Source organism: Syzygium oleosum, unplaced genomic scaffold (genome assembly GCF_021117445.2).
Source record: "Syzygium oleosum isolate NSW1041296 unplaced genomic scaffold, Sole_v2.1 Sole_v2.27, whole genome shotgun sequence".
NCBI classification, from domain to species: Eukaryota; Viridiplantae; Streptophyta; class Magnoliopsida; order Myrtales; family Myrtaceae; genus Syzygium; species Syzygium oleosum.
The window spans coordinates 798,617-866,658 of NW_026607511.1; the positions used below are offsets into that span (position 1 = coordinate 798,617).

Here is a 68,042-nt window from a genome sequence, read left to right on the forward strand (position 1 = left end):
AGCTCATGCGCAAGCCCAACGCCTTTTTTTACTGTTACCAGCTAGTAAAATAAACACATTAATAAAGCGAACAAAAGAAAGCTTCACAAGCAATGTAGTACCAGTAAAAGTAAGTGAAGCAAATTTTTTGAAATATTTTCTCTACCGCAATTGCCCACATGTTTTAAAAAGATTTATCAACATAGAGAAGGAATAAAAGCTGATTTCACACTGGAGGGCAATGCATCGAATTTGGTGATTTTTCGACTATGAACCTGATCTAGAAACGCATGTTGGCATTATTAGGCTCTGCGCGCGCCTAGTTATTCATGAGTACATAGGTTTTATCCAAAAAAGGAAGCGGCAGCAACTCTGTCGTTTAACCCCATGCCGGTGGTTTAATACTTTGCGCTCGTTTGGTCGTCTAGACTTTTATATTGGATAGGATATAGTTCAAATTTGATAAAAATGAGATTTTCTATATCTTATACAATTTTTGGTAAATATATTGATATCTAAGCTGCATTGAATGCCGATCTTTCAAACGGATTGAATGTCAAATGGATCTTGCCGCTAGCATATCCCAACTGACTCTCCTCGCCATCCTCCACCTCCTCCTCCTCTCTGTCCCATGCCAGATTGAATGTGGACGTTCAGATCTCAGAGCCCTTATGAGCCCTTACGAACGTCCAAGCTGCCTAGGCATCATCATCATGCACAATCTTCAGCAATCACCAATCCCTACTCCATCTTCATTGCCGGCCTGCAATCTTTAGGAATCACCAATCCCTCCTCGATCTTCATTGCCTGCCTGCAATCTTCAGTGAACACCTGTCCGGTTGCCACCCTTACCCTCGCGGCCAATGCTGAGATCGAGGCCTAGCCGACGAAGTTGCAGTGGATTAAGGCACAATTGCTCATGTGACGAAGGTGCGTGAGACACAAGGGGACAATGACTGTCGTTCCATAATTTAGTCATGGATGGGGATGATGGCTGGTGCTCCAGATCTATGAAGCTCCTCTGCGGCCGAGGTTGAGTTGAGCTCCTCCATGGCCGAGGTCGAGACGAGCTCAAACTTGGAGGAGCTCCAGATTTGGCCACGGAGCTCCTCCGTGGTCGACATCGAGTGGAGCTTGTCACCATGACGAGCCTCTTCGGTGGCTATGAGACGTAGCTTGGTGGGAGGTTGTGAGCGGTGGCCATAAATGGGTAGAAGGGACAAAGAAGAGATGAGTGATGGACATATCTAATTCACCTTTATGCCACCCCTTCCATGAGATTATTTTATTTGGTTAATATCCCTCTTATATCCGGTATTATCCTGTTTTGGATAACAATCAAACACAAGATAGGATAAAAATTATTATATCCTAACTTTTATACTGGCTAATAAATGCAGCCTCAAGGATCAGACTTATGTGTGGAATAGTTCACACGACCAAGATTTGATTCTCCACAACAACCAATTGCGTTCAATCTCATATTTGTGTCATGCACGAGGGCTTATGCTCACATCTCACTTGCTCTATTAGGTCAGCAGGATGTAGGTGGAGTCGCAAGTCATCTTAGAAAAGTCCTGCAGTTTAGCGCTTTTTGTAATTTGAACTTTCATCTATTAGCATATTCCAACAGAGAAACTGTAATGACATGCACAAAAAAAACAGGAGAAAACATTCATTCTCCCTTGCTGTCGAAGGTCAATGAGTTCAGGAGTGATCGGCTAATCTAGCCTCCCAGCACAAAGATTAGGCAAATATTGCCAGTTATCAATCCTCTATTACCCGTCGCATCAAAATACAAATCATAGTTTAGTCTTACCTAAATTCAAAAGGAGTTGAAGCTGATGATCATGCATCTCAGTTGTAGAAGTTCTTTTTAAAACTAGACAAAGCTCTAACAAAAATCCATAAAGAGACCGTGCAGGGTGAAACTTCGTTATTTAGGCTCCGTTTATTTCACAGAAAATGAATCATTTAGAAATTCCTTTGCTGAAAAAGATTGTTTGTATTGTTTGAAATAATTTGCCAATGAACGATAAATGAATCATTTGGAAATTTCTTTGCTGAAAAAGATTGTTTGTATCGTTTGAAATAATTTGGCAATGAACTATTTATATCTAAATATTATCGTGAACGACGAAAATATTTTTTATTCGTTCATTTTTTTAAGTGATTTAAATCATCATTTTTATGAAATTTTTTTTCAAATTATTTATTTTCTGCTAAATAAATGGAGCCTTATACGAAAATATACACATGCATGGACAGCCCTTATGTTAACTGACTATTAGCAGGTTGATTTTAACTCAAACTCAAACTGTGCCATTAATAAAATGAAAAGAAAAGTCTCCTATTGTAATAAGAGGTAACAACCCGGACACATCACAGAAATTTCCTGGATATTGCCTCTGCATGTGAGAAAGCCAAACTGATTTTTATAATCAAAAGTGTCCATTTCACAATGAGCACAATCTTAAATTTGTTTGATTGATGTGATGAGATTCCCAAGGACAAGGAAAAGCATACAAAAAACCATCCCTATCAGCTATCAATCACGATTAAGAGTTTTCTGACATCCGCATGCAAAAAGTCGGGTAACTTCTCAAAGAAGGGAAGACTTGAATAAAGACCCTCCCAAATGGTAGCGTGTTGATGGCTTCCACAATTAAATGAGTCCAATACTTTTTAGGAGTAATATCACGAAAAAATTTAAATTAATATATTTATAATAAATTTATTTTAAATTAATTTTTTAACTATTAAACATCTTAAATTAGTATATTTATAATAAATTTACTCCAAACTAATTTTTTGACCACGAAAAATCACAAACTGATACACCTATGATAAATTTACGTTCCGTTAGTTTCCGTTAAATTGAATTAATACCACGAAAAACCACACATCGGTACACCTGTGACAAACAGAGAGTAAAACCCCAAATTAGTACACCTATCAACTGCCGCATATCATCTAATTTAATCTTCAAATTTAACAGAAACTAACGGAAGGTAAATTTATCACAAGTGTACCAGATTATGATATTTTATGATCAAAAAATTAATTTTGAGTAAATTCAGTTTAGGATTTTTCGTGATATTAACCTTTACTTTTACTTGTGCTTTGAGCGAAGAACAGAATGGAAGAAAAGATGAGAATTAATGTGGAAGAGAGAATTTTAGGATTTCTATATATCATTGATATGTAAAGTCTCATAGAACGGTGTTTTGAGGGGTGATCTAGTTCTGTTTGCTTGAGCTTCAAGAAAATGTACTTATGGTGCGTCCCCTCCAATCAAAGTGGTGTTAAGTGTAGGGTTTTGGAAATAAAGAAGGGTTAGGTGGGATTTGGCCAAAAAGAGGGCAATGTTGGAGTAATTAGCAGGATAAAAAAGAAAAAGAATCCCATAACAGTGCCAACTTTTAATCCTTTCTTTTGGCAAAATGACCCCACAAGAAAAGTCTGTCCACCAACCTATGGAGAGAGATGGAGAAAAAGAGGAAAGAGTGGAGGACATTCACATGACTAAAAGTTGACAGCGAAGGCCATAAAACTTCCTCAAGAAGGCGAACAAAGTTTTGAAGAATTCTGCAAAGAGGACAAAAGTGAAGGTATCAACAAGGACAGACGTGGGATCCATCAAGCACTATGGATTAACTTCTCAAGCAAGGGGGAGACGTCACCACGGAAAGTTGCTTGGCATTAATCAAGTGTCTACTGTAAACTTAGGATTTCCATGCTCAAGTTTAACGGACATCTCTGACCAAAGCCACTCTCTCTCTCCCTCTCTTATTGTTTGGCGTCCTAGTTATTGTCCACAAGCTTCTTCTTGGGATTTTCAATTCTTGTGGCAGTCCTCTAATAATGCCATTTTGCTGCTCTTTCGACTGTTAATCAAAGTGATTGATGATGTTTGAGCGATAACTTTAACAGATTTTAGAGCAATGTGACTTCTCTTCAATTTTTTCTGCATCTCTTATGGTTGATAATTGTCACTTAAGCAAAATGTAGTCTCAACCTTTAAGTACACCTTTTTGATGGTTTAGGACATAGGTGAAGTTACAAGTAAAATTTTCGTCCCTGTACAAAGATTCATTTTCATCGACGTACTAGACACTTCTTCCATTTTAGTCCAGCACTAACTTTTTGCTCCTAGATTTGTCTCTTTTAACTACTGTTTCGCTGCCTTATTAGGTTCCAAAATAAGAACATGTATTAAGTAGAGGGACCATGTAGCAAAACAGTTTGGTGAGTGACTAAAATGAAAAAAATGTGTTGTACAGGGATGAAAACATATCGGCACTTTACCCACCCATGAGTAGCTCAGTTGGTTAGGGCGTATTTGGGATTGTGTGGTTAGGCGCACTGGTCCCAGGTTCGATTCCCCAGCTGAGCACTTGTGATTTAAGTGGGGGGTCATGGCGGTGAGTTGCTGTGTTAGTCTCCTCCGAGGAATAGTCGAGGTGCGCGCAAGCTGGCCCGAACACCTCGGTTACAAAAAAATTTAAAAAAAAAACATATCGGCACTTCTTGTGTCTCTTCGTTCTTTCTTTTTCTCCTTCTCTCTTTCCCTAGATGATTAGGAATAGGGCAAGAACAAAAACTGGTTTTTGCCACATAGAAGACAAGAAGGAGAAAAAAGAGTATTGCATTTAGAAATTTAGTAAGTTCACATTCATTTAAGTGGGCAATTTCAGAAGGAATGCTGATGTCCTAAAAGTTATAGGTCCCTGATTAAAACTGTTAATGCATTTCCGTGCACACGGATATCACCTACATGCTTCGGTTATGCCAGAAAGCTTGAATGTAATGCAAGAATATCACTGTTCTTTTTCTCACTAGAAAATTATTATATCCTGTAGAACCAGTCCTCCAATTTTTCTCAAAGAGCTCAGAAACCCATCCAAAAGCCTCTGCTTCCACTTCACTAGAGTTGAATTGTTCCGTCACAGAAAGTAGTTTGGCATACACATAGACGTTCAGACTTGTGGAATCAATTTTCACTAGAATTTAGCTTCATCGAGATGACATTTGATATGAGTCACTGTTTATCTATACCAATAAAAGTATGATTGTATACTTTTTAGCTTCATCGAGTATTTATCTTGTACTTCCGCTATTGGTCTTAGTGTAACAACTACTATGTCTCTTTGTCTCTCTCTGTTAGCAGAAAATTTGTTTCGGTCTCAGTAGATGAGAAAATTGCTAATGATCACATTTTAGGATAGTACTAAAAAGATACAGCTGCTTCACCAAAGGTGACCCAAGTGAGCTTCACTTGTCTGTCACAAGGCATGATGCCTTGACCGAGAGATTATCGCATGTGTTGTTGGGAAACATACCAAGCGGTTAAGAAGTCCATTTATGTAATTCCATTGCGGCTTATTAAAATTTTCATTTCTTGTCTGCTTATTTTATCTACATCATTTGTATAATGTAGAACAGAATTAGCTTATCATTGATATGGTGTACTTTCAAACCGATAACGATTGCTTCATGAGTCTCCCATCCATTAATGTGCGAGTCCATCATCCAGTTCATCATAAAAAAAAATCTGTTTCCCACATCAGAAGGTGTTTGACGGATAAAACATTTTACCCCAACCTACTGACCAATTTTGTAAACTTGGCATGCAGATTGTTATAACACTAGAAGAGTTATTTAAGTCACTGTACCTCACTACTGGCTAAGAGTTTACAATGAAGATTCTTAGGATGTTATAAGGACAAATTATAGATCTGATTAATGATCTGAGCATCATCTAGTGGGTGTTATAAAAAGATCATTCATTATGTCAGGCTCCTGATGTATGCAACCACTATTGTCCTAATGTTTTTGTCTAGTTTGACAAACAGCGTTTGTAATTTCTATAGGTAGAAGCATAAAATCAAGCTATTTTATCATAGCTAGTTTCTCCGCAAATTAGTTAGTTGTGAAGTGATTTAAAAGTTACTTATCACGCACACGCACTCATGAACCATACTCTTGAATCATTACTCCACACCTTTGTTCTGGATCATTGGTCTATGCATGAACAGACCAGGGAAGAGAAGTGTAGTTACAAGCAAAAGTCACAGATTCTTATTGTTCTTGGTGCAGATCAAACTAAAATATTAAAAATCATCCTCTGATACAAAAGATACCAAATAAGGTAATTTTGTTCTCAGTTTTTACATGTTCATGCTACAATGTTTTGTGCATATATTTACTGACTAATGGCAGTTCATGTCACCAAGTGCACATTGGTAGGATGCCATACAATAGACTAGAAATGACTCCTGCCTTTTGTGAATAGTGTTTCATCAAAACTAAATGAGGTATTCTTAAACACTTAGTTCTGCCATTATTAGTTCTTTCCTCTGGTTGTCTATTAAATTGGATTATCAAGTCGAGTTTTTTACTGGGGAGTTTAACGGGAATCAGTTTTTATTTACTAAACGGTAGGATGATTCACAGTATATGCAGTCACTGTTCTGCCTTTTCTATTCCAGAGTAGTATGATTGAGTTCATTGATCAGCTCAAAACAGGCTCGAATACATTAATTACTGAACTACAGTAATATCTTCTATCAATTTCACAAACCAATCTCCATCTTCGGTACACCTGCTCGAGTGAAAAAGAAACTAATAGCCGAGTTGTGAGGTTTCATAAGATCAAGCACAGAGTATTAACCTTCTGGAAAAGCAAAAGGACAAAATGATGATGGTAGACCCTACCACTTGAGAAGAATATTACAACAGGACATGTAATTTTGTCATCACTAAGAGATTTATTGGTCATAGCTAACTTGCATAGTGGGTATGGTGTTTCCTCAAAGTAGAGTTCAAGTCCAGACTACAATTAAAGCGACCGTTCTGTTTATCGCCTCCCTCCCCAACGCAACTCCCACGCCCCTCCTCCAACACCACCCCCCCCCCCAAAAAAAAAAAGAAACTAGGATCTATCCAATGAATTTACAACCGACGGAAAATGTAGTCACGGAGATCGCGCTATTACTTCAGCAGGCAATAGTCGGCTACAGATTCCATCCAACCGAGGAGGAGCTAATCGATTACTTGAAGTGGAAAGTAACCGGATGCAGAGAAACTTTCTGTATTATTCCGACACTAGAAAACATCTACGAGATTAATCCACGGGATTTACCAGCCAAGTTCAATGGTAAGTTTTTTCGCGACTTCAAAAAAAGTGCCCCAGAAAAAGAGCAGTAGGCCCCTTACTCATGAACCAAAGAGTTTTTTTTTTTTTTGATGTGTATGCAGAGAAATCAATCATTCCATCCAAAGATCAAGAATGGTGGTTCATATGTCCACAGACGCAGAACCAACGGATTAGCAGGAAAACACCATGTGGTTCTTCTTGGAAGATCACCGGTAAACATAAATGTATTAAGGCTAGAAACAACGGCGGAAAGATCGGTTCCAAGATAACATTAGTCTTCCCTGATGGCCGGAATTCCAAGGGCGCTAAATCCAGCTGGGTCATGCATGAGTTGCATCCACATCCAGACAATGTGCGTATTTCAACTGTATGCTATTTATTTCCAAGCAATTTACTTATTGAAAAAATGGTCTAGGCAATTAGGAATCTTTTGGATGTGCTGGCATTTGCTTTTAGGTGAGTAGTTTCCTTGCTACCGAGCATTTGTTAAATAAATGTTTACAGGTTAAAAACCTCTGTTTTAAATGATCTTTTTCTCTGGGAACAATGGCCTTGAAGTACCGATTTGTAAAATATCTTTGACAACATACTTTTTCGAATTAATTTCTAAAACATCATCTGTTTGGAAGAAAAGAATTAAGTACTTTCTTCCCCAAATCAGAGCAAGCTACCAATCTCTCTATCTATTTACTCCCCAATTTGTCGAGTGTGGCATCCTGGCATTGCAAGACCCCTTTGCTGCTTGTTATGTGTTAATTGTTGTGATTGAGTTGGGATGACTTGGATTCTCCACAGACGGGTTTCGTTCTCTGTTGGCTAAAGATGAAGCACGATGAGAACGCAGAAAACCAAGAACGATCTGTCCAGGCAAGGGGGAACCAACCAAACGATGCAGCTATGGCAAAGAACGGAGACATTCCATCAATTCCACAATTTCAGTGTCCTGAAGTTGTTATTGCCGAGTTATCTAAAATAATTTATAGCAAGAGCGACGGATCATATCAGAATGGAACAAAATTTCTAGCCCCGATACACGAAGACAATCACCACTTGTCACCTAATCAGGAGCATCTCATGTCCACTAAAAATTCCTCCAGTACAGAAAATTCATCAGGAAGTTTCCTTGCTGTATCTGAACCTAGTAATCACGAGTTAAATTTCCCACATCCTTCTCTTAACGTTGATGTCTGCACTGCAATTGAAGCTGAAGAAGAATATACAAATCAGGTAAATATTTTTGCCAATAACACATTAGCATTAGTGTAAACAAGTTTATTGGAGCACATAATTTGTCATAAACTCGAGCACAAGTTTTGTATGGCAAGACATCCAAAGTTTGTCAGATATTCCTATAGGTAGTTTGATAGCGATTTCAGATGCATCATACTTTTTGAAGTAGAGAAATCACACTTTTACCATATTTCGGAAAAAGCTATGCATGAATCTTTCTTTTAAGCCGAGTCCCTGTACTGCTGGCTATGTACTGGCTTTTGTTAACGAGTAGGTATGTCTTTTTTCTCCACAGCGGAAGGCTGATTTAGTTCAACCCTTAGAGAAGGAAGATGAGATGTCTAGAACTTCAAATTTTATTGGTGAACAAGCAGATAACTACTGTGATAGAATGGGTTGTCAGAACCCAGAACAACTTCCTTTTGCAGAGGTGAGGGAAAAAAAAGGATTTTGCAAGAGTTGAAAACTTTTTTTCTTTCAATCTCTAGAAATGTGGAATTACATTTGGGATGTACATGTTCTTGAATAACAGCATCAGGTCCAGGAAATGCAGAACCAATTATATGAGCTAATCATGAACGGGAGTTCCTCTAGTACAGAAATATCATCCAGAAGCTGCACCACTGTTACTAAAGAATGTAGCAGGATCGAGCCCTGGATGTCCCCTCATTCTTGTGATTTATTTCCTAACGGCGAGTTTTTTGATATATATGGCCTGATCAGTGAATCCGAAACAGAAATAGGAGTAAGTCAGGTAAGTATTCATCACATGTGCATTTTGATTCTTGAACTCGAGCATTCTTCAAGAAGTAGAGAGATAGTGAAAGTGTTATAGCAGGAAAGTTTCATCCGGTATATCGGGATTCATAAATTATCTGTGCATTTATCAGTTCCCTTTGCAAATTTTTGTTGCAGTATGGCCAACCTAAACTCGGCCATTCTCCCAGCACCGAAAAGATCATACCAGAGTCTGCATCTTCAGATGGAGTGCCAGCAAAAGCAAAGGTTAGTAAACGGATACAACTCAAACTAATTTTGAAAAATTACACTAAATCCACTGCCGAAGTTGGAGAAGCTCCAAAAGTAGGACTCTGTTATGATTGTCAACTTTGGAGTCTATGTTATTTAGACGGATTAAGCATGGAGGTGAAGCTTTTGTCCACAATTATATTTATTCCCCCGGAGTTTATGAAGAGCAGAACAAAGAGAAAACCTTTGAATTAGATTTCAAACATATACCTATTTTCATAAAAATAAAACAAATCACTTTTCTAGACAAAAATTAGATTTCTTGGTCAATACATTCACCGACGAACTACTGTTCCTATTAAAAGATCAATTTTCTTTGCAGAATAATTTATAAATGAAATCAAAGACAAAACACAATTAAAAAGATTTATTGGAAGCCTCAATTATGTTTTAGATTATTTTTTTCCAAAAATCAATGTACTCTGCAAGCCTTTATATCAAAGGTTACGAAAGAGCCCTCCACCTTGGTCATCGGTTCATATAAATATTATTAAACAAACAAAAATTCATGTCAAGGAAATTCCTCGATTTCATTTAGTTGACCCATCTACTTTCAAAATTGTAGAAAAAGATGATTCAGAAATAAGATACGGAGCCATTCTCAAACAAGTTAAAAATCACAAAGAACAAATTGTTCAATTTGTTTATAAACATAGGAATAAAACCCCACAAAGCTACTCCATCATTTAAAAGGAAATTTTGGCAATTGTTTTGACAATCTCTAAATTCCAAGGAGATTTATTAAATCAAAAAATCCTTTTACACATTGATTGCAAATCAATAAAAAGAGGTTTTACAAAAGGATATTTTAAATATTGCATCAAAACAAATCTTTGTTGGTAAGCTATTCTATCGGTATTTGATTTTGACATCGAATTTATAAATGAGTCGTCGAATTCATTACTATATTTTCTTATACGAGATTTGTTGCAGGGATACAATCATCATGCATCCCAGACCCTCAAAAATCACAAAGGAAAAGGAATCACCACATCATCCGAAAAATCACCAACTAAATCACAAATCCAAATATCTTCCATAACACCAGTCAAAACATGGACACAAAGTCTTATGGAAGAACCATTACAACCCATCATCCCCCAAGAATCATCCCAATTAGCTCCCCAATTACCTGAAGAAACAACTATGCTTCTTCATCACAACTCACAAAAATCACAGCCAAAGCCATCATCCCAAGGAATTGAGCTAAGCTCAAACCCAACACCACTTGCCACCTCTGGCAACCAATTAAAAAGAATTTATAGTGACATGGTAATTGGGCCACAGGAAACCCCTCCAAAATCAAGATCAAGATTTTTTTAGAAAAAATTCTAAAACATCTTGACGGTTGAATATGGATTTTTATATGAAAACCCAATCATTTTCTCACAAAATATCTTCCATAAAAATTGTTTTCAATATTGCATGACTTACAAGAACCTCTTGCTTTATGAGCAAATTCTGATTGAAAGTAAATCAGCACCATATAAACATTTTTCTTCCGAGAATGATCCAACCCATATCACTCGGCAATCATTCTCCAAACTTTCTACCATCCAAATTGGGTCCATCTCCTCATACCGCAAAAAATTTACCAGCTAGAACACCCACCAGACTTTGCATATCTCCCCACATTTATATACTGGGATTACCAACAAGCATGGTGGTCCACTTTCTACCGAGAAAATAACAATTATTACCATTCTTGGCTCTTCTGTTTTAAACCAATCAACAAAATCAACCACCTACCCAATTGGTTCAATCAGTGGTGGGATCATTTTGGTCCCATAATAGAATTTCTATTGCTAGGAATCAAAAGGATCACTAGCTATTCAACTCAAAATTTATACCATCAGAACAAGAATCGCGTTATCTGAATCTTGTTCATTTTTTCATCAATTTCCAAATTTCATGGGTATTAGCATGGGAGTTAGATTACTCTATTCCCCCATAGCACCATAACATTCCAAACCTCATTTGAATATTCCAAACCAAACTATTGGATAATTTCAATTTCACCAAAAATGCATCCGAACAAACAGTCATGGCTTGGCTTAACCAACATCAAAACCAAATTAAGCCTCTCCAAATTGCAAAATCAGAAGCAAAATGCTTCATTTCTCCAGCAAAAGTCTTTGGCCAGTGCCCAACTTGCAGCTGTGAGATCACAATATGAATATATCACAATCATGGAACAACTGCTAGCAGAACTAAAGGTTCGAAAAGCAACTCCAGCCAATCACATCATAGCGGTGATACCCATCGGGACGATCGCTATGAAATTATCCTTCAGAAGATGAAGAATAAAAGACCAGAAAACAGAAAAAAAATCATATCACCAAAAGCAGCACACCGGGGAATCAAGGCTATCAATAAATCTGCATCAGCATACCGGAATCCTACCGCCGGTCACCACTGAAAGCAGATTATGTATCAGACTATAGCAAAATGATGTAGAACAGTTAGCCTGTCATTATCTTGAAGAATGTGATCGCCGTAATCGCCGGAAATCTTGGCAATTTTTCTGATTTTTGGGGAAAACGACCTCGGATTGCGCTCAAAATTGGTCGGTTGAAGCGAAATGGCCGTATCATTCGGACTCACCGCTATGCCGTGACATATGATGGATTTTAGCATTTCGAAGTCGTCTGGATAGAATTTTAGGCAGTTTTTTACTTTAGGCAATTTCGAATTATCAATATTTCGTTTGATTTTATTAGATAAGATTAGATTTGATTTGCTTTGATGTTATCTTCATTAATTCGGATATCTTTAGGAGTCCTATCATTATTAAAGGACGTCCAGCTTTGTATTTAGGATATTATGAAATTGAATTGAATTCCAGTCGAATCGTGGAAGAGTTTTTCAAGTTATCGCTTCTATCTGCGTCACAAAATCATTGCACACTATAGCAGCACACGCAATCACGGTTTAAAGAGAAGAGTTTGAAGAGAAGGAAACTCCGATGATTCAGCCATGGAAGAAGAAAGACGATGTGAAGATTGAATCGGACAATATATCCTATTGGGAAACCTGGGATGGTTCGCTTTCATCGACCAGATCGACTGCATCAACCAACCATTGCCTCCGGAATAAATCCACCATTAATCCAAGATTGACCTTGCTGTGTTTTCTGTACTTGTTTTTCTGGTATGTGTGATTGTTGACGAAATACACAGAATATGTGTTAGAATCAAAGAGACGATGCAGGACTATGTGTTTCACTGGATAATTTACCGGAGAGTTTGGCAAACGTCAGAGATGGCACAAGATCACTTCATTTGCTCGATATGTCCCCTCTACGTTCCGTTTGTCAGATAAATAACGTCTAAGGTTATCTTCATCGCGTGCGAGCGAAATTGATATGTGTTGTGCAAATTCCAAGAACCAGCCATAGAAAATCAGAAATAAAGAAAATCTGAAGCATGCACGCATGATCCCGAAGGATAATTTCCACTAATAGTGCAGAAGGTAGATGCATGGTTATCTTCTAGGATTGAGATAATAACATAAACAGTCCCCAAACTTTGGCCCAATGTGCAATTTGATCTCTGAACTTTTAATTTGTTCAATGTAGTCCATGAACTTTAGTTTAATATTCAATGTGGTCATTCGGAACTACATTAGTACATGTTCAATAGTTGGTAAATTCGAACTATATGCTAAAAGTTCGGGTTCAATGACAAATTAAAAGTTCAGGGACTAAATTGAATATTACCTATAGTTAGGGACCACATTGAACAAATTAAAAGTTCAGGGACTAAATTACACATTTATTTAAAGTTCAGGGACTGTTTGAGTCATTTTCCCCTCCAGGATTCAATAATCATTCCAATTACTATGCACTTCACTATTCGAGCAAAGCAGGAACAATGAGTAATGTAAAACTAGCAAAGAGAGTAAGACCATATATAGTGTTTTCTATGTTCATTACGGTGTGTAAAATGACAAAGAATAGATTTGTAAAGAAGATAGTGACAACGAAGAACTCGACAAACATGATGGCTAAGTTTATTCCTTTGGCGAGCTTGAGCTTCATTGACATTTGTAGAGAGTAAGCGATCGTCGGGGCGTTGGGAGAGCAATATGAATGCCTTGACTTAAAACGTCGAGTCAAGATGAATAATGTTATATTATTTCTCTAGTTTGAGCCATTTACGAAACCCGGCCGAAGTGGATCAATTTGCGAGATTAAATTGTGGCGTGAGAGAGAAGAAAACGTAATGGGCTTACACTGCACAGGAGAGAATGAAGTTTTTCTATCACTACAGGACAAAATTAATGGGCTCATTTATTATATGTATTTATTTCTTTGTCCACGAGGAAAGAAACAAAGGCTTCGTAGTCAACAATTTGACTGTCAAAGGGACCCACACACAAAAATATATATATCATTTTCTTCTTTGTGTCCGCAACAGTAGCTCCCTTTCAAGGCTGAACAGTGAAGATTTTTTGAGAGGGTTCTTCGTGATATTTTCTTCTCTCTGTACCTTGTTTAAACCTTCTCGCCTAGAAGATTACTCTTTTCTCTCATTGAATTGGGTATGGGCCTGGTCCTTTCCTAATATATGGGCAGTTCTACTCTGATATCATTTGTAATGACCTAATCATTTGACGTGAATCAAGCCCCCAAAAAGAGTACTTAGACTAATTACATAGTGGTGGATCTTACTTATGAATAAATTATAAGATCTCACCCATTCAACGTGGAATCTAGTATATCATTAAACGAAATAACCATCGTTGGAAGGAGGATGAGAAAGAAAAGATAAAAGAAAAGTGTGTAAATGCAACATCTAGCCTATTGCCAGTCTTTCAAAGTGCATGTCTCTAAGTCCGAAATCTCATAGGAGAGGCGGGAAAAGAGTGTTTTGATTGAATCAATATCATAAATTAGGGTAAGATTCCATCTCACTGCCCCATTTGCTTAAAAGAATTACAAAAAGAAAAAAACCTAAGATGTAATGCCAACGATCAATTGTGCATGTTTGATGGACATTCAAATAATCTAATGTTAGTAAATGCAATTGACAAGAACGTAATCATTCTTCTTATGGTGAAGTGTAACATTGACACGACTTTGCCTAACATTGCCACTTCGCAACATCTCAATTGACGATTTTGATTATGCGGGGGATAACTGTTCCTTTCCAAGCCATTTTTCATTTATAGAATATTTGTTCCTTTCCAAGCCAACATCTCAATTGACAGTACCCCAAGAAATGGAATAATTGTTCCTCATCCAAGCCATTTAATGGTCGATTCATCTTTTTGTTAGCACTTAGCAATATTCTTACTTTGCCAATGCTTTTCTGTTTTGTTCCTACTTTCATGAAATAACAATTCACCTCCTTTTCAATCTCCTTAAACAATCAACCAAATTGATTCAAAATTTCTTTGTTGACTCTTGTAAACAACCGTGGACCACAATAATTAAAGATTTCACAATGAATTATAACTTGTAAATCATGTTCTTCATATCATATAGTTTTTTTTTATGACTAATCCAACCACGATTTTTATAGAATACAAGTCTCACATAATCCACTTGTTACACAACCTAGTCCCATGAGTGTTAATGTGGATATAATTTGAAAGATTGACCAATTATCCAAATCAATCGTGAAAGATGTGTACATGAGTTTTGTTAAAAAAGATTACACAGCTGTACTCCAGCCAACTTTCCCCAGTAATCCAACCATTGAAAAACTTGCATTGTTCGACCCAAAAAAAAAAAAACAATCTTGCCTTGCAAAAGTGTTATGTGAGACATAACTCACACAAATGCTTATTTGTCGATATGGGCATACACATATTGTTAGCAAGTGCTTTAAAGACTTAGACTCCATTTATTTCATGAAAAACGAATAATTTGAAAAACGTTTTCCAAAAATAATTTCTTGAATCGCTTGAAAAAACTGTCAATAAAAATAGTTTTATTATCGACAACAACATATATATAAATAATTCCGTGGATATTAAAAATAATTTTCATTCATTTATTTTCGTAAGTGATTCAAACGAATATTTTTTTAGAAAAAATATTTTTCAAATTATTTATTTTTCGTGAAATAAACACACCCTTAATGTCATTAATTAAGTGAGCTAAAAATAGGAAGAATGATTACGACATTAGTCTTGCTTGTAACAATTTACCAGTTTTGCTTGGCTGCTCCCGTGGGTCCCACAAAGACTATGAAAGAAAGTAGTGTGTAACATAACTTTCTTCCGAGTCTTTTTTTAATAAATTAATAAACTATTTAAAGGATAAAAATAAAAATAATTGTGAGTGATTATTGGGATCCACAATCCATTCAGAAACCGATCACTCCCAATTTCAACATAAGCTAGAATATATTAAATATCGAATGATGGTATCGTCTTTTATCAATTTCACGAATTAATCTTCATATTCGATATATCTGCTTGAGTAAAGTAATCTCTTTTTGTCTTAAGAAAGTAAAGAAACTAATTCCCAATTTGTGAGGTTTCGTAAATCAAGCACAGAGGATCATCCTTCTGGAAAAGCAAGCGGCCAAAATGATGATGCTAAGCCCTACCACTTCAGAAGAATAATAATAAAGGACACATGCTTTGGAAACCCTATTTACTTTTTGATAACGAGTGCACTAAATGAACTGGGGAAAAGAAACTATTCTCAATCACGGATCTGATCAGTTGATTTTAGTAATCCACCGATGGATGTCGTTCTCATGGTCAGTGGGTGACTTCTTGAGGAAGGAGAAGACTTCAATATAAGACCAGCAAGCATTCAAAGTGTGCACAAGCTCACTTCCCTAAGTTCTCACTCTCAGCTAGCTTGAACTTCACTTGTGTGAGAGAAGAAAACAAGATATGGAAACTAGGATCTCTCCGGCGAATCCACTACCCGCGGGAAAGTTAGTCACGGAGATCGCGCTCTTACTTCAGCAGGCAATAGTCGGCTACAGATTCCATCCAACTGAGGAGGAGCTACTCAATTACTTGAAGTGGAAAGTAACCGGATGCAGAGAAACTCTCTGTATTATTCCGACACTAGAAAACATTTACGAGATTAATCCATGGGATTTACCAGCCAAGTTCATCGGTAAGTTTTCAGCAACTTCAAAAGCAGTGCCTCAGAAAAAGAACAGTAGAGCCCTTACTCATAACTCAGAGAGCTTTTTTTAATGTGCATGCAGAGAGATCGATCATTCGATCCAGAGATCAAGAATGGTGGTTCATATGTCCACAGATGCAGAACCAACGAATTAGCAGGAAAACACCATGTGGTTCTTCTTGGAAGATTACCGGTAAACATAAAGATATTAAGGCTAAAAATGACGACAAAAAGATCGGTTCCAAGATAACATTAGTTTTCCTTGATGGCCGGAATTTCAAGGGCACTAGATCCACCTGGGTTATGCATGAGTTTCATCCACATCCTGATGATGTGCGTATTTCTACTGTTTGCTATTTATTTCCAAGCCCTTTACTCCATTCCTTGAATTAATTGTTAAAGCAATTATGAATCATTTGAATGTGCTGGCACTCGCTCTTAGGGGAGTGGTTTCCTTGCTACTGAGCACCTATTTACAGGTTGAAGACCTTGGCTTTGAATGATCGTTTTATCTGGAAACAGTGGACTTGAAGTACCAATTTGTATATTATCTTGGACAACGTACTTTTTCTACTTAATTCATAAAATATCTGTTGGTTTTTGTGATTGAGTTGGGATGACTTGGATTCTCTGCAGACGAGTTTCGTTCTTTATTGCCTAAAGATGAAGCAAGATGAGAAGGCAGATAACCAAGAACCGTCTATCCAGGTAATGAGGAACCAACCAAACCACGCAGCTATGTCCACGAATGGAGATTTTTCATCAACTCCTCAGTTTCAGTGTCCCAAAGTTTCTTTTAGCGAGCGAAATGAGGTTATTGGCGAGTTATCTAATAAAGTTTACAGCAAGAGTGATGGATCATATCAGAATGGAACAAAATCCCTAGCCCTGATACAGGAAGACAATCACCACTCCTCACCAAATCAGGAGCATCTCATGTGGAGTAAAAATTCCTCTGGTACAGAAAATTCATCAGGAAGGGGGCTTGCTGTATCTGACCCTACTAATGATGAGTTAAATTTCCCACATCCTTTTCTTGATGTTGATGTATGCAGTGCAATTGAAGCTGAAAAAGAAAAAATAGATCAGGTAAACATTTTCTTTCCAATAACACATTAGTATTAGTGTAAACGAGTTCATTGTAGCAGATAATGGGTCATGAACTCGAGCATAAGTTTTGTATGGCAAGACATCCAACGTTTGTTAAAACTCCTCCAGGTGGTTTGATAGCTATTTCAGATTCCTCATTCATTTTGAAAAAGAAATATAACCTATTCCCACATTTCAGAATAAGCTATTTATGAATCTCTTGTTCAGATAATTCCTACTGCTGGTTATGTGCCGTCTGATGAACAAGCAGATAAGAGCCTTGAAAGCATGGATTGCGATAACCCAGGACAACTTCCTTTTGCAGAGGTGACAAAAAAAAAAGGATTTTGCAAGAGTCGAAAAACTTTTTTTCTTTCCATCTCTAGAAATAAGGAATTACATTTAGGATTTACATGTGTTCTTGAATAACAGCATCATGTCCAAGAAATGCAGAACCAACCGAATGACCTAATCATGAACGGGAGTTCCTCTAGTACAGAAATATCTTCCGGAAGTTGCAGTACTGTTTCTGACGAATGGAATTGGATTGAGCGCTTGATGTCCCCTGTTGATCATGATTCGTTTCCTAACAGCGACGTTTATAATTTTAAGGATCCGATTAGTGAAACTGAAGCAGGCAGAGGAGTAATTCAGGTAGTCTTCATCGCATATATATTTTGATTGCTGAACTCATGCATAACTCTTTGTGCTTCAAGAAGTCCAGAGATAGTGAGAGTCTCCTAGCAGAAAGTTTCATACAGTATAAGCTGTGCATTTATCAGTTCTCTTTGCTTACTTTGGTTTCAGTATGGCCAACTTGGAGAAACTAGCTGGGACAATCTTTGGGCTAATAAGAACCGGCGGCCGGTCTGTGACATTCTCGAGGGAGCTGTTCCGTTAGAGGAAGAGGAAGGATTTGTCGAACAGAAACTCAACTATCCTCAGAACACCGAAAAGATCATAACAGAGTGCACATCTTCCGTTGGAGCACCAGCAAAAGCAAAGGTTGGTAAACCGATACAAATTACACTAAGTCCACTGTCGAAGTTGAGAGGCTTCAAAGTAGGACACTGTTCTAAACTTCTAACTGTCACTTTCGAGTCTATGTTATTTAGACAGATTAAGCATGGAGGCAAAGATCTTGTCCATAATTTTACTTTTCTCTTGGAGTTCATGAGGAACAGAACAACGAGAAAACCTTTCTGAATTTGTACTGTGGGCGCAGGCTGCAAAGTTCAAGGAGAAGGAAACTACCATGATTCAGCCACAGAAGAAGAAAGACGATGTGAAGATGGAATCAGACAACATATCCCGTTGGGAGACCTGGAATGATTCGCTTTCACTGACGAGATCGACTGCATCAACCAGCTGTTGCTGCCGAAATAAATCCACCATTGATCCAAGAGTTCTCCTTGCCAAATTAATTACAGTTGTTCTGGTGGCATACTTGATTGTTCACGGAATATGCAGAATATCTGATGGAATCAACCAGACGATACAACACAACGTAATTTACCGGAGATTTTAGCAAATGTCAGAGATGGCACGAGATCACTTCATTTGCTCAATGTGTCCCCCGTTAGTTCCCTATGTCGCATCAATAAATGTCTAAGGTTATCTTCATCGTGTGCAAATGAAGTGGATATATGTTGTGCAAATTCCGAGAACCACTGATAGAGAAAGAGAAATGATGATCGTCTGAGACATGCAAATATTGTCCTAAAGGATAATTTCCACCAAAAGTGCAGATAGCAGATGCGTGGTAATCCTCTAGGATCCAATAGATCTACCGGTTAATATGCGCTTCACCATTCGGGCAAAGCAGGAACAACGAGAAATGTAAAACCAGCAGAAAGAGTAAAGAAAAGAGTGTATTTTTTTATGTGAGTTGCTGTGTGTAGAACGATGAAGAACAGATTGGTATTTGTTGGAGAAATGGCCTGAGCGAAAAAGCTGGAGATATCAGCCAAAGGTTAGGAGAATTAATGAGAAATTGGCTAGCAAAATTAATAAGAACGGTCAGCACATTAAATATCACAATAGCTATTTTGATTAAGGACCAAAATATGAAAAATCAAAAGTTTAAAGGTAAGGATGTTTGATTTACTCGTAAATAGGCTTTTCCCGAAAAGGTCTCGAGATAAAATTAAAATTAATAAGATCGGTTAGCATATTAATTATCACAACAGCTAGTTTGCCCAAGGACCAAACTATGAAATATTAAAAGTTTAAAGGTAAGGATATTTAATTTACTTGTAAATTGGCATTTTCTGAAAAGGCCTTGAGACAAAATAAAAATTTGGTAGAAAGGAACCTTGGACTTGTGAAAGAGCAAAATAATGAAGAAAAGAAACTACACAAGAACCAGATCAATAGAACTCTTCATCACCGTAGCCCTTTCTTTATACTTTGTAAAAATTCATCTGAAAGCCCTCCATCATCACCACATACACGGACACACAAAGACAGAAAACAGAGAAAAAGAACAGAGGAAGAAGAAGTTCATAAGAGAGGGTTTTGCTCCGTTCTTATATTCACGGAGGATTAGGGTTTTCGCTCCTCCGAAATTATGGTTGTGCCCCCCATGGGCCATGGTGTCAGCTCCAGGCTGTCTCGCTCTTGGGCTGCGGCCCCACTTGTTTTCGGACCTTTACTCTCAACATCCCCCTCAAACTGGGTGTGGTTTTGAAACCTAAACCCAGTTTGATTTCGAGAGAACAATGATCAAATCTGGACAAGGCCTTGGTAAAAATGTCCGCAATTTGATGATGGTGGAACATATTGCACACCGAGTAAACCTAACGAAACCTTCTCACGGACGAAGTGGAAATCGATTTCAATGTGCTTCGTCCTGGCATGTAAGATAGGATTAGATGTAAGAGAAATCGCAGATTGATTATCACAAAACAATACCGTTGGTGAGATTAAGTGAATCCCGATGTCTCTCAGGACAAATGCAATCCATGTAAGATCGGCAGTAGCAGAGGCGAGTGCTCTATACTCTGCTTCGGTCGATGACCGTGACACTGTTGTCTGTTTCTTTGCTGACCAAGAGATGATATTTGAACCAAGGTAAGTGCAAAACCCCGTAGTGGAGCGTCTCGTATCGGCACAACCAGCCCAGTCGGAATCCGAAAAACCATATAAATTCAACGAGCTATGTGAGTGAATGAAAAGTCCCAAGTTAACTGTCCCCTTGATATAACGCAATACTCGCTTCAATTTATTTAAGTCACCCACTGTCGGATTCTGCATTTTCTGGCATAATACGTTCGTAGCATATGCAATATCTGGTCTGGTTATCGTTAGATATTGCAGACTGCCCACTAAGCTTCTGTATTCCAACGGGTTGTCAAGATAAACATCATCACCAGAGTTGTGAACTGGTTTTAGTGACAAGGGTGTGGAGATGGGCTTGCATTCCTTCATATTTGCTCGTTCCAGGAGGTCAATGGCATATTTCGTTTGACAAAGAAATAATTCTTCAGATGTGTACTTGGCCTCTATACCCAAGAAATAGTGTAAACAGCCCAAGTCTTTCATGTGGAAGCTGGAGCTAAGAGATTTGATCAACTCAGTGAGCAGCTGATTTGAACTTCCGGTTAACACAATGTCATCGACGTAGAGCAAAAGTAGGACTGCATCTTGACCCTTGTGTAAGATAAAAAGAGATGGGTCAGTAGCACTGCAGAAAAAGCCCAATTCCAAAAGGAAATTGCTGAATTTCTCGAACCATGCACGCGGAGCCTGACGCAAACCATACAGAGACTTTCGGAGCAAACATATATGATTAGGGAGTTTCAAGAATCCTGGGGGCTGCTCCATATATACCGTTTCATTAAGCGCACCATGCAAGAAGGCGTTCTTGACATCTAATTGGTGTATTGACCATTTTTGCACCATAGCTACCGAGAGGACAATGCGAATTGTCGCCTGTTTCACCACAGGACTAAATGTCTCGAGAAAATCGATCCCCTCTTCTTGGTGATAGCCTTTAGCCACCAAGCGTGCCTTTAATTTGTCAAGGCTCCCATCTGCGGCCAACTTGGTTTTAAATACCCATTTGCACCCGATTACATTCATTTGATTAGTGCGTGGAACCAAAATCCAGGTCTGGTTCTCATGCAAGGCATCTATTTCCTCTCTCATGGCCTTATTCCAACCTTCATGTGCAAGTGCTGATTTTACAGATTTGGGTTCTGCAGGAACTTGGTATTCAACTAGGCACGCGTATTTGGGGTTGGGCTTTACAATCCCAGATTTAAGCCGTGTCTGCATTTGGTGAGTAGAAGTGATTCTTGGCTGTTCAGAAGTCACTGCATTTGATATAGGTGGCTCACAACTGTTAGTTGCTTGAGTTTCTTCATATTGTTCATGAACACACGTGTTCTCCAACTCAGTAGTGGGAGACATTTGTGACATAGGTGTTTCCTTGTAAGGCACTCTGATTTGTCCAATCTCAAGGACATCATTATCTTGTAAAAAATCCGAATTATCATGTGCACTATTTCTTGACTGTGATTCTCTAGCAGATCCCATGAACTTCACTTCTTCAACCCATTTCTTATACAAAATTGTATATTGAGGGAACACATCATTCAACTTTTGAGCAAATGGAAAGAGAGCTTCATCGAATGTAACGTTTCTGATGATATATATCCTCCCATCTGTTGGTACAAGACAACGGTACCCTTTATGCTTCTCGCTGTAACCAAGAAACACACAAGTGAGAGAACGGGGATCAAATTTGTGTTGCGCATACGGTCGGAGACAAGGATAGCAGGCACAACCAAATACTCTGAGAAAATCATATCTTGGTTTTTGCCCAAAAATCTTACTATGAGGACTGTCCAACTGCAGATTTGGGGTTGGAAGGAGATTGATGATATAGTTTGCAGTCAAAAATGAATCGACCCAGTAAATCAGTGGAATTCTCGCGTGATAAAGCATAACCAACCCGAGCTCCACGAGATGTCGATGTTTCCTTTCTGAAACCCCATTTTGTTCCGGGGTATATGGACATGACATGTAATTCTTTATACCACAGTTCTGCAAATGTTTCTGAAATTTCGTACTAGTAAACTCTCCCCCTCCATCGCTTTGAAACACTTTGATTTTGCGGTCGAATTGATTTTCCACACATTTTTGAAAGAGAATGAAGATATCATAAAACTCCGACTTTAACTTCATTGGATATACCTAACTATAACGGGAAAAGTCATCTACAAACATGACATAAAAAATCTGAAACCTTGAAAGGATTTTTACTCGGCGACGGACCCCAAATGTCACAATGAATCCTTTCTAGAGGAAAATTGGTTGCGTACTCGATAAAGGAAATGACAACTTAGCACTCTTTATAATCCGACAGCCTCCCACACATGGCCTCGAGCTTGTTTATTCCATCGAATAAGTTTCGATTCTGCAGAACTTTAAGTGTTTGAGCATTTGTGTGAGCAAGCCTCGGTGCCACATTTCTTCACCCACGCCTTGTGTCTTTGAGTAAAAAGAGCCTCGCTTGCTTGTTGATCGACTCGCAAAGTCCCCCAATTTTCCTTCCGAGCATCAGTACTGAGTTGGTTTGATTGTCCTTGACATAAACACCATATTTGTCAAAAACAAAAGAGCAAGGATAATCATCGGTTAGCTTTGAGACTGATAGAAGGTTTTTCGTTATTTCTGGAACCACCAATACGTCATTAAGGGGTAATATATCAAGCTCAGTATGAAGGAAAGCATTACCAGTAAATGTGATAGGAAGGCATGATCCATCACCTATCATAACACTATCATTACCACTATACTTTGAAGGGTTGTGAATTATACCGGGATTTGCGGTGATATGAGCTGTGGCACCCGTATCCGGGTACCATTCACTTCCCTTTGGGTCCTCAAGATGCATGGCAGCAAGTGCAGTTGGGATTTCCACACTTTGGAAGGAGTTATCAAATCGATACCAGCACCTTAGTGCGTCATGTCCCGGACGCTTGCAAATTTGACAAGCAACTCTCACATTCTCATGTGCTCTTTCTTCTTGATAATTCTTGTTCTCAGGTGAATTGGGTGAGGGGTAGGACTTAACATCTTGGTACCTCTGTGAAGAACTTGCATAGGGTTTAAACCTTGACCGAACCATAAGAAAATTCTGTTGTCCCGAACCCTAGTGCCTCCCGATTCATGCCATGGGTCCGTAGCCTCGATTTCTCCCTTGATAACCAAAGCCACGGCCTCGCCATTGTCATAGCCACGCCCTCTACCATTACTCCTTCCACCTCTCGCCTTCATAAAACCGATTATTCCCTTCCGACTAACAAACGCATAATCCGGTGAATTAAACCCCACCGTTAAAATCCAGTTTCTGTTCACCCTCAATGGTTCTCTGCCCATAATATGCCAAATTGGGGTTAAACTGATTAGAGGAGTAATTTTGCAGCCTTGCCTCAAATCTCTCAAGCTGTGAAATGACCTCATCATAATCGGGTTGAGGTTTCAAGCAGTAAATTGTGGTTCTGAAATTCTCATATTCCGAGCCTAACCCCTCCAAAACGCCAAAAACCTTCGTTATCTCATCCACGGGCTTACCAATTGCGTTTAACTGATCGCAAATTAATTTGAATTCCCTGAGATAATCAGACAACAACCGATCCCTCTTTTGGCACGCTTGGAGTTTGCCCCTTAATTCAAACTCCCTAGCCACTGATTTTTGACTAAAACGATTACATAAAGTCTGCCATACCTCGAAAGAAGTCTCGAGTCCGATGATCATGCCCAAAATGTTTTCTGAAACAGCTCCACTTATCCAAGATGAAATCAACTGATCCGTCCTCATCCACCCCGCATAATCCGATTCGAGCTTCAATCTCCTTTCCTCGACTTCAACACGTACCATCCGTGGTGGTGATTTAATTTCACCGTTAATAAACCCAATGAGCTCTTGACTTCTGAGAAATCTATGAAACTGTGCTTGCCAAAGAAGGAAATTATCCTCAGCAAGCTTGATTGTAACGAAGTTGCAAATATTTACATGAATGGGAAATGGAAACTTTGGAACTCTCGCTGCCATGTGTGTGTTTAATAGCTTTCAGAGAAAGGCTCTGATACCATGTGAAAGAGCAAAATAATGAAGAAAAGAAACTACACAAGAACCAGATCAATAGAACTCTTCATCACCGTAGCCTTTTCTTTATACTTTGTAAAAATTCATCTGAAAGCCCTCCATCATCACCACATACACGGACACACAAAGACAGAAAACAGAGAAAAAGAACAGAGGAAGAAGAAGTTCATAAGAGAGGGTTTTGCTCCGTTCTTATATTCACGGAGGATTAGGGTTTTCGCTCCTCCGAAATTATGGTTGTGCCCCCCATGGGCCACGGTGTCAGCTCCGGGCTGTCTCGCTCTTGGGTTGCGGCCCCACTTGTTTTCGGACCTTTACTCTCAACAGGACTGGGCTTCGCTAGGGTTTCCTGGGCAAGATGGCGAAACCCAACTTTACACTTGATTCAGTCCAAACTCAAGTGAACCCATTAATAAAGTGAACAAGATAGAATTTCTCAAGTAATATAGGACGAAATAAATAAAGGAAAGTAAGGTTTTCTAAGTACTATTTAACAACAATATGTTGGCTCCTCCCCAAATATTCGGAGATGTAAAATGTGGATCTTTGTAACACGCATGGAATGTCAAGTATTTAGGCCTTTGACATGTTCATAGTCAACAAAAACCGTCCAGTCGCTCGCTCCTTAGTAAACCTATCAAATGGGTCTTCTTAAATCATATATAATGTGATAAGTTGTTATATGATTGGTTATATTCAGTAAATGGGTCATAAATGGATTTAAACATAATATTGGTTATGGATGGGTTAATAACATATTTAGACCCAACCTACCATTATAACTCTTTCTTTATTCTCTCTCTTCCTTACTCGATTTCACGCTTATTCATTTCGCACTTTCACCTCTGTTTGGATATGAGTTTTTCTAAATTATGTTAAATATGGAAGTATTTTAGTAATATGGGTCGGATTGAGCATGAGTCGCTAGATTTGCATTTAATAGAAATAGGTCAAAACATGTTAAATGGATATATTTGGGCCGGACAATTTTCGACCCAATCCACTCATTTGATGAATCTACTCCTGTGCTCGGATCTCATTGAATTCTATGCACGAACAGACAAGGGAAGAAAATCTACTCGAAGCATCCATTCGCAGGTTCTTCGAAAGTATCTTTGGCATTTAGCAATCGAACTAAAATATTTGAGATCATCCTCGATACGTACATATTTTTTCGTTCTTTTCATTGTGAAAATTGTAGCATCCACCAAGGCTGCCATCCCCAACTAAGTTGAAGCTTCAAACATACGAAACTGTCCAGTAGCTGGCTCCTTGGGTAAGCTTGCTTAGAGCACAACCTGGGGGAAAATTGCCAAATCAGTCCTAAACCTATTGTACAGCGGCTAATTCAGTCCTAAACCTTTTAATTTTGCCAATTCAGTCCTAAACCTTTTAAATTCTTGCCAATTGAGTCATTCTAGCTAATTTTGACCAGCCGGCGCTGACGTGGCCGCCGGCCGGTACCGGCCATCCGGTCAACGCTGACGTGGTAATTTTTTATTATTTTTTTTCAATTTTTTAATTTTTTTTTCTGGTTTCTCCCCTCTGGCCGGTCCGGCGACCGGCTGGCTGCCGAACCGGCCAGAGGGGAGGGCCGACGAGGCCTCTGGCAAAGCTCGGCCCGCTTGCCCCAGGCTGGGCGAGGCAAGGTTGGCCTTGCCTCGCCGTCGCGACCCAGGCGACGGCGAGGGTCGATATGTCCCCTCTTAGTTCCGTTTGTCAGATAAATAATGTCTACGGTTATCTTCATCGCGTGCAAGTGAAGTTGACATATGTTGCACAAATTCCAAGAACCAGCCATAGAAAATTAGAAATAAAGAAAATCCGAAGCATACAAGCATTATCCCGAAGGATAATTTCCACTAATAGTGCAGAAGGTAGATGCATGGTTATCTTCCAGGATTGGGATAAATTCTGGCCCAATGTACAATTTGATTCCTGAACTTTTAATTTATTTAATGTAGTCCCTGAACTTTAGCTTAATATTCAATATGGTCCCTGAACTTTTAATACATGTTCAATTTAGTCTCCGAACTATATGAAAATATTCAATGTAGTCCTTTCAAGGACTAAATTGAATATGTACCAAAATGTTAGGGACCACATTAAAAAAATTAAAAGTTCAGGAACTAAATTGCACATTGAGTCAAAGTTCAGAAACTGTTTGAGTCATTTTTCCCTCTAGGATTCAATAATCGTTCCAATTAGTGTGCACTTCACTATTCGAGCAAAGCAGAAACAATGAGAAATGTAAAACCAGCAAAGAGAGTAAGAGCAGATTTGTATGTTCATTATGGTGCGTAAAATGACAAAGAATAGCGTTGTAAAGAAGATAGTGAGAACGGAGAACCCTAAGCAAACATAATGAGTAAGTCTGTCCTTTGACGAGCTTCTTGAGCTCTCTTTGGCATTTGTAGAGAGCTGAGTGCTCGCTCTGTGCCGTTGGGAGAGCAATATATATAACTTGACTTCAAACGTCGAGTCAATGTGAAAAATGTTATATTATATCTCTAATTTGAGCCATTTACGGAACTCAATCCGATTGATGGAAGTAAATCAATTTGCTAAATTAAATTGTGGCGTGAGAGAGAAGAAAACGTAAGGGGCTTACACCGCACAAGAGAGAATGAAGTGTTTCCATCACTACAGGACAAAATTAATGGGCTCATTTATTATATGTATTTATTTATTTGTCCACGAGGAAAGAAACAAAACGTGGCTTCTTCTTGAATGGCGGTAGTCAACAAGGGTTTTGACTGTCAAAGGGACCCACACACACAGATCGATATATATATATATATATATATATATATATGTATATGTATATATGTATATATCATTTTCTTCTTTGTGACCGCAACAGTAGCTCCCTTTCAAGGCTGAACAGTGAAGGTTTTTTGAGGGATATTTCTTCTCTGTACCTTGTCCAAACCTTCTCGCCAAGAAAATTACTCTTCTCTCTCATTGAATTGGGTATGGCCCTAGTCCTTTCCTAAATCACACATACGTTGGAGGCGATTCTACTCTAATAACATTTGTAATGACCCGATCGTTTGAGGTGGGTCAAATCCCCAAAAAGAATACTTTGAGTAATCACATAATAGTGAATCTTACTTATGAATACATTACAAGATCTCACCCATTTAATGTGAAATTTAGTATATCTCGCATTAAACAAAAGAACCATCATTGGAAGGAGGATGAGAAAGAAACGATAAAAGAAAAGTGTGTAAATGCAACATCAAGCCTATTCCCAGTCTTTCAAAGTTCATGTCTCTAAGTCCCAAATCTCAAAAGAGAGGCTGGAAAAGAGTGTTTTGATTGAATCAATATCATAAAATTAGGGTAAGATTCCATCTCTCTGCCCCTATTCTTAAAAGAATCACAAAAAGAAAAAAACCGAAGATGTGGTATCGCATCAATGCTAACGATCAATTGTGCATGTTTAATGGACATTCAAATAATCTAATGTTAGTAAATACAATTGACATGAATGGAATCGTTCTACTCATGGTAAACTGGAAGATTGACACGACTTTGTCTAACATGGCCACTTCGCAACATCTCAATTGACGATTTTGATTATACGGGGGATAACTGTTCCTTTCCAAGCCATTTTTCATTTATAGAATACTTGTTCCTTTCCAAGCCAACATCTCAATTGACAATACCCCAAGAAATGGAATAATTGTTCCTCATCCAAGCCATTTAATGGTCGATTCATCTTTTCGTTAGCACTTAGCAATATTCTTACTTTGCCAATGCTTTTCTGTTTTGTTCCTACTTTCATGAAATAACAATTCACCTCCTTTTCATTCTCCTTAAACAATCAAACCAAATTGATTCAAAATTTCTGTTTTGACTCTTGTAAACAACCGTGGACCACAATAATTAAAGATTGCACAATGAATTATAACTTGTAAATCATGTTCTTCATATCATATAGTTTTTTTTATGACTAATCCAACCACGATTTTTATAGAATACAAGTATCACATAATCCACTTATTACACAACCTAGTCCCATGAGTGTTAATGTGGATATAATTTGAAAGATTGACCAATTATCCTAATCGATCGTGAAAGATGTGTACATGAGTTTTGTTAAAAAAAGATTACACAGCTGTACTCCAACCAACTTTCCCCAATAATCCACCCATTGAAAAACTTGCACTGTTCGACCCAAAAAAAAAAAAAAAACAATCTTGCCTTGCAAAAGTGTTATGTGAGACATAACTCACACAAATGCTTATTTGTCGATATGGGCATACACATATTGTTAGCAAGTGCTTTAAAGACTTAGACTCCATTTAATTCATGAAAAACGAATAATTTGAAAAACGTTTTCCAAAAATAATTTCTTGAATCGCTTGAAAGAACTGTCAATAATTAATAGTTTTATTACGACAACAACGTATCTAAATAATTTTGTAGATAATGAAAATAATTTTCATTCATTTATTTCCGTAAGTGATTCAAACGAATATTTTTTAGAAAAAAATATTTTTTAAATTATTTATTTTTCGTGAAATAAACACACCCTTGATGTCATTAATTAAGTGAGCTAAAAATAGGAAGAATGATTATGACAGTAGTCTTGCTTATAAGAATTTAGCAGTTTTGCTTGGCTGCTCCCGTGGGTCCCACAAAGACTATGAAAGAAAGTAGCGTGTAACATAACTTTCTTCCTAGTCTTTTCTTAATAAATAAATAAACCACTTAAAGAATAAAAATAAAAATAATTGGGAGTGATTATTGGGATCCACAACCCATTCAGAAACCGATCACTCCCAATTTCAACATAAGCTAGAATATATTAAATATCGAATGATGGTATCGTTTTTTATAAATTTCACGAATCAATCTTCATGTTCGATATATCTGCTTGAGTAAAGTAATCTATTTTTGTCTTAAGAAATAAAGAAACTAATTTCCAATTTGTGAGGTTTCGTAAATCAAGCACAGAGGATCATCCTTCTGGGAAAGCAAGCGGACAAAATGATGATGCTAAGCCCTACCACTTCAGAAGAATAATAATAAGGGACCACTTCAGAAGAATAATAATAAAGGACACATGGTTTGGAAACCCTATTTACTTTTTGATAACGAGTGCACTAAATGAACTGGGGAAAAGAAACTATTCTCAATCACGGATCTGATCAGTTGATTTTAGGAATCCACCGATGGATGTCGTTCTCATGGTCAGTGGGTGACTTCTTGAGGAAGGAGAAGACTTCAATATAAGACCAACAAACATTCAAAGTGTGCACAAGCTCACTTCCCTAAGTTCTCACTCTCAGCTAGCTTGAAATTTACTTGTGTGAGAGAAGAAAACAAGATATGGAAACTAGGATCTCTCCGGCGAATCCACTACCCGCGGGAAAGTTAGTCACGGAGATCGCGCTCTTACTTCAGCAGGCAATAGTCGGCTACAGATTCCACCCAACCGAGGAGGAGCTAATCAATTACTTGAAGTGGAAAGTAACCGGATGCGGAGAAACTTTCTGTATTATTCCGACACTCGAAAACATCTACGAGATTAATCCATGGGATTTACCAGCCAAGTTCATCGGTAAGTTTTCAGCAACTTCAAAAGAAGTGCCTCAGAAAAAGAACAGTAGACCCCTTACTCATTACTCAAAGAGCCTTTTTTAATGTGCGTGCAGAGAAATCGATCATCCGATCCAGAGATCAAGAATGGTGGTTCATATGTCCACAGATGCAGAACCAACGAATTAGCAGGAAAACACCATGTGGTTCGTCTTGGAAGATTACCGGTAAACATAAAGATATTAAGGCTAAAAATGACGACAAAAAGATCGGTTCCAAGATAACATTAGTTTTCCTTGATGGCCGGAATTCCAAGGGCACTAGATCCACCTGGGTTATGCATGAGTTTCATCTACATCCTGATGATGTGCGTATTTCTACTGTTTGCTATTTATTTCCAAGCCCTTTACTCCATTCCTTGAATTAATTGTTAAAGCAATTATGAATCATTTGAATGTGCTGGCACTTGCTCTTAGGGGAGTGGTTTCCTTGCTACTGAGCACCTATTTACAGGTTGAAGACCTTGGCTTTGAATGATCGTTTTATCTGGAAACAGTGGACTTGAAGTACCAATTTGTATATTATCTTGGACAACGTACTTTTTCTACTTAATTCATAAAACATCTGTTGGTTTTTGTGATTGAGTTGGGATGACTTGGATTCTCTGCAGACGAGTTTCGTTCTTTATTGCCTAAAGATGAAGCAAGATGAGAAGGCAGATAACCAAGAACCATCTATCCAGGTAATGAGGAACCAACCAAACCACGCAGCTATGTCCACGAATGGAGAATTTTCATCAACTCCTCAGTTTCAGTGTCCCAAAGTTTCTTTTAGCGAGCGAAATGAGGTTATTGGCGAGTTATCTAATAAAGTTTACAGCAAGAGTGATGGATCATATCAGAATGGAACAAAATCCCTAGCCCTGATACAGGAAGACAATCACCACTCCTCACCAAATCAGGAGCATCTCATGTGGAGTAAAAATTCCTCTGGTACAGAAAATTCATCAGGAAGGGGGCTTGCTGTATCTGACCCTACTAATGATGAGTTAAATTTCCCACATCCTTTTCTTGATGTTGATGTTTGCAGTGCAATTGAAGCTGAAAAAGAAAAAATAGATCAGGTAAACATTTTCTTTCCAATAACACATTAGTATTAGTGTAAACGAGTTCATTGTAGCAGATAATGGGTCATGAACTCGAGCATATGTTTTGTATGGCAAGACATCCAACGTTTGTTAAAACTCCTCCAGGTGGTTTGATAGCTATTTCAGATTCCTCATTCATTTTGAAAAAGAAATATAACCTATTCCCACATTTCAGAATAAGCTATTTATGAATCTTTTGTTCAGATAATTCCTACTGCTGGTTATGTGCCGTCTGATGAACAAGCAGATAAGAGCCTTGATAGCATGGATTGCGATAACCCAGGACAACTTCCTTTTGCAGAGGTGACAAAAAAAAAAGGATTTTGCAAGAGTCGAAAAACTTTGTTTCTTTCCATCTCTAGAAATAAGGAATTACATTTAGGATTTACTGTGTTCTTGAATAACAGCATCATGTCCAAGAAATGCAGAACCAACCGAATGACCTAATCATGAACGGGAGTTCCTCTAGTACAGAAATATCTTCCGGAAGTTGCAGTACTGTTTCCGACGAATGGAATTGGATTGAGCGCTTGATGTCCCCTCTTGATCATGATTCGTTTCCTAACAGCGACGTTTATAATTTTAAGGATCCGATTAGTGAAACTGAAGCAGGCAGAGGAGTAATTCAGGTAGTATTCATCGCATATATATTTTGATTGCTGAACTCATGCATAACTCTTTGTGCTTCAAGAAGTCCAGAGATAGTGAGAGTCTCCTAGCAGAAAGTTTCATACAGTATAAGCTGTGCATTTATCAGTTCTCTTTGCTTACTTTGGTTTCAGTATGGCCAACTTGGAGAAACTAGCTGGGACAATCTTTGGGCTAATAAGAACCGGCGGCCGGTCTGTGACATTCTCGAGGGAGCTGTTCCGTTAGAGGAAGAGGAAGGATTTGTTGAACAGAAACTCAACTATCCTCAGAACACCGAAAAGATCATAACAGAGTGCACATCTTCCGTTGGAGCACCAGCAAAAGCAAAGGTTGGTAAACCGATACAAATTACACTAAGTCCACTGTCGAAGTTGAGAGGCTTCAAAGTAGGACACTGTTCTAAACTTCTAACTGTCACTTTCGAGTCTATGTTATTTAGACAGATTAAGCATGGAGGCGAAGATCTTGTCCATAATTTTACTTTTCTCTTGGAGTTCATGAGGAACAGAACAACGAGAAAACCTTTCTGAATTTGTACTGTGGGCGCAGGCTGCAAAGTTCAAGGAGAAGGAAACTACCATGATTCAGCCACAGAAGAAGAAAGACGATGTGAAGATGGAATCAGACAACATATCCCGTTGGGAGACCTGGAATGATTCGCCTTCACTGACGAGATTGACTGCATCAACCAGCTGTTTCTGCCGAAATAAATCCACTATTGATCCAGGAGTTCTCCTTGTCATATTAATTGCACTCGTTCTTCTGGTATACGTGATTGTTCTCGGAATATGCAGAATATCTGATGGAATCAACGAGACGATACAGGACTATGTGTTTTACCGGAGATTTTAGCAAATGTCAGAGATGGCACGAGATCACTTCATTTGCTCAACGTGTCCCCCGTTAGTTCCCTATGTCGCATCAATAAATGTCTAAGGTCATCTTCGTCGTGTGCAAATGAAGTGGATATATGTTGTGCAAATTCCGAGAACCACTGATAGAGAAAGAGAAATGATGATCGTCTGAGACATGCAAATATTGTCCTATAGGATAATTTCCGCCAAAAGTGCAGATAGCAGATGCGTGGTAATCCTCTAGGATCCAATAGATCTACCGGTTAATATGCGCTTCACCATTCGGGCAAAGCAGGAACAACGAGAAATGTAAAACCAGCAGAAAGAGTAAAGAAAAGAGTGTATTTTTTATGTGAGTTGCTGTGTGTAGAACGATGAAGAACAGATTGGTATTTGTTGGAGAAATGGCCTGAGCAAAAAAGCTGGAAATATCAGCCAAAGGTTAGGAGAATTAATGAGAAATTGGCTAGCAAAATTAATAAGAACGGTCAGCACATTAAATATCACAATAGCTATTTTGATTAAGGACCAAAATATGAAAAATCAAAAGTTTAAAGGTAAGGATGTTTGATTTACTCGTAAATAGGCTTTTCCTGAAAAGGTCTCGAGATAAAATTAAAATTAATAAGATTACGCATATTAAATATCACAACAGCTAGTTTGCCCAAGGACCAAACTATGAAAAATTAAAAGTTTAAAGGTAAGGATATTTTTTTTTGGTCAAGAAGGTAAGGATATTTAATTTACTTGTAAATTGGCTTTTTCGGAAAAGGCCTTGAGAAAAAATAAAAATTTTGTAGAAGGAACCTTGGACTGGGCTTCGCTAGGGTTTCCTGGGCAAGATGGCGAAACCCAACTTTACACTTGATTCGGCCCAAACTCAAGTGAACCCATTAATAAAGTGAACAAGATAGAATTTCTCAAGTAATATAGGACGAAAATAAATAAAAGAAAGTAAGGTTTTCTAAGTACTATTTAACAACAATATGTTGGCTCCTCCCCAACAATTCGGAGATGTCAAATGTGGATCTTTGTTAGAAGCATGAAACGTCCAGTATTCGGGCCTTTGACATGTTCATCGTCAACAGAAACCGTCTAGTTGCTCGCTCCTCAATAGACCTATTATCAAAATGGGTCTTCTTAAATCATATATGATGCGATAAGTTATTATATGGGTTAGTTATATTCAGTAAATGGGTCATAAATGGATTTAAACATAATATGGGTTATAAATGGGTTCATAACATACTTAAATCTAACTCACTGCTATAACTCTCTCTTCATTTTCTCTCTCCCTTACTCGATTTCGCGCTTACTCATTTTGCACTATCACCTCTGTATGGATATGAGCTTTCATAAATTGGGTTAAATACGAAAGTATTTTAATAATATGGGTCGGATTGAGTATGTGTCATTAAATTTGTATTTAAAGGAAATGTGTCAAAATGGGTTAAATGGATCTATTTGGGTCAGACAATTTTCGACCCGACCCATTCATTTGATGGATCTTACTCTTGTGCTCGGAGCTCATTGAATTCTATGCATGAACAGACAAGGGAAGAAAGTCTACTCGAAGCAACCATTCGCAGGTTCCTCGAAAGTATCTTTGGCCTTTAGCAATCGAACTAAAATACTTGAGATCATCCTCGGATACGTACATATTGTTTCGTTCTTTTCATTCTGAACATTGTAGCATCCACCTAGGCTGCCATCCTCAACTAAGTTGAAGCTTCAAACATACGAAACTGTCCAGTAGCTGGCTCCTTGGGTAAGCTTGCTTAGAGCACAACCTGGAGTCTGCACTAGTTTGTTTCTCCACCGGTTGATCTCACTTTCTCTTACCTTTTTTTGTCGTTTCTGTGTATAGGTGGAGTTGTGTACTACACCAGTTCTCGTGTATTACATCGAATGAAAATTTATTGGAAGATCAAACCTAAAATTATAAAACTATTAAATGAAAGCATGATATGATATTTAAACGCTTTAATGGTTGGCCAAAGACAGGCTGTCCACTCAAAGAATCAATTCCTTGTAGCTCGACTCTAGCTCGTTTAAGTTCAATAAATATAGGAAGAACGATCATGACGATAATTTTTCCTTATTAGAATTTGCCCGGGACACTTAAAAAAAAATCTAAAATGAACACTTTCGAAGAAAGTTATTTGATTCAAAGAGCAACATTGACATTTTCAAAACATAATAAGAAAAAGCTTAGTAATTGTCTTAACCATTAAGCAACATTGTGGTTCATGGGGCAAACCAAATGCGATAGGGCTTACCCCAGAAGAGAGATAAGCACAACCCTAGATGTAACCGAGTCTAAGGATTCAGGCGTCTTACTTTGTTGAGTCTCTTCTTTCCTTCTTTGTTCCTCTCCCAGGTATAAAGAGAACCCAACCCAGATCCACATAGATCTATCACCTCTTGTTCTATTTGATTCATAGATTTCTATCTGCAGCTGTCAGAAATCAGCATGAACGATCCCAAGTATCCATATCCATATCCGGCTCAAGGTACGTTTTTCAATCTAATCTTTGTTTCAGTTTTGTCTGGTAAATCCTTGTTGTTTTCATTACTTCTTGCACTAATTTATAGTTCAGCTGGATATGATGATAGCTGCTCTTGTCCTCATCTGCATGTCCTTTCCAACTTTTTTCCCCACAGATCTCTGTTTCATATGGCAAGAACCCTTTTCTTGCTATGAAAACTTTGGACAATTTTGAGCTTACATTCATCAAATCTGGAACATGTTTGATCAGGGATCAATTGCTATGTCCAGAATTCATCTTCGGATGTTACGTGTATTGTAAGCTCTTTCTATAAGCCAAGATTTGCTAATCACCGTCATGTGTTTTATTATAGGCCCTTATCAAGGGCCTCCAGTGATGGCGCCGCCGCAGTATGCGCCTCCTCAGTATGCCCCTCCGCAGTACGCGCCTCCGCCCCCGCCTCCACAGAAAGAACGCGGCTTTATCGAGGGATGGTATGTTTCCTAAACATTCTTAATTTAACTTCGTTCAATCTCTCATTCTATAATCCAAACTTAAAGGAATACGTTCACCATTGGGCAGCCTTGCAGCTCTGTGTTGTTGCTGTCTCTTGGATGAGTGCTGTTGTGACCCGTCCATCGTATGCGTGTGCTAGCATCGTGCCGGTGGCTGATCGGAGACCATAAGAGCAGCATCATTTCAAACATTCATTTCAATCTACTATTTGTTCCATACTTTGTGTATTTTGCTAATATGTAGTCTAGCCCTTTAACTAAGCCTCGCCGATTGGCTTCTCGTGTACACTTCCAGACGTGAAATTTAGGCCCGCGATCATTGTGGTATAAAACGAAGGAAAAATTTCTGATGACCGATCAATAGTGATCAATGGAGAACGGAACCGTACTGCATGACTGAATCCTCGTTTGAGACAAAGTCTACTCCAAGGCTTCTTTTAAGAAAATAGCCTTGCCTTTTGATATTTATTTTTTTGGTTTTTTGTTTTTTGAGTGATCTTAATTAACACCTTTGATTGATACACCTCCTTACTAAGAGAGAATACAACTTTATACGCACACTGATAAAGATAAAAGTATTGTCTGACAAATCCATATTTTGCAAAAAAAAAAAAAGAATTCCTACCAAATGTTCCTTTTTATAGATATGATTTCCACAAGAAATTTCTAATATCAAATGTATCCACAGAGAGGTTCGGCTCCCGATTCTGGTCAGAAACTGGCCCATTTTTGTTTTGCATAAAAAAAACAAAATTTCATAATAAAAAATAAAAATTGCACTATTTCACTATAAAAACATATGTTGGTCTAGTGGTTATGTCGTTTATTCATTTTGAAGACTGTATTCGATTCTCGTTTAGTGTAAAATTATTTCTTTTTTCTAAAAGAAACTTTAAAATCGATTTAGAATATGTTCAATCTGGAAACTAGACTGGTTGAACTGGTTCTCTCTAGAATTGGATTTGACCCCAGTCGGTTCAGGCCGTTTCCTGGTGGAACCGAACCCGGTGCACATCTCTATAAACCAGAATCCCACCTAATTAAAATTGTGAAATTTGAGTATTACTTGTCTGGGAATAAGGCAGTCATACCACATAATGGAATAATTGTTTCTTTGCGAGCCTTTTTTTTAACATATACAATGGCTGTTTCATATTTTGGTCATCACTGAGCAAATGCCCTTACTTTGTCCACGCTTTTCTGATTTGTTTCTACTTTCGCGAAATAACCATTCAGCTCCTTTGCAATCTCCTCCTCAAACAATCAACCAAGTAATTTGAGATTTCTATGCGGCTAATTTATGCTAGAAAGCTATCAAGCATAGCTTTAACTAATTTTCTCTTTGTTTGAATCATATAACAGCCGTGGACCACAACAATTACGGTTTCGTGATCAATTACCACTTGTAAATCATATTCGTAATACCATATTGTTTTTTATTACTACTCCAACCGTAATTTTCAATGCCCTTACTTTGTCCATGCTTTTCTGATTTGTTTCTACTTTCACGAAATAACCATTCAGCTCCTTTGCAATCTCCTCAAACAATCAACCAAGTAATTTGAGATTTCTATGCGGCTAATTTATGCTAGAAAGCTATCAAGCATAGCTTTAACTAATTTTCTCTTTGTTTGAATCATATAACAGCCGTGGACCACAACAATTACGGTTTCGTGATCAATTACCACTTGTAAATCATATTCATAATACCATATTGTTTTTTATTACTACTCCAACCGTAATTTTCATAGAATACACGACCTTCATAATCCACTTGTTACACAACTTACTTTCATTATTATATATATATATATATATATATATATATATATAGATAATTATAGTTTGAAAGATTGACCAATTATCCAAATCAATGGTGAATGCTGTGCACGCGGGTTGTGTACTTGAAATTAATCGAGCCAACCGTTCCCCATAGTCCACCTATCGAAGAGGTAGCCTTGCGAAAATGTCATGTCGGACGCGACTCACACGCGCATGTTTGTCTATATGGACATACCTATCTCGTTTGCAAGTGCTTTAAGACTTAAGGGCATTAGCTAAGTTCGCTAAAAATAGGAAAAACGATTATGCCGACAGTTCTCCTTGTCAGAATTTATCAGCACACTTCTAAAAAACATTCGAAAATGGACACCTTTCAAGAAAGGTATTCGATTCAAAGAGATGAAAAGCTTACTAATTGTCTTAAACCTCAAGCGAACATTTTCATATGCCTAGCTTTGCTTGTTTCATGGGGCAAAACCAAATGCGATAGGGCTTACCCCAGAAGAGAGATGAGCACAACCCTAGATGTGACCGAGTCTTAGGATTCAGGTGTCCTACTTCGTGAAGTCTCTTCTTCCCTTCTTTCTTCCTCTCACGTTTATAAAGAGAAACCCAACCCAGATCCACATAGATCTGTCAGCACTTGTTCTATTTTTGTTCAGAGATTTCTATTTGCAGTTGTCAGAAATCAGCATGAACGATCCCAAGTATGCATATCCATATCCTTCTCAAGGTATGTCTTGTAATCTCATCTTTGTTTCATTCTTCTCCGGTGAATCCTTCTTGTTTTCATTGCTTCTTGCACTAATTCATCGTTCAAATGGATATGATGATGGCTGCTCTTGTTCCTCATCTGCATGTACTCCTTGCCAACTTTTTATTCCCCCGTAGATGTCTGTTTCATATGGCAAGAACCCTTTTCTTGCTATTAGATCTTTGGACAATTTTGAGGCTACATTCATCAATTCTGAAAACTGTTTGGTCGGGGATCGATTGCCGGAATTCGTTTCGGATTGTTACGTGTTTGATAAGCACTTTCTATATGCCAAGATTTGCTAATCACCGTCGCGTGTTTTTATCGTAGCCCCTTATCAAGGGCATCCGGTGATGGCGCCACCGCAGTACGCGCCGCCGCAGTATGCCCCTCCACAGTACGCGCCTCCTCCGCCCCCACCCGCACAGAAAGAACGCAGCTTTATCGATGGATGGTATGTTTCCTAAACATTCTTAATTTAACTTCGTTCAATCTCTCATTCTATAATCCAAACTTAAAGGAATGCGTTCATCGTTGGGCAGCCTTGCAGCTCTGTGTTGTTGCTGTCTCTTGGATGAGTGCTGTTGCGACCCGTCCATCATATGCATGTGCTAGCATCGCGCCGGTGGCTGGTCGTAGACCACAAGAGCAGCATCATTTCAAACATTCATTTCAATCTACTATTTGTTCCATGCTCTGTGTACTTTGCTAATATGTAGTCTAGCCCTTTAACTAAGCCCTGCCGATCGGCTTCTCGCGTACACTTCCGGACGTGAAATTTAGGCCCGCGATCATTATGTTACGGAACGAAGGAGGATTTGTGATGACCGATCGATACCGATTGATGGAGAACGGAATTGTACCGCGTGATGGCTAATCTTTAATTATTGTGGAATCCATTATTTGTCCACGCAATCGATTCTCGACCTGCATTTTTATAATCTCTATTGCCAACTTGATTGATCTCCCAAGGCCAATGCATTTGGTCCCCTCTGTCGCTTATACACCAAGAGATGCCGTGAACTGTTCGAAGTTACATCAACTAAACATCACGCTCATCCCTCCGCACCAAGTCAATAAATCACTCCAGGCTGTCGATGGACTACATCCAAGAAACGAGTCCGCTGTATCAACGCATTCATGTCCCGGCAGACTATACAAACGCATCATGCAAAATCGCCGAAGTTGATGGCGGGAACTCTCGAGACTTACACATCGGGCGGCGAGTGGTCTAGCAGCTCAAACGTCGTGAGAACGAGAGTACCCGGAACCGTATCTCGAGCAGACGGATTTTAGGGTTGATGCCGATACATGTCACCGGCCGCTAAAAAAACTCTAGGAACACGATATCATTATCATTCCCACCTACATATTAAGAAGTGGAACTATAACATTGACAAGACCCCTAAAGATCCATGCTCCAATATTTACAAAGAACCGTGTGATCTAGAAGACCGTTATACTAAAACCAAAACCCCACCGGGAGACGCTAATCATCTCAGAGACTATACCGGAGATGGCGCACCTCATGTATTACTTCTTCACCTCTTCATACTCGACTTCGGGTGCCTGGTCACCGCCCTGAGAGCCGCCAGAGCCAGAGGTAGAACCACCACCACCTGAACCGCCAGCCATGTGCTGTCCAATCTTTGACACCGCACTATTGGCAGCATCGATCTTCGCTTTAATCTCGTCTACATTGTCTCCACCCACTGCTTTCCTCAAGTCTGCAATTGCATCCTCTATCTCCCGTGCAACTTCGCTGGGTATCTTATCCCTATACTCGCCCAAGCTCTTCTCTACGCTGTAGATAGTCGTGTCTGCTGTATTTCTGATATCAATTAAAGCCTTTCTTTCTTTATCCTTCTGGGCATGCATTTCAGCCTCTTTGACCATCTTCTCGATTTCATGTTCTGAGAGTCCTCCAGAGGAACGGATAGTGATCTGTTGCTCCTTACCAGTAGCTTTATCCTTTGCAGAGACAGTGACGATTCCATTAGCATCAATGTCAAATGTAACTTCAATCTGGGGCATGCCTCGAGGAGCTGGTGGGATTCCCACGAGCTCGAATTCCCCAAGAAGCTTGTTGTCAGATGCCATCTCACGTTCTCCTTGAAGAACCTTGATACCCACCTGGGTCTGATTGTCAGCTGCTGTTGAGAACACCTGTATGAACAAAAACAAAATTTTGAAATCAAATACAAGTCTCTACCGTGAGTATATGTCTGTTGGAGACATGAAACAGAGACTCCAAAACGAACCATCCAAATTGGGCGACTTATTTTGCAGTTAAACATGCAGAGATGTAGACAACTGTCTGAATGTCTATGGTAATCAACTGTTGCATTGGAAAGCTTTTATCTGACCTTCAAATGTTAAGCCACATGAATAAAGTCAATATATTAAAAAATGTCACTGTTTATCTTATGTACATATAACAAACATCATCGTGGCATCTTCCATATTCTTTTTTGGTTGGAGCAACTTCCATATTGCATGTGAAGTTCCCGTACCCATGTGCCAATTCCCATGCATTATCACAATAACATGAGCGCGAGCATAGAGAAGAGACTCATAATGCGATTGTTGGATTCTCTAGGGGTTGAAGGAAAAAGCCCTGCTCTAGGAAAGGAAAAAGAGAATATTGTATGAGATTTTCCTAAAGAAGGCAATTCCACCACAGAACACTAACCTGACTTTTCTTGGAGGGAATAGTTGTATTCCTGTTGATCAAACGTGTGAAAATACCACCAAGTGTTTCGATACCGAGTGACAAAGGAGTCACATCAAGGAGGAGCAATTCTTTGACATCTCCTCGTAAAATACCGCCCTGAATTGCAGCTCCCAGAGCAACAGCTTCATCGGGGTTCACCCCTTTGCTTGGGTTCTTTCCAAATATTCCTGCAACTACTTCTTGTATTTTGGGAACACGAGTCATACCTCCAACAAGCAGAACTTCGTCAATATCCTTAGTGGAAATGCCTGCATCCTTCAAACAGTTTTTACATGGATCCTTAGTCCTCTCAATCAAGGGATTTACCAGACTCTCAAATTTCGATCTAGTTAGTGCAATATTCAAGTGTTTAGCCCCTGAAGCATCAGCTGTGATAAAAGGCAAGTTAATTTCAGTCTGGCTTGTTGATGAGACCTCGATCTTAGCTTTTTCAGCAGCTTCGCGAAGCCTCTGCAGAGCAAGTCTATCCTTAGAGAGATCAATTCCCTCGGTTCTCTTGAACTCATTCACCAGGAAGTCCAACAGAGCATTGTCAAAATCCTCTCCTCCCAAGAATGTGTCACCATTTGTTCCTTTCACCTACATGAGAAAGAACTCCAGATTAATTTTCCCTAATTGGGACAAAAAACATAGAATAATACAATGTGAGTCAGACCTGATCATACCTCAAAAACACCATTGGATATCTCCAGAATCGATATATCAAATGTTCCACCCCCGAGATCAAAAACAGCAATTAGACCCTCCTTATTGTTCATACCATATGAAAGAGCAGCTGCAGTGGGCTCGTTGATGATTCTTTCTACGTCAAGCCCTGCGATCCTCCCAGCATCTTTTGTTGCCTGTCTCTGAGCATCATTGAAGTAGGCTGGAACAGTAATAACAGCTTTTGAAACTGACTTTCCCAAATAAGCCTCGGCAGTTTCTCTCATCTTCTGAAGGATGAAAGCACCAATTTGACTTGGGGAATATTGCTGCCCGTTTGCTTCAACCCATGCATCTCCATTAGGACCTCGTACTATCTTATAAGGAACCATCTTCATCTCTTTCTGGGTTTGGGGATCATCAAAACGTCTGCCAATCAAGCGCTTGGTGCCAAAAATTGTGTTTGTTGGGTTTGTCACCGCCTGTCGTTTTGCCGGAGTACCAACAAGCAATTCTCCTTTCTGGTTAAATGCAACCACAGACGGAGTGGTTCGAGATCCCTCAGCATTTTCGATAACTTTGGGATTCTGCATAAATTCGCATTAAGATTAGCAAAACTGCTCCAGAACTCGGAACCGACATAAAGAAGCGAAATCTCAAATGAAATAGCACAGTAGAGCATCGCTCCCTCTCACCTTTCCCTCCATTACAGCAACACAAGAGTTGGTAGTACCCAAGTCGATACCTACCACATCATTCCCAGAAGGTTTTGAACTGCATCAAGGAAAACACATACGCTGCTATGCATTATGAGTGATAAATAGCAGTTGAGACACAACAAATTACATAAAAAAAAATATGTCTACCTAAATGGCCTGCATAGACTTGCCCAACTCAGACCTAGATAAGAACCTGGCCTCGACAACTTTCCATTGCCAGTCAGCTGCAAAAAATTCGGACATCAGAACCGAATTTTTTAGCAAAAGTTACGAGAAGATTAATGCAAGGTCCAACATTGCGCAATGGCGCTAGAACCAAGTCCACAATTATCATACCCATCTTCCAGGTCTCTCGAAAAGTTGCAAATTTCTCATTTAGTTATATCAAGATCATTCGCCACAAGGCAACGAAAGCAGAAATGTTCAATAGAGATTAATGAACCACGGGGAAGAAAGAAAGGAACGGAGCGTAATTAACCGATTTCTATATGCCTATATTTATCCTTCACTCATCGAAACTTCCTAAGCTACCAGTACCACGACCCAGATTTGCAACGGTGAAGGAAAAGAAAAAATATGGAAGCGACAGACTTAGAGCTTCAGACGTCGGAAAATCTATTTCAGTTTCCACCGACCATAAACTATGGAAGTGCGTTTCTTTGCACATCAACCGTGAGGAAGCAGCTTTCGCACGTCCTCTCGCCCCAGTTCAAACAAATCGTTCGAGTTTCAATCAGAAACCAGCTAAAGCGGTCTCCTTAACTACATCGCTTTCCCTTCTATCGCGATTTTTCGAATCCCAAATCCAAGGAAACGATGCGAAGTACCTCGAAAGCCACCGAACACGCTCACCGAACGAAACAGAGCAAACATGAAAACATTCCCAAAGCGCGCGAGAAACCGAAAGAGAAAGGGCCAAACAGGGGAACCGGGGAGCTCGAGAGGAGGAGACGCACCGATCCGCAAGCGGCGGACGCGGGAGCGGAGGCGACGCCGCGGCGCCGCGCCGCGCGGAGGAGCGCCGCGGAGGCGGCCATGACCACCGGGCCGTCCGACCGACCGACCGGACCGGTCCGGAGCCTCACCAGAACGGGAGGGAGGAAGGTAGCGACCGAAGGCGGCGCGGAGAGAGCCGAGCAGGGCGGCACCGGCGGCGGGGGCGGGGGCGCGGGAGGCTCGAGGCGGTGGAGGAGCCGAGGGTTTTTGGGGGTTTAAGGAGGAGGAGGAAGAAGAAGAAGAAGAAGGAGAAGTGAGAGAGGTGCGGAGGGACCGTTCTGGTTCGTTCCGGAGCTATATGATGGAAAGTTCTCGATGCTTTTTGTTTGCGCCAAATGCTCAAAAACGGTGGCCTTTCGAGGCTGGAAACGGCGCCGTTATCGGGTGACATCGGGGCGGGGCCCCGAAAGCCCGCACCGACCCGGGGAATCCCGCCCGCTTACCTCCCGGGCGGGCCTCCTTTTCCGTGCGTCGGGCCTGAGTTCGGGCTTCGAGAGCCTTGGTTGTCACCCCCGAAGTCACCTTGAATTGTTGGATCTCTTCTTCTTCTTCTTCATTGCGGGAACAGTATCAAAAAGTTCTAAACATTTTGCATTGGTACCAATTTAGTCATAAACACGTGAATAGCTATTAGCCGGAAGAAGTAAATTGACACCAATGCAAAAAGTTTAGGACTGAATTGGCATAAAAAAAAGGTTTATGACTGAATTGGCACCAATGAAAAAGGTTTAGGACTGAATTGACACCAATGAAAAAGGTTTAGGACTGAATTGACACAAATACAAAAGGTTCAGGACTGAATTGGCACCAATGCAAAATGTTTAAGACTGAATTGGCACCGATGCAAAAGGTTTAGGACTAAATTGGCACAAAAAAAGATTTAAGATTAAATTGGCATCAATGCAAAAGGTTTATGACTGAATTGACACCAATGAAAAAGATTTAGGACTAAATTGGCATCAATGCAAAATATTTATAACTTTTTTGACACTCTTCTCTCTTCATCGCTAACGTTATTTTCCGAAGTCAAGTTGTCTTTAAATACAAAACTCTATTAGTCCCAAAAGCCCACATCGATCCAGAATCTACGTTTCCGGGCAGGCCTTCTTTCGTGCGTCGGGCCTGATTTCGGGCTTCGGAGCCTTGGCTTTCCCCCGAAGTCACCTTGAATTATTCGATCTCTTCTTCTTCTCTTTCGTTGCTAACATCATTTTTCCGAAGTCAAGTTGTCTTTAAATACGAACTCCATCCATCCCCAAAAGCCCGCATCAACCTGGAATCTGCGCTAACGTTATTTTCGGAAGTCAAATCGTCCTTAATACGAACTCCCATCCGTCTGAACAAGATCACCAAAAAAAAAGAAGGAGAAAAACAAAGACCATCGTGTGTCTAAATTATTATATATTGACAAGATACCAACTAGAATTCCACGTCGAGGAAATATCTTTTACCGACGTTAATGGACCTTTCTCCGTGAAATATAACATCGATCAATTACGACATCCTGAAAATAATCGCAAATTCCGAGTATATTGAATATTCTATTATTATTTAAGGAGCAGTATCGATCGAATCTTCTCCTTTTTTATTTTATTTTATTTTTGGGTTGAAGAACAGTATCTACTGTTTCCATAGTTGCAGCCGGACATCACTTCTTGTTTGTATATTTATTTCTTAGATTTACTTCTTTAAATAGAATAGGACACTATATACATATATATATATATATATATGTATGTATGCATGTGTACTACCTTGTGAAGGCAAATTTGAAGCGCGCGGTAGCTACATACCACTGAAGAAACTGAGAAGCGAACACCATGGAAGCTCAGCGACAGCAATGTCGTCGCGACCTCGTATCCAACCGAGAAGCAGAAAAAGCAGTATGCAGTCTCTGTCTACTTTTCGTCCTCGCCGAGGCCGCGGTTTTCATGGTCGGGCTTCTTATTTACGCCCCCGGGTCCTTGGAAGGTTATTCGGTGACGGTAAGCGTGACCTCTCTTTCCCTCTCCCTTCCCTCGGCGGCGGCGGCGGCGTCGCCGTCGGTCGTCAGCGGGAACTGGAGCGTCGCCCTCTCGGTGAAGAACCGCATGCGGTGGCGCCGGTTGGGCTGGGACCACCCCCAGGTCATGCTCTTCTACGGCCACGAGTTCGTGGCGGGGGCGTTCCTCGAGAGGTTCAGCGTGGCCCCGAGAGGGGAGGGGACCCTGGAGACGGGCACGGCCGCGTTCTCCCGCGACGTCGGGGAGTGGGCGGCTCGGGCCACGTGGACGGACGGGGGCGACGGCGGGGTGATGGAGTTGGCGGTGAGGTTGCTCCGTCACGACGACAGATCGCCTGACTGGTTGGGATGGGATAGTTTCGACTGCCATGGTTTGAAGGTGGGGTTCTCGAGCCAAAACCAAAGCCAAGTGGGTTTGCTCTTGAGTGGCTCGCCACGCAAGTGCACCTAGGGTTTCCATGGCCGCCCCTGGCCTGATTTTTTTTTTTTTTTGGCCTGTTCCGAATTTTTAATGTTTTGAATTTGAATACGAGTAATTATAGCATATACCGTCGGTATATAATTTGTTGATGTGAGAAAGAATTCATGCGACTTTTGTGATTACATGATTTGTTACGCATTTAGTATTAAGGGCTTTTGCGGCCATTGTCTTTTACGCAGTGCTTCGGCATGGGGCTAAAACCATGCAGGTCCATTGAGTTCGAGTTCGAGTACGAGAAAATATTAGGTTAGTCTCGGATGACCACGTCAGCATGGTCCCAGGCCACTCAATGATCGACACGTGGCTCCACGTGGCGCATCCAGGAGCCTCATCGGCAGCTAGAATATGGCGGCACCGAGTTTCGCACCAGAACTCGCACCGGTAATTCTGAATTGCACGCCAAACGTTTGCACCATTTACCTCTTTCGCTGTTCAGATCTGGATTTGGAGTTTTGTTGTAGGGGTGTAATGGGTGAAGCTTCTGGTGTGGAGCTAATTGGGAAATCTGAGTGAATGGACATCTTGGCTTTGAATATTGGTAGAGTACTTTAGACCACGAAGGGATGAGTCTGATAATTAGTTGATGTAACTTCCAAGAGTTCATAGCTATTAGAAAACGCAGGTCAAGAATTGGTTTGAGTGGATAAAGAGAGTTTTCCGACGCCTTCGACGGAATGGCATCGGGTGTGCTGTGTCTTTCCTTCTCTCGCGTATCTACGATTCCTAAACTACTGCGCGATAAGGTAAGATGGGTATTGAAAAACTTTCTTCGTTCTATGCCAAGATGATCACGGGCCTAAATTCCACATCCGGAAGGGTACATGAGAAGCCGCCGATCGACGAGGCTTCGTTACAGGGCTAGACTGCATATCAAGCAAAGTATATGGGACAATAGTATAGATGAAATGGATGTTTGAAATGATGCTGCTGCTCTTCTGCTCTTCGATCGGCCACCCGACCGCAATGCTAGCACGCGCATACGATAGACGGGTCAACCACAGCAGCACTCCTCCAAGAGCCAGCAACAACAGAGAGTTGCAAAGCTGCCCAATGATGGAAAAATAAAGAAAAGGATAGTGTCAAATTTTGAATAGGATAGAATTTCATTGCTTTTAGTTCTCTAATCTATACTCTTCGGGCAATCCAGTGAAGACTAGACATGAACTTATCCCTTAAATTTGGACTAGAAAGAGAGATGGAACAAAAGTAAAATATGAATGCTCAGGAACGTACCATCCCGCAAGACAGCCGTTTCCTTGCTGTGGAGGTGGAGGTGGAGGCGGAGGCGGAGGCGCGTATTGCGGAGGCGCGTACTGCGGAGGCGGAGCTGCATACTGCGGAGGTGCCATCACCGGAGGCCCTTGATAAGGGGCTACAGCCACACACATGATGGTGATTAGCAAATCTTGGCTTTCTATAAAGAGCTTACGAAACACGTAACATCGAAAACGCATTCCGGACCAGCAGTTGATGAATACAGTCAAAATTGTCCAAAGACCTCATAGGGAAGAAAAGGGGTCGTTGGCCCCCAATCATCTCCAGTGGAACGATGATTTAGTGCAAGAAGTGATGGAAAACAATGAGGATTCACCAGAGGAAGATGGGAGAACGAAAGAGAGAAAAAAAGGGCAAAAGTAGATTACAAGAACATACCTTGGGCAGGAGGATATGAATATGCGTACTTGGGATCGGTCATGCTGATGATTGCTGACAAGCTGCAGATAGAAAATCTCTGAATCAAACAGAACAAGTGCTGATAGATCAATGTGGATATGGGTTGGGTTGGTTCTCTTTATACCCGTGAGAGGAAGTAAGAAGGAAAGAGGAGATGTACCAAAGAAGGAAACCTGAATCCTGAGGCTCGGTCACATCTGGGGTAAGTGCTTTATATCTCTTCTGGGGTAAGCCTTAAACGCGTTTTAACTTGCCCCATGAAGCAAGCCAAGATTGCTCAAGGGTTAATGACAGACAATTAGTATATTGAGTATGCTATAGCTAGTAAGCCTTAACGCGTTATACAGCCATTGACAATTAGTATAACGCGCTTAACTTGCCCCATGAAATCTATCAGTTTTGGAAAGTAAAAATTTGTCGGGGGCAATACAGCTGGATTGCGTTTGGCTGTCCAGATACGAATTGGGATAGGATAAGATGTGTTCTTTCTCATCAAGGAGGTGCATTAATGAAAGGTGTTGATAAAAATCATGAGCTATTCACTCAAAAAAACAAGGGTTAATACCACCAAAAATTCCAAATTTGTATACTTGTGACAAATTACCCTCAACTAATTTTTTGAGCACCAAAAATCTCAAACTGGTACATTTGTGACAAATTACCCTCCGTTAAATTGGATTAATGAAAAAAAAAAACACAAACTAGTATACTTGTGACAAACGAAAGGTAAAACTCTAAACTGATACATCCGTCAACCGTCACGTGTCATTTAACTCAGCAATTTGACAATAAAATTTAACAAAAACTAATGGAGGGTAAATTTGTCACTAATATATCAATTTGGGGTTTTTTATGATCAATAAATTAGTTTGGAGTAAATTCGTCACAAGTTACCAGTTTGGGATTTTTCGTATTATTAACCCAAAAAACAATTAAACCAAACTTTTCAAAAAGAAAATTTGATTAAATTTACTCTTCTTATTAATGAAGGATATATCGATGTGAATTATATCTTGTAAAGAACCTAGAGCATCACTTTTTCAGAGAGAATAACTTATTTTTAAGACACTTGTTTCTCGTAAAATTTGAACCCAAGTAACTATATCTAATACAATAGTGTCTTACCAGTCAGGTCGGGTTTAAGTCAAGTTAAAAATGTTCTGACCCAAATCGAACAATTTCCATGTAATACAAATCTTCCAGCCTATACCAGATCCAACCCATACGAGTCCTAACTCATATTGCTAAAACACTTTCATATTTAACCAAATCTAGGAAAAATCAAACTCAAACTAAGGTGTTAGCATGGAGTGAGCAAACGAAATATCGAGTGAGGGCAAAAGAGAGTGAAAAGAGAGTTATAAAGGTGGGCTGAGTCTAAATATGTTGTGAACTTATTTAACACCCATATCATTTTGGGTTTTATCATTTTAAACCCATTTACCTAATATAACCAACTCATATAACAACACAGCCTATCAAATATGGGTTAATAAATGAGTTTATAACTCATTTTGACAGATCGACATAACATGGGTATTTACTACTTATGCTCGTTCTTTTATTAAAAGATTAAAACAATAATTACAGAACATGAATTTTCATACCGCAATTGTTATATTCCAAAAAAGAAAAGAAAGGATAAATTAGAAAAAAAAAAAAAGGGAATTTCGAAATTTTGGGAATAATAAAAAGGAAAGGGATTCACATAACATGTGCATTTTCGTAAAGCTTGTCAGCATGGTGGCTCCGAGAGGGGACGGAACTCCGGCGACGAGCGCCGTCGCACTCTCTCGCGATGTCGGGGAATGGGCTGCTCGGCCCGTGGGCGACAAGGAAGACAGTGGAGCAATGGAGTCGGAAGTGAGGTTGCTTCACGACGATGACGGCTCGCGTTATTGGTCGGGCCGGGATAGTCTTGACTGGCATCGTTTGAACTTGAAGGCGGGGTTTTACGAGCCAAAAACCATAGCCAACTCCCCCCATTCAAGTGCACCTAGGTGTCATGGCCACTGGCCAAATTTTTTCTTTTCCTTTTGGGAATTTTTACCATCTTAAATTGCGACACAAGTAATTATAGCATACACCGTCAATGTAAGAAAAAATTGATTCTAAAGTTTACAGTTAGGAACAGAGGTGGGGAAGTATATAAAAGCTTCAAGGGTTAATACCTCTAAAAACTCCAAATTGGTACTCCTGTGACAAATTTATCCCAAACAAATTTTTTTACCACAAAATACCTCAAACTGGTACACCTGTGATAATTTTACCCTAAGTTAGTTCTCTTTAAATTTTACAATCAAATTTTTGTGTTGGATGATACGTGCCAGTTAACAGATGTACCAGTTTGTGGTTTTACCCTCCATTTGTTACTGGTGTACTAGTTTGTGATTTTTCGTGGTATTAATTCAATTTAACGTAGGGTAAATTTGTCACAAATGTACCAGTTTGGGGATTTTAGTGGTCAAAAAATTAATTTGAGGTAAATTTGTCACATGTGTACGAGTTTTGAGATTTTTCATGATATTAACCCAAGTTCCAAAAGAGTATTCCGACTTTTAGAACCGTGTTGGAGCAAATAGATAATGCCGACCAGATGTACATAATTAAAATATTGTAGTTTTTTTATAATTAGTATTCTGATATTGTATTGTTTTCCATATAGATAGACAAAATTAAGGTGCAATAGATGGAATTTCAAGAGATGGCTGTACGTGTGTTGAAGCGAAAGATTCAGCAAATTTTGCGATTACATCAAAATTAGAATCAAGTTCCTGAAAGATAGTGACTTTGGGATTAACTCTTGGTCAACAGAAAAAAAAAATTAACCAAATTGATAAGTTTAGAACTGAATTAGCATCCGTACAATAGGTTTGGAAAATCTTTTTGTAATTTTTCCGAATCCTTCCATTTACTTTGTCAGTTTTAAGTGAACAAAAATTAATGTTACATGGAGGGAGCTAGGACTTAAGTGGACAATCGTGACAAATCTTATGATTTAAATGCATTTTTAAGGATAGTTTGAGGATTCAAGTAAGTTATTGCGATAACTTTCAACTATCCTACAATAATTGTCCCATCAAATCCTATACAATGACTCAATGAAAGGAAAGAAAACGTAGAGGAATTCTTTCGAATCAGAGTTAGATTAGATAATGTTTTCTAAGCCGTTGCCGAGTAGAGTTCGTTAACGTGATCTCCTCCTATTGTCTCTTTCTCTATGAATTCATATATGTATGCATGTTTACTACAAATTTGAGGAAGTAACTAGATATCACCGAAGAAACAGAGAAGCGAAGACCATGGAAGCTCAGCGACAGCAACGCAACGATCACGAATCCAACCGCGAAGCGGAAAGAAGAACAGCAGATCGTGTTTCTCCTTGCATAACGCTCTTGTTGACCGCTGCCGGGGTTATCGCGCTTGTGATTTTTCTTTTCGACCCCGGGGCCTTGCTAGATCCGTCGCCGACACTAAGCGTGGCCTCTCTCTCCCTGTCTCTTTCCTCCACGCTGCCGCTGCCGGCCATTGGCGGGAATTGGAGCGTCGCCCTCTCGGTGAAAAACCCTACGCGGCAGCATCGGTTCGGCTGGGACCACGCCGTGGTCATGCTTTTCCACCGCGACGAGTTCGTGGCGGGGACGTTTCTCGAGAGATTCAGAGTGGCTCCAAGGGGGAACGCGACCGTGGAGACCGGCGCGATCGCGTTCTCCCATGAGGTCGGGGAGCGGGCGGCTCGGGCCATGGGGATGGACAGGGAAGACGATGGAGTGATGGAGTTGGAAGTGGTATTGCTACATCGTGACGACGGCTTGCGTCACAGGTTGGGATGGGATAGTTTCGACTGCCGTGGTTTGAAGGTGCGGTTTTCGAGCCAAAACCAAAGTCAAGTGGGTTTGCTCTTGAGTGGCTCGCCCCACAAGTGCACCTAGGGTTTCATGGCCAGTTTTGCTTCTTATTTTCTTTCTTTTCCTGTTCGGAAATTTTCATGTTTTCGATATAGATGAATACTTGTAACGTATACCACGCCAGTATAAGAGAAAGTTTATGCCCGAGTTCAGGGTTTTTTCGCAGCTGATAGCTGTGAGTTTTGTCTCACCGATTCTTTAGAGTAAATTAGACTAACCATTACATATTTGAAAGTATTGTGCGATTTTTCTTATTTGGGTATTTTAAGGTTTTCCGTATAGATAGACCCAAATTAAGCTACAACAGTGAAAATTTCAGAGATGGCTAATTTTGTGATTACATAATTTGTTTATTGGATTTAGCATTAGGGCTTTTTCTAGTCCCTATAGTTTTACGGGTGCCTTCAGCAGAGCGAAAATACTTGTATCACTGAAGGGGCTAAGGTAGTTTAGATTAAGGTGAGTTTAGATACTCTGTGCTTGCCTAAAGAAGAAGGTGGCCTCGGCCATAGGAAAGATTGAATGTTGGAACAAAGCTTGCATCCTGAGGTGTGTCTGGATGATCTCTCCACGAACTGGTTCTGTCTGGGTTGTCCGGCTCGAGTTTTACAAGCCAAAGGATAAGTCCTTCAGCTTGTAAAACTTGGAGGAAGATCTTGAAGCTTGAGGATGCCATTAGACCTTATCATTAAGCATGCTGTTGGGGATGGAAAATACCCTTTTTTTTCCCGGCATGATAATTGGCATTCCAGAGTGGCACTCTGCTTCAAAGGTTTTCTGGTAGATTAGTTCATGGTTCTGGCCTGCAAATTTCATTCGAAAGTAGGTGAGGTGATCCAGCGTTGTCATTGGCATTGGCCCCTTGTTGGAGTATTCCAACATGGATTTATGATATAACCCCTATATTCGATTATTCGTCTGACTATAAGATTCTACGGGCTGGACGTCGCGAATGTGAGAGGTAGGGAAGTTTAGCCAAAGGGAGGAGGTCAGAAGGTATATGCGCTGAATCCGCTTTAAAAGAGAGTGCATCTTTCTTTGCTCCTATGGAGAAAGGTAAGCTACATCTCAATAGATGGGAGTAGAGCAATCGGCCAGTTCTATTTGCCTGGACCTAGATCTATAGCAATTCGCTTTTTTTTTTTCAAATTTGCAATATTAGGCGGTGCACCCAAAATGGAAAAATTCTCTAAAAGCCCTAAACTTATTGCATTTTTGCCAATTCAGTCATAAACATTTTCACTTCTTGCTAATTCAATCCATCCGACCAATTTTGATCAGAAATCGCTGACGTAGACGTTAGCCGGCCACATGGCGCTGACGTGGACATTTTAAAATAATATATTTAATAAATTTCTGAATTTTTTCTTTTTTTTCTTTTTTTTTTTCCTTTTCTCTGTTTCTTTTTGGGTTTTGGAGTTAGGACTAGCGAGGGTGGCTGGCCAACCCTTGCCAACTCTAGCCGAGGTCGCGATGCCCTTGCCTGCCAAAGAGAGGGCGCGCGGCCCCAAGCCCTTGCCTAGCCAGATCTGGCGAGGGCTCGCGTGCCCTTACTTTGGCTAGCGAGGGCCGCGACGCCCTCGCCCAGAACCTGCGAAGGTCGCCGGCCACCCTCGTCGGCCCTAACTCTAAAACTAAAAAAAAAAATAGAGAAAAGGAAAAAAATAATAAAAAATTTAGAAAATTACTAAAATATTATTTAAAAATGTCCATGTCAGCACCACGTGACCGGCCGGTGTTCACGTCAGCGATTTCCGGCTAAAATTGGCCGGATAGACTAAATTGGCAAGAAGTGAAAATGTTTAGGACTCAATTGACAAATTTGAAAGATTTAAGACTGAATTGATAAAAGTGTAATAGATTTAAGACTTTTTGGACAATTTTCCCCACCCAAAATGGTTGTAGTATAAGCCATTGTGGGTCACTTATTGAAAATTCAACACCCACCTTTTTTTTCTTTGTTTGTGAATGTGAAAAGCAATCATTGCTAATTCTCAATTTCAAAACCATAATTCATTTATTTGAAGCACCGTATCTAAAAATCTCATTATTACTATACTACCGACGATTAATGAAGCATTCTCATTAAAAAGAGTGTTTAAAGAGGGGAATTGGTTTGGAAAGCAATTTAAATGATTGTAAAGTGAGAGATTTAAACTCCTTTTCCATAATTGCGATGTCTATGGGACGAGCTAACAAATACCTTGACAATTTAAATCATAATTCTATTGATTTTGTTAGACAACGCTATCATAATCCACTTAGCAAAAGATATGGACATTTCATGGTGGGATTTTCGAAAAAATAAAATTGAGATTGAAATCATTCATGGGTTGTGTGTGGGTATCTCTCTCTATCTCTCTCTATCTATATTCCTTTTAAATTAATGGGATAATGACACAAATAATCCATGAACTTTGATCTAATATACAATGTGATCCCTAAACTTTTAATTTGTTCAATGTGATCCCTGCACTTTATCCCAATCTGCAACGTGATCCCTAAACTTTTAATTTGTTCAATGTGGTCTTTGAACTTTTAGAACATGTTCAATTTAATCCCTAAACTATGTGATAATGTTCAGTATTGTCCTTCCATTAATTCAAGTTCATGAACAACTGGACTAAACTGAACATGTACTAAAAGTTCAGGGACCACATTAAACAGCTTAAAAGTTTATGAACTATTTTGTACATTGGGCTAAAATTTATGGACCATATTAAATAAATTAAAAGTTTATGAATCACATTGTGCATTGAGTCAAAATTCACGAATTATTTGTGTCAGTTTTCCTAAGTTAATCACAAGTCAAAATGCGTTGGCAAGAACCCCTTTGACCCTAAGCCGCCGCATATTCCGCTAAAAACGACAATGGAATCTAGAAAACAACAAACCACACCAAATAGTCTCTCCCCCAGCTTTGATTGACATCATCCCCTCGCTTTCCTACGTTTTTCAAACCTCCAATTCGTCAAAGTTGTCTTATATACGAAATCATCAATTTTCCTTGTCCCGAAATCTATCGTTTGACAAAGCTATTTTAAGGTGTGTTTGTCTCACGAAAAACTCAATAATAAAAGAAAATAATTTTCTAGAAAGCTTTTTATCAGGAAAACGGTTAGTTTTTCTTCGTTTGGTAATATACAAGCGAAATTGTTTTCTGACGTTTTGGATTTTATTGAAAAATAATTTCAATTTTATAACTTTATCTCAGGCAAAAAAAAATCGAATTTTTTTTAATTATTTTTATTTTAAAAAATCGATTTTTTAATTATTTTTTATAAAAATTCGAATTTTTAATTCTTTTTTTCTTTTCTTTTTCTTTTCTCTTCTCTTTCATTTTATTTTTTCTTTTCTTTCCTTTTCTTTCTCCTCCTTCCTCCGCCACAACCGGCCGGCAACACCCCGGTGACGGCCCCAAGCGAGCTCGAGCCCGCCGGCCTCGGCCTCGGTCGAGCTCGCCTGGATCTGGCGAGCCGCGAGCTCACCGGCCTCAGCCAAGCCCTAGCTCGCCTGGATCTGGCGAGCCGCAAGCTCGCCGACCTCGGGCGAGGCCGAGGCGAGGTGGAGGCGGCGAGGTCCAGACGAGGTGGAGGTGGTGAGGTCGAGCTCGGCCGAAAAGTGTTTAACAAAATATTAACAAATTTAAGATAATCAATTCCGGAAAGTGTTTTCAGCTTTTTAAAGTAAGGAATTCACTTTTCTAAATTTATACATGAATGGTTTTCTTGACCGGAAAGTGTTTTTGGTTGATTAAATTATTTCTGACAACCAAATGGATGAAAATCCGGAAAATGATTTCACCAAAACAAATGAACTCTTACGTAAATGTGATGGCAATGAGGAATCAAGGTGATGTGACAAGTAGATGAATATACCCGCGGTCAACACCCACCGAATCAATAACCTAATCCCAATAAAAAAAAAGGGTCATACCATCTTGTACAATGTCACAACTTCTGTTAAGCTATCGAGAATCTTGCTTTTATGTGCACTCGGAAGAGCTTGGTGTTTGCCCTTTTTTTAAAAAAACACTATGCACTATAGCATCCACTTTAGAGATGCTTTCTTCGATTTCTAATTTGCACGTTGGCTGGGATAGTGTTGACAGCCCACTCTAAGAATATTGACGTCCGATCTCTGATAATTATAGCTCATAATCATTAGTTAGATTTAAATGACTAAAGTCCGTCAATGCTCTTGTGATAACATTTGGAAGAGTGGTTGCGCTGGGGAAACCTCTTCGCCCTTTTATTTATAAAAAAATATTAATAGTTGGCATAACTGAATAGCACTATAATAATGGAGCATCCAAACTTTAGAGAACTTTTCCCTTTCTTTTTCTTTATTTTTCTTTTTAATTTGGCCAATGTTGGTCTCGTACACTTTTTGCACTAGCCCACTCTAAAAGAATATTGCCGTCCGATCTCTCCAGCATGCTTAACTAGTCAAACTTCCAATCCATATTAAAAAGGCTAAACTTAGCATTTCAAATCACTTCAAACCATACCCCTCAATACTCATACATACCCAATACCATGGGCGGTCTAGAGCTAGAAGCCCCGCCCCCCCTGCCACCGCCACCGCCGCGGTTGCCAAATCGAAAAACCCAATGGCCCCGAACAATGTGGACGACGCCGAGGACGACCTCTCGCCCATCGAACAGGTCCGGCTCACCATGACCAACACCGACAACCCGACCCTGCCCGTGTGGACCTTCCGGATGTGGTTCCTCGGGGTACTCTCTTGCACCCTCTTCTCCTTCCTCAACCAGTTCTTCGCGTACCGGACCAAGCCCCTCATCATAAGCCAGATCACCGTGCAGGTGGCGACCCTCCCATTGGGTGGTTCATGGCGGCCATGCTCCCCGCTGCCCAATTCCGGGTCTCGGGGCTTGGGCCGAGGACGTACTCGCTCAACCCAGGCCATTCAACATGAAGGAGCACGTGCTCATCTACATCTTTGCCAATGCCGGGAGCGCGTTCGGGTCAGGCTCGGCCTACGCCGTGAGCATCGTCAACATAATCAAGGCCTTCTATAGTCGAAGGACTTGGCCTTTCAATCAAAAGTTCCGATAGGTTCATTTTATTTTATTTTATTTCTACGGCTTCTTGTTTTCTTAACATTATTTTTTCTTTTTTGCATGAATATATCTTCATTTCATTTTATTTAATTTCATATTGCGATCGAGGTTCCCAAGTGACCCTTTTTCTAAGAATTCCCCGCAAAATAAGTGACTTGCAATAAGTTGCCCACGGAATTTTATAATTCGAAAATTCTAAAATAGCTATTTTATTAGCTTTAAAGGGGGAGCAAGCAAAAAGAATGTTTTTAATAGATTTTCTTGGTTACGTATTTTTCTTAAATAAGTCTATACTTTTTCATGATTAAAAAAGAGATAATTTGGTAGTGGGTAGGCCCGAGCGATGATGTGCTGTGGAATTGCTTCCTCATTTTTATGGTTGGATGAGATGAGATCTCATCGCCAGCTGGTGCGGAACACTTAAGGACAACAGGGGTTTATATTATTATATCTAGGATACCAAACTTGTTTTTTTTTTTGGTTAAAAGATACCAAACTTATTGTACACTATAAAAATCCCAAAAAATATCTAGAGATGGTCCTAACGTATGAATCCCCATTAGCATAAAATATTCCTAACATATTCCGATTTGCACTTTGCACGAGGAAAAGGTCGTAACACGTGCCGGATCTTTCGCACGTCGCTCATTTCGGTATCATAACTTTTGATATAAATTTTTGAATGTCGTTCATTACAAGCCCCATAAAATCTTATGATGTCAGGCTTTCCGGCAGGGGAAATCGCCGACGTCGCTCGAGTGAACTTTTTTCAAAAGTTACGGTACCCGAGTGATCAGTTAAGAAGGTGAGGCGTCAAAGTGAGCATTGAACACAATTTATGGCATTTGTGGTATCCTAATCTTCGATTTGTACTGTTTACTGCTCGTTTCACCTCGAGATTGCAAGGAAACCCTAGGTTTTACACTTTGGAGTTTGAAGAAATTCGATGAAATACGAGGACCCCAAAAAAAAATTTATGTTTTCTCCGATATAAACCTTACTTACAAGCTATCGAAATTTCGAAATTTGGAGAATGAGAGTGCAGGTGTTGCGGTATGGATGGGCGGGGCTGCTGAGGAAAGTACGTGGTGGAGCCTGCTCGCGTGTGGTGGCCTAGCACTGTCGTTCAAGTCTCCTTCTTCCGGTTAGTAATATTTTATTTGTTCATTTTAATTTATTTATTTATAATATTTTAGGAAAATTGCACAAATTTTTTTTTAGGATAATTAATACTGTCTGCTGCTCGAAATCAAGAGATCATCTCAACCCCTCGACTCATTCGAATTCTTCACTTTAAATTACGACCTGAAGGGATAAATGGATCTATGCCACACCCAAATAAGGAAATCTAATAATTAAAATAATAGGACATCTATAACTACAATGGCTCGCGCCATATGCACATTCGATCATGGGTAGAAATTTCTTTTTCCTAGTATGAAATTCATTTTGCTTCGAGGTTAGTGCTAGCCTCGCGAGTGAAACACGTAACGTCGGCTGCGAGCCCTTGTTCCGAAAACTAAGCGAACGCTTCTCGATAATTCCCGTCGTATCATTTAATATAAAATCGTGATAAGATTTCTTAATGGATTTTAAACTTCTCTTTCTTTTTCGCTCTCGCCACTAACAAAAGAAAGGAAGGAAGAGGCAGACGACTTGGACATTCGTGCCACGGATTGGCCATCCCGTCGCCTTTCGCGCACACGCTTGAGAACTGCCGTTCATGTTCGCGCGTGCAATTTGCCGCCGCGCCTTGTTATTTTCAACAAAGCGTGAGCTGAAAAGGAGGGGATAGAATCGAATTGAACGTCAAAGGTATGGGCACATGTTTGAGGTCTTGTCCCCATGTGGGAGCTGTCGGCACGCCCGGCGGTCTTTTTTTTTTTTTTATAAATTATTTTTTAAAGTGTTATCTTTATAATAAATAATTGTGTTTTGGGTCAAATTATAATGAGTAATTAGGCAGCCACGCACACACATAAGCCCACGGTTGAAGACCACATAAAGCGGAGAGAAAGAAGAAACGCCCACACTCGAACAATGCCGGTCCGATGCCGCGACCCGAGCCACTTCCGTTCGTAGATAGAGAGTACACGCGGGTAGGGTCGCGACCGCGCCCCGTATCCGAGTAATTTCGGTCCGGTCCGACGTCACGATCCGAGCCAGTTCCGTGATTTAGAAGATACTACTTGGTACGGCACGAGACCTGCCCGTTTTCTGTTGTATGAAGGAGGCTCGTGTTGCGGTGCGAGGACACCGGCAGATGCGGGATCCTTGAGCTTGGAAGGGCCGGACTGGAACAATTTTTTTAGCAATTTGAGTTAGATCACGATGCATGTTTAGCAATTGTATTAGCAATTTGTATTAGCAATTTTTTTAGCAATTGTATTAGCAATTTGTTTAGCTTGAAGGGGAGGCCGGAAACGATAGTGTCGTATGGAATTGGAGTTAGATCACGATACATGTTTTCGTAATATTGGCATCTAGGGTTAAGCGGTTATAGAGTGCGCACGGCAGCCTTTGCCGGCCTCTTCGCTCCGTCGTCTTGTACGTGTATATTTATATGTATTTATGTACGTACGTACGTATGCGTGTGTGTTTAGTGATGGTTTATTGAGTAATAAGAAGAAGAGTTGTCCACGCGTGGATGACGGGAAAATCAATGGGACCTTGGCTGGTCTATTACGGCGACTCCCGTGATCCATGGAAAACGACCAATGTGACCTAATTCGTGTGTGATCAAAGTCAACGGTGTCGAGTCAACCCGCGATCCGGCAGCCCCCCATCACGTGGGTGGCCCTAGATCAAGTATAAATTCCGTCCTAGATTCGATCATCCCCTCACAATCAAGTTCTAAATTTGTCGTGCGAATACTAATTCAGTCCTAGACTTTTCGATTTTATCAATATGGCCCTAACCCTCTGCGTGGAACTCCAATATCGTCCTTCCGGCTGATTATGTAGCCGATAATCGTCGACATGGCACCGTCATTGCCGGCAAATGGGCAACTTCACTCGAAAACGGCATCCGCGTGGACCGCCACGTCGCCGAATTTTCCGGCAGCGCTTGGCGGGAGGGGGGGGGCAGTACATTGGAGTTTCGCGCGGAGGTTTTAGAAGAACTGCATCGGCAAAATCGAGTAATTATAGCTCAAATCGAATATTGAGTGGCGGGTGTGAAGCTCTTATGACGGACATTCGGAAGAGTAGTTGCGCTGGCGAAACCTCTTCGCCCTTTTATTTATTAAAAAAAATATTAATAGTTGGCATAAGTTAATCGCACTATGACAATGGAGCAGCGCATCTAAACTTTAGAGAACTTTTCCCTTTCTTTTTCTCTATTTTTCTTTTTAATTTGGCCAATGATGGCCTCGTTCCCTTTTTGCACTAGCCCCACTCTAAAAGAATATTGACGTCCGATCTCTCCACCATGCTCCACTAGTCAAACTTCGAATCCATATTAAAAGGGCTAAACTTAGCATTTCATATCACTTCAAACCATACCCCTCAATACTCATACATACCCAACACCATGGGCGGTCTAGAGCTAGAAGCCCCGCCCTCCGCCACCGCCACCGGCGCAGTCGCCCCGAACGATGTGGACGACGCCGAGGACGACCTCTCGCCCATCGAACAGGTCCGGCTCACCGTGACCAACACCGACGACCCGACCCTGCCCGTGTGGACCTTCCGGATGTGGTTCCTCGGGGTGCTCTCGTGCGCCCTCCTCTCCTTCCTCAACCAGTTCTTCGCGTACCGGACCGAGCCCCTCGTCATAAGCCAGATCACCGTGCAGGTGGCGACCCTCCCCGTCGGGCGGTTCATGGCGGCCGTGCTCCCCGAGGCCCGGTTCCGGGTCCCGGGGCTCGGCCCGAGGACGTACTCCCTCAACCCGGGGCCGTTCAACATGAAGGAGCACGTGCTCATCTCCATCTTCGCCAATGCCGGGAGCGCGTTCGGGTCGGGCTCGGCCTACGCCGTGAGCATCGTCAACATAATCAAGGCCTTCTATGTCCGGAGCATCTCCTTCTTCGCCGGTTGGCTTCTCATAATCACGACCCAGGTAAAATTCCCTTACTATCCAATGGGGGTCTCTCTTTTTCTCTTTTTTGCATGAATATATCTTCATTTTCTTTAATTTCATTTAATTTCAACCAAGTTGGCCACGGAATTTTATAATTCGAAAATTATAAAATAACCATTTTATTAGCTTTTTAAAATAAGTCTATACTTTTTCGTGATTAAAAAAAGAGATAATTTGGTAGTGGTATGCCCGAGGAAAGATGTGCTGTGGATTTACTTCCTCCCTCCTCGTTTATATCGTTGGATGAGATAAAGATCTAAAGCGCCAGCTGGTGCGGAACACCTACGGACAAGCAGAGGTTTATCTTATACCTAGGATGCCAATCTCATCGTACAATACAAAAATTCCGAAAATATCTGGAGATGGTCCCAACGTATGAATCCCCGTTAGCATAAAATAATTCCTAAGATATTCCGATTCGCACTTTGCACGAGGAAAGACGGGGCGTAACATGTGCCCGTATCTTTCACTTTGGCGTCATGGCTTTTCAATCGACCACTTGAATGACAATTACGTTCACTGCAAGTGTCGTAAAGTCTGATGATGCCGGGTTTTCAATGTCGCTCGAGTGAACATTTTTTCCAAAACTACGGCACTTGAGCGATCGATCGAAATTATGGAGCGTCATAGTGAGCGCCGCACCGAAATCACGACATTTGTGAGGTCCTAATCATTGCTCTGTACTGTTTGCTGCTCATTTCACCCCGAGATTCCGAAAAAGAACCCCCTAGGTTTTACGGTTTGGAGTCGAAGGAATTCGATGAAATGCGAGGACCCAGAAAGAAAATCGCATGTTTTCTCCGATCCGATCTAAACCTTGCTTACAAGCTATCGGAAATTTCGAAAATTTTGGAGAATGAAAAGTGCAATGGAATGAGAGAGTGCAGGTGTTGGGGTACGGATGGGCGGGGCTGCTGAGGAAGTACGTGGTGGAGCCTGCTCACATGTGGTGGCCAAGTACTCTCGTTCAAGTCTCCCTCTTCCGGTTAGTAATATTTTTTATTTTATTTTAATTCATTTAATTTATAATATTTTAGGAAAATTGCACAAATTATTCTTTCTCCCGTAGATAATTAACAACGTGTCTCGACCATCGGCTGACTCAAATTCTTCGCTTTACATTGTTAGAGTAATTAAATATTAAACCATGCCTTCATCTAATAGCTTAAGCTTTTAGAACAGCTGGCAGTGATCCTACCAAATTTAACATACGTTACGCCGTGAAGGGATAAAATAGGGTCAATTAACCTTCTCTAACCTAAATGGATCTATGTCACGCCAAGAAAGGAAATCTAATAATTAAATTGATTATGATCATTATTAGGACATCTATCACTATAATAGTCGGCGTCGTATGTACATTTCAATTTGAATACAATTGAATTCATTTCCATTGTCCGACGCCGTGGGCGGGAATTTTTCGTTTATAGTATGAATGAAATTCAATTCGCCCGTGTCAGGTCCGGTACCGGCACCGGTCCGATGCGAGAGCCAAGCACGTCGGGAACGAGGAGGTTCGGGTTGCGGTGTGAGGACACCGGCGGACGCGAGAACCTGGACCTGGAAGGGCCGGGCTAGAAAATTTTTAGCAGCGTTTAGCTTAAAGGGGAGGCCGAAAACGATAGTTTCGTATGAAATTCGAGTTAGATCACGATACACGTTTTCGTAATATCGCATCCAGGGTTAAGCGGTTATAGAGTGTCGCACGGCCGCCTTTGCCGGCCTCTCCGCTTCGTCGTCTTGTATGTGAATATTTATACGTATTCATGTACGTACGTATGCGCGCGCGTGTTTAATGATGGTTTATTGAGTATGAGAAGAAGAGTTGTCCTCGCATAGATGGCGGGCACAAAATGGGGACCTTGGCTGGTCTACTATGGCGACTCGCGTGATCCACGGAATCCGACCAATATGACCTAATTCGTGTGTTCAAAGTCAACGGGGCTTGAGTCAACTCACGATCCGACGCCCCCCCGTGACGTGGGTGGCCCTGAATCAAGTATAGATTCCGTCCTTAGATTCGATCATCCCGTCTTAACCCAGTTTTAAATCTTACGTGCGAACGCCAATTCAGTCCTAGATTTTTCAATTTTGCTAATACGGTCCTAACCCTCTACGCGAAAACTCTAATGTCGTCCTTCCGGCTAATTGTGAGCCGATAATTGCTGACACGGCCCTATCATTGCCGGCCGATGGACAACTTCACTCGAAACGACGTCTGCATGGACAGCCATGTCACCGAATTTTCCGGTAGCACTTGGCGGGGGAAGCACATTGGAGTTGGCGCAGATGTTTAGAATTCTATTGACAAAATTGATATGTTTAAGACTGAATTGGCATCCGTACGATAAATTTAAGACCGAACCAGTAATTTTCCCTCAAAGACTTCTATGTCATTAAGCTTGACGAATAACACCTAAAAAAAAATCCTATTTAATTTATAAATTATCGTATAAATAACACATGAACATATAATTTAGGTATATCCCTAGCTAGCTTTATTTTATGATTGACTTTATTACTGAATTCGTGACCTTCCACTTTTCTTCATCCTTATACCTTAGTAATTATTCTCTTTGAATAGTCCCATCTGGAGTCATAATAAATCAAAGATTTCTAGATAACTATGTATGTAAATCGCCAGACACTAGACAGGATCATGACAAGGACGACGCATCGATGTCTAACAAGTGGAAATTTTGCAGTGTATATTTCTGACTTTTTTTTTTCTGTGAACATGGTTACATGCATTGACTACTGTATTGTGCTCCGCTGAAGTCTTTATAGCTGTCACGTAAGGGTCTAAGAAGATCATACCAGCAATTCTTACTTTAGCCAGGAAATTAAGGAGCGTTTTGCTACTCGAAATGCGACTTAAGCGGGACGTTGATGCCGGAAAATTTACCGCCGAAACTGTATCAGGCCGCCTTAGGAGATAGTTAGGCCTAGAAGGTATCTAACCCCTGATCAAGGTCAGCAAAGTGGAATCTGTCCCGTACCGAAAGCGGTGCGACAAGATTTTGAGTTAGAGCCGAGTACGACGTAGATCCGATCTACAAGCATAAGCCAATCAGCAGCAATTAGGAACAGCAAGGCAGAGTGAGAGACCTAAACACCGTTCATTAAGTACAAATAACAATGTCCATTGTCGACGCTTTCCGTTCTGCAAGGAAAAGATGACCATACTCCTAGAGACATAATGACATAATGGGCTTAAGAAGTTATACTTTGATTCTGAAGTTTTTTGAGTATCTGTATGATGAAAATTCAGTAACTGTCAAGTGTTTGATGGCCATACCATAATGAAGTGTGTCGTCGTTGTGATAATCGGCACTTTTGGAGGGTGCATTTGCCGATGATAAGCTCAATCTGCAATAATAATCACGTTCATCAGATTCTGTCATCTGAAATCGGTATGCAATATGAATTTCGCAGGGCCTTGCATGAGAAAGATGATCGACGCATGTCACGGGGAAAATTCTTTGTGATAGCCTTGATATGCAGCTTCTCGTGGTACGTCGTCCCGGGCTACCTCTTCCCGACACTCACAAACATATCCTGGATCTGCTGGGTCTTCTCCAAGTCAGTCACAGCTCAGCAGATTGGGTCCGGGATGCAAGGGCTCGGGCTCGGAGCACTGACCCTCGATTGGACTGCGGTCTCATCCTTCTTATTCAGCCCTCTCATATGTCCGTTCTTCGCCATAATGAACGTCTTTGCAGGATACGCATTGGTGGTGTATGTTGTCATCCCGTTAGCGTATTGGGGATTCAATTTGTACAGCGCAGATAGATTTCCCATCTTCTCGTCGCACTTGTTCACGAACCAAGGCCAGACATACAACATCTCTGCCATCGTGAACGAGAACTTCGAGCTGGACGTGGTCAAGTACGGGGAGCAAGGACGGATTCATCTGAGCATGTTCTTCGCTCTCTCTTACGGGTTTGGTTTTGCCACGATCGCGTCCACACTGACTCACGTGGGCTTCTTCTATGGAAGGTACTAAATACTCTTGATCTGACTGAATTTCTGGATCTTGGCTTTTATCCTCTGATGTGAACGAAATAGATTCTGAAATGTTCATTGCTTGGACAATGGGAACAGAGAAATTTATGAGCGGTATCGTGCCTCGTTCAAGGGGAAGGAAGACGTCCACACGAGATTGATGAGAAGATACAAGGACATACCTTCGTGGTGGTTTCATTTGTTGCTCGTTCTGACTGTTGCGGTGTCTCTCGCACTCTGCATATTCTTGAACAAGGAGGTCCAAATGCCGTGGTGGGGACTTCTCTTTGCCAGCGCCCTCGCTTTTATCTTCACTCTTCCAATCAGTATCATCACCGCCACGACAAATCAGGTCATTATCTGCTGACAAAAAACAAACTCATCTTACCGCTTTGCATCATTAGTACCTTATAGCGTTGACACCAATTCTTGATACGACCTTGGTTTACAGACGCCAGGATTGAACATTATAACGGAATATATCATGGGGGTGATATATCCAGGACGACCAATAGCAAATGTGTGCTTCAAGACCTATGGCTACATGAGCATGGCCCAAGCTGTGTCCTTCCTCAATGACTTCAAGCTTGGACATTACATGAAGATCCCCCCAAGATCCATGTTCTTAGTTCAGGTACATTATATAGCTTCCTTATGACTAAAAATCTTAGATGCTGGCTGATTGTTGAAATGCAAAACCCGCCGTGGTTGATGCAGTTCATCGGCACGATCATCGCCGGAACCATCAACATGGCCGTGGCATGGTGGCTACTCAACTCCATCACCAACATATGCCAGGATGAGCTCCTGCCGCCGGACAGCCCCTGGACGTGCCCAAGCGACAGGGTCTTCTTTGATGCCTCCGTGATATGGGGCCTGGTGGGGCCCAAGCGCATCTTCGGGGTCCAAGGGAACTACCAGTCCATGAACTGGTTCTTCCTCGGCGGCGCAGTGGGCCCGTTCCTAGTCTGGTTGCTGCACAAGGCATTCCCGGACAAGTCCTGGATCCCACTGATCAACCTTCCAGTGCTCCTTGGGGCAACGGGTTACATGCCACCCGCCACACCGTTGAACTACAATGCGTGGGTCCTCGTGGGGACAATATTCAATTTCTTTGTCTTTCGTTACCGGAAGAAGTGGTGGCAGAGGTACAACTACGTCCTCTCTGCAGCAATGGACGCGGGAGTGGCGTTCATGGCAGTGCTTTTGTACTTTTGTCTAGGAATGGAGAACAAAGGACTGAATTGGTGGGGAACGGGCGGCGAGCACTGTGACTTGGCGAGTTGTCCGACCGCCAAAGGGATATCTGTGGATGGATGTCCGACAAAATAATCTAAATTCACCAGAAAAATGCACGATGGATACAATCAGAAAAGTTCTAAGCTAATGGAGTCTGATTACAGGAAATGTAGACGTTTGATATACTTCATTTTTCTCACACGTCACCAAACTTGTGGATTTATTCGTTTGCATTAGTCATTGGATAGAAGTATGATGAATGGTTTCAGTATAGTACTTCGCTTGGAGATACAGAGAGGAGGGTCAGGATTGATTAAAGCTGAAGTAATCAAACTGTTATCAGCAGCCATGGCCATCGTCTCTATCTGGGATGATCCTATTCCTCAACTCAGGGGGCTTCTAGGGATTTTAGCACGGCTTTGGACTCATTCATGCTTGTAAGGAACTTTCTTCCAGTAGCTTTACCGCAGAATGTGGATGCAGTACCAACACAATGTCCAAGGCCAGTTCTTGACCTTCATCGATCAATCCAAGGTCCAAGGCCAGTTCTGAGATGTATCTATGTAACCGGAACAACAGAATGTTGATGCAGTACCAAGCTTCTTCACAATACAAATTTCGAAAAACCGTGCAAAGTATAAAACCAACAACTCCCTTATGAAGAATGAAAGCGAAGCACCAGTTGCTCAATAACATCTCCAACAGTTGTATAGCTTACATAAGGCCGAGCTATTGATTCTTCGTCTTTCAAAGAGCTTGCTCAACAAAACAGAGGTCTAACCATACAAAACAAGCGCTACTATTTATGCTGTCCACGAAATTCAAAAAGTAAATGTCTTAAGAGAGTAGCTAAAATTGTACACCTTATAGGACGGGTTGGAGAAGTTCCTAACCTACTTCCGTCGTTTCCCTGTCAAAATGCAACAAGCAGTAATTTTGAAAAATAGCACATCGCAGCATTTGATTAATCATACCTTGGATGTATGTGTATTTCTTACACAATCACTTGGAGGTTGGCTTTGACGGGATACAAGAGGGCTTCAATTTTCGAACAATCAATCTTGTCGGGTCACGAATCTGTATGAAAGATAACCAAAAGTTATTAACGCAGCGTAATAAACTTTCAACACAAACAAATCTTGGCAATACCCTTAAAGTTTTTACATACTACTACCATTGTAATCTTCTACGTAATTAGTATCTTAATCATGAACGAGTACGCAAGTGTTCAGTTGATTTCTTACACAAGCGGATTGGGACCTATGCTCTGAATTTGCACGAAGACTTTAGTAGTTGATGGAGAGATTAGTGGTCCTATCATTTAGGAATAAACACAAGCAGATGGAGGGCAGATTCGATAAAAGAATAAATTCAGTCAATTTCCATGCGTAAATCATAAAAATGATATTGGAATTGCCAACACTATGAATATACTCAATCAGGTGGTGGGAAGATTCAAAAAGAGAATAAATTCAGTCAACACCAATGCAAAAAACATAAAAAAAAGATGGGATTGCCAATACTAGGAATATACACAAACAGGTGGTGGGCAGATTCAATAGCTAAATCTATAAGAACACAACCCAAATTACTTGATAATGTATGGGACATTGATATCAAATCTACCCAAAGCACTGTATTGTAATCAGCTTTGAACAATCAATAAGTCGTTCATCCACTTTATTCAAGCGAGTTAAGGGGAAGTTGTCTTCAAATGGAATCCATAGAGAGAATGAGGTAAGGACAGAAAAGAGAGACTTACAAACTTTTTGGTAACTCTATTATAGAAGTGTAAACCAGGTCATAATACAAGCTTTTATTTACTTTTCTTGCCCGCCTTAGATTTACTGACTATTAGAAGAAATCACATTCTTTTATTTGAACGACTACTTTTCTCCGATTAAGTTATCGACTAGTATGGAGTTGCCGGCTTTCATCTGAGTTGCTTATTACAAATATTTGTTTTTGTCTTATGTTTACCGATTTTTTTGTTGAGTTACCTCTTCTATTTGTCTAGCTTGCCAACTTC

General features: G+C 40.3%; 6 protein-coding genes, 1 long non-coding RNA gene and 1 pseudogene across 10 annotated transcripts; 6 read left to right on the forward strand and 2 right to left on the reverse strand.

The window, feature by feature from the left end:
* The first annotated feature begins 6,892 nt into the window (after positions 1 to 6,892).
* On the forward strand, positions 6,893 to 11,727 carry LOC115684295 (uncharacterized; annotated as a pseudogene).
* LOC130135091 (uncharacterized) lies at positions 8,817 to 12,834 on the reverse strand. Its single transcript, XR_008814558.1, has 3 exons — positions 12,635 to 12,834; positions 12,431 to 12,530; positions 8,817 to 9,344 (listed from the first exon to the last, which is right to left on the reverse strand). It is a non-coding gene; the product is annotated as an uncharacterized LOC130135091 (long non-coding RNA).
* Positions 12,835 to 16,151: 3,317 nt separating this feature from the next.
* LOC130135090 (NAC domain-containing protein 101-like) lies at positions 16,152 to 19,243 on the forward strand. The gene is made up of 7 exons (XM_056303380.1): positions 16,152 to 16,484; positions 16,579 to 16,829; positions 17,133 to 17,585; positions 17,814 to 17,912; positions 18,018 to 18,239; positions 18,393 to 18,590; positions 18,811 to 19,243. The coding sequence occupies exons 1-7, from the start codon at positions 16,253 to 16,255 to the stop codon at positions 19,111 to 19,113; spliced, it is 1,758 nt and encodes a 585-aa protein (XP_056159355.1). The 5' UTR covers positions 16,152 to 16,252; the 3' UTR covers positions 19,114 to 19,243.
* Positions 19,244 to 29,932: 10,689 nt separating this feature from the next.
* On the forward strand, positions 29,933 to 32,996 carry LOC115684297 (NAC domain-containing protein 101-like). 3 transcript variants are annotated; one of them, XM_056303527.1, is made up of 7 exons: positions 29,933 to 30,274; positions 30,369 to 30,619; positions 30,923 to 31,375; positions 31,604 to 31,702; positions 31,828 to 32,028; positions 32,182 to 32,379; positions 32,600 to 32,996. In XM_056303527.1, the coding sequence occupies exons 1-7, from the start codon at positions 30,043 to 30,045 to the stop codon at positions 32,900 to 32,902; spliced, it is 1,737 nt and encodes a 578-aa protein (XP_056159502.1). In that variant the 5' UTR covers positions 29,933 to 30,042; the 3' UTR covers positions 32,903 to 32,996. The 3 variants fall into 3 exon arrangements, with proteins under 3 accessions (XP_056159502.1, XP_056159503.1, XP_056159500.1); XM_056303525.1 differs by having other exon boundaries at positions 29,937 to 30,274; positions 31,807 to 32,028; XM_056303528.1 differs by lacking the exons at positions 31,604 to 31,702; positions 31,828 to 32,028 and having other exon boundaries at positions 29,936 to 30,274.
* A 2,224-nt stretch (positions 32,997 to 35,220) lies between these two features.
* On the forward strand, positions 35,221 to 36,122 carry LOC130134403 (protein CYSTEINE-RICH TRANSMEMBRANE MODULE 11-like). The gene is made up of 3 exons (XM_030587063.2): positions 35,221 to 35,417; positions 35,767 to 35,887; positions 35,976 to 36,122. Exons 1-3 carry the CDS (start codon positions 35,378 to 35,380, stop codon positions 36,046 to 36,048), a joined length of 234 nt encoding a protein of 77 aa, XP_030442923.2. The 5' UTR covers positions 35,221 to 35,377; the 3' UTR covers positions 36,049 to 36,122.
* A 2,010-nt stretch (positions 36,123 to 38,132) lies between these two features.
* On the forward strand, positions 38,133 to 39,359 carry LOC115665174 (protein CYSTEINE-RICH TRANSMEMBRANE MODULE 11). Its single transcript, XM_030587062.2, has 3 exons — positions 38,133 to 38,423; positions 38,775 to 38,898; positions 38,987 to 39,359. Exons 1-3 carry the CDS (start codon positions 38,384 to 38,386, stop codon positions 39,057 to 39,059), a joined length of 237 nt encoding a protein of 78 aa, XP_030442922.2. The 5' UTR covers positions 38,133 to 38,383; the 3' UTR covers positions 39,060 to 39,359.
* Positions 39,360 to 39,767: 408 nt separating this feature from the next.
* Positions 39,768 to 43,707, reverse strand: LOC115665173 (heat shock 70 kDa protein, mitochondrial-like). 2 transcript variants are annotated; one of them, XM_056303452.1, is made up of 6 exons: positions 43,499 to 43,707; positions 42,690 to 42,766; positions 42,519 to 42,597; positions 41,844 to 42,410; positions 41,137 to 41,757; positions 39,768 to 40,610 (listed from the first exon to the last, which is right to left on the reverse strand). In XM_056303452.1, the coding sequence occupies exons 1-6, from the start codon at positions 43,577 to 43,579 to the stop codon at positions 39,978 to 39,980; spliced, it is 2,058 nt and encodes a 685-aa protein (XP_056159427.1). In that variant the 5' UTR covers positions 43,580 to 43,707; the 3' UTR covers positions 39,768 to 39,977. The 2 variants fall into 2 exon arrangements, with proteins under 2 accessions (XP_056159427.1, XP_056159428.1); XM_056303453.1 differs by lacking the exon at positions 43,499 to 43,707 and adding an exon at positions 43,178 to 43,366.
* Positions 43,708 to 60,202: 16,495 nt separating this feature from the next.
* Positions 60,203 to 66,287, forward strand: LOC115684327 (oligopeptide transporter 4-like). Its single transcript, XM_030609062.2, has 6 exons — positions 60,203 to 60,748; positions 61,657 to 61,754; positions 64,205 to 64,768; positions 64,874 to 65,126; positions 65,226 to 65,408; positions 65,492 to 66,287. The coding sequence occupies exons 1-6, from the start codon at positions 60,218 to 60,220 to the stop codon at positions 66,104 to 66,106; spliced, it is 2,244 nt and encodes a 747-aa protein (XP_030464922.2). The 5' UTR covers positions 60,203 to 60,217; the 3' UTR covers positions 66,107 to 66,287.
* Positions 66,288 to 68,042: the final 1,755 nt, after the last annotated feature.

Bases quoted from the DNA above. Each gene is read 5' to 3' on its own strand.
- LOC130135090 (XM_056303380.1), top strand. From the start codon at position 16,253: ATGGAAACTAGGATCTCTCCGGCGAATCCACTACCCGCGGGAAAGTTA. The intron at 16,485-16,578 runs GTAAGTTTTCAG...ATGTGCATGCAG, and splicing joins TTTACCAGCCAAGTTCATCG to AGAGATCGATCATTCGATCC. The intron at 18,591-18,810 runs GTTGGTAAACCG...CTGTGGGCGCAG, and splicing joins GAGCACCAGCAAAAGCAAAG to GCTGCAAAGTTCAAGGAGAA.
- LOC115684297 (XM_056303525.1), top strand. From the start codon at position 30,043: ATGGAAACTAGGATCTCTCCGGCGAATCCACTACCCGCGGGAAAGTTA. The intron at 31,703-31,806 runs GTGACAAAAAAA...CTTGAATAACAG, and splicing joins GACAACTTCCTTTTGCAGAG to CATCATGTCCAAGAAATGCA. The intron at 32,380-32,599 runs GTTGGTAAACCG...CTGTGGGCGCAG, and splicing joins GAGCACCAGCAAAAGCAAAG to GCTGCAAAGTTCAAGGAGAA.
- LOC130134403 (XM_030587063.2), top strand. From the start codon at position 35,378: ATGAACGATCCCAAGTATCCATATCCATATCCGGCTCAAG. The intron at 35,418-35,766 runs GTACGTTTTTCA...GTTTTATTATAG, and splicing joins ATATCCATATCCGGCTCAAG to GCCCTTATCAAGGGCCTCCA. The intron at 35,888-35,975 runs GTATGTTTCCTA...ACCATTGGGCAG, and splicing joins CGCGGCTTTATCGAGGGATG to CCTTGCAGCTCTGTGTTGTT.
- LOC115665174 (XM_030587062.2), top strand. From the start codon at position 38,384: ATGAACGATCCCAAGTATGCATATCCATATCCTTCTCAAG. The intron at 38,424-38,774 runs GTATGTCTTGTA...TTTTTATCGTAG, and splicing joins ATATCCATATCCTTCTCAAG to CCCCTTATCAAGGGCATCCG. The intron at 38,899-38,986 runs GTATGTTTCCTA...ATCGTTGGGCAG, and splicing joins CGCAGCTTTATCGATGGATG to CCTTGCAGCTCTGTGTTGTT.
- LOC115665173 (XM_056303452.1), bottom strand. From the start codon at position 43,579: ATGGCCGCCTCCGCGGCGCTCCTCCGCGCGGCGCGGCGCCGCGGCGTC. The intron at 42,767-43,498 runs GTGCGTCTCCTC...AATTTTTTGCAG, and splicing joins CGTCCGCCGCTTGCGGATCG to CTGACTGGCAATGGAAAGTT. The intron at 40,611-41,136 runs GTTAGTGTTCTG...TTGTTCATACAG, and splicing joins TTCCCTCCAAGAAAAGTCAG to GTGTTCTCAACAGCAGCTGA.
- LOC115684327 (XM_030609062.2), top strand. From the start codon at position 60,218: ATGGGCGGTCTAGAGCTAGAAGCCCCGCCCTCCGCCACCGCCACCGGC. The intron at 61,755-64,204 runs GTTAGTAATATT...TGAATTTCGCAG, and splicing joins GTTCAAGTCTCCCTCTTCCG to GGCCTTGCATGAGAAAGATG. The intron at 64,769-64,873 runs GTACTAAATACT...CAATGGGAACAG, and splicing joins GTGGGCTTCTTCTATGGAAG to AGAAATTTATGAGCGGTATC.